At 46.4% G+C, this 56,609-nt stretch overlaps 1 protein-coding gene across 2 annotated transcripts; it reads left to right on the forward strand.

Annotated features, from left to right (window-relative positions):
* Window positions 1-811: 811 nt before the first annotated feature.
* Window positions 812-27,941, forward strand: WSCD1 (WSC domain containing 1). Of its 2 annotated transcripts, none has more exons than XM_032707480.1 (9): window positions 812-1,502; window positions 9,334-10,019; window positions 13,732-13,846; window positions 14,294-14,478; window positions 17,121-17,242; window positions 22,695-22,860; window positions 24,262-24,426; window positions 25,022-25,222; window positions 26,250-27,941. In XM_032707480.1, exons 2-9 carry the CDS (start codon window positions 9,593-9,595, stop codon window positions 26,600-26,602), a joined length of 1,734 nt encoding a protein of 577 aa, XP_032563371.1. In that variant the 5' UTR covers window positions 812-1,502; window positions 9,334-9,592; the 3' UTR covers window positions 26,603-27,941. The 2 variants fall into 2 exon arrangements, with proteins under 2 accessions (XP_032563371.1, XP_032563372.1); XM_032707481.1 differs by having other exon boundaries at window positions 812-1,455.
* The last annotated feature ends 28,668 nt before the right edge of the window (window positions 27,942-56,609 follow it).

Below are 56,609 nucleotides of genomic sequence, written 5' to 3' on the forward strand. Positions count from 1 at the left end.
GTTTAAAAATTTCATTACACTTAACAGTTGATTAATTTAATTTCAGTAAAACTAAATTAACTTCCCACCGTTACAGCCTTAAAGGTGTACACACACACATAAAGGTTGCAATCTAACAGATGCACAACTTCTTGGGGTGACAATACACCTCTACCTATCCGTATTTTTAAATTTGAATGTTACACTGCTAAGTCTCAGAATTCTCCATTAATCAAAATTCACCAAATCACCATAGGATTGCAGCCCTATCAGTACAGGTCGGAGAGTACATTTGTTAGGAGCAAAAGCACTTTAACTGTTCACATTGAGCTGAACAACCAGATCTCTCTTTTAAATCCTGTGGAGATGGGAAAACCAAGTGTGATTCAAGTGTCAGTATCGCACTGTGGGGTTCGGCCCCCACTCACAGGGTGCACTGCATGGAGAGATCCACACACCTGATCCCCAAAGCCCACGGGGCTTCAGAGTCTGAAGCACTGTGAAGCATACAGAGAGGAAACAGGACCAGCCCCACATGGCATCCCAATTCCCTCTTTCCTCTTAGATCCAAAAAAAGCCCCTGAGTGCTGCTTTCTCACAGCCAGGCAGGTGTTGGGGCTTATGTATCTGACTCACACTCCCTGGCACGGGGAGGAACCAAGGGTCCCATTACTGCATTAGACTTTGCCTCCAAGAGACAAATCTTCACAGGTTTCATTAAATATGCTTAGACTGTGGGGTGCTTTAAAACCCCATGCAGTTACAGGGGTGTAGCCTGCCCCCACTTAAATGCAGATGCTTTAAGAATAATTATAAATTGCTCAATCTCCATGTGAAGCAGCAGCAGAACAGAGCTGAAACGTGCAGGGAAGGTGGCAGCACAGCCAATCCTGAGGACACCAGCAACTGCCTTTCAGCTCTCACATTTATAAATATTTTACTTCCAGCCAACTGTGCCCAGAATAACAATTTTCTGCCTGAAATCTCCAAGCTGCTGCCGGGAGGCTGTCAGGGACTCGCTTTCCCGGGACCCTCTCGACCTGTTGGGAAGGGGTTCGGGTCTCCAGAGGAGCGGCTTCAGAAAGATCTGCCCCTAGTGGGAAGAGGCACCGAGAAACAAACACTGAGCATCCGTTCAGCTGATCGCATTAGGGCTTCACGCTGCTGCCGCCACTCAGCCCTCTGCCGATGCAGCCATCCGTGCGCTTGGACAAACATCCAGGCAGAGGGAATGGCTAGGTCTGGAAACGTCTGCAGCTGCAGAAGGCTGCAGAGCTCTGCCGTGGAGCAGCCGTAGAGAGAGGCTGTTTCCCCGAGCAGGGGAGCGTTATGAAACGCGAGTGCACCGGCTGCGCTTGAGGATTTTGGCAGCGCAGCGCGGAGGCTGCTTCCATCCAGCCTGTTGGCGCAGGAGGCCATGGAGCGGTTCCCTCCCGCCGGCCCCCGCAGGGCGCAGGACCCCGGAGCCCCGGCCCGGTGAGACACGGGGACCCCGGTGAGCCGCAGGGACGGCGGGGACAGCGGTGAGCGGGGCCGGGGGAGGGCGGCCGGGGGGACCCGAGAGCCGCAGACCCGCACGGAGCGGTGCGCGGGATCACGGTCTGCGCGCTGGAACCGGGAGGCGGGAGGAGGATTAGTGGGGACGGGCAGAGGGAGCGGGATTTACCAGCTTTTCAGACATGCATTACGGCTTTTTATAATATTTCACTGGATTGTCCAGGACTTTGCCTGGCTACAACAGGGGTTCCTCGGCCATAAAAGAAAGGTGAGGTTTTCCTCTATTTCTCACGGTTGCAGTACCTGCCTCTTCGAGCCCTGTGCCAGCTGGCCTAGGCAGAGCAAAAACAGGACAACTTTTTGCAGAGGCTGAGGTATCAGCGTTCATTGCAGTCTCAGTGGCTGTTTGATTTATTAAATTTATCCACAGCACCTACGTAGATGGGGCTTAGTGGCATTATTCATAAAGACTTCAGTTTGGTCTCGAGATGCCCTTTCCCCAAGCATCCACGGAACATTACGCTTGAAAAGTCGGCATGGATACTGCGAGTATGTTTGTGTCAGCCTGATCAGGCAGGCTGGAATGCTCAGCTTCTCCAAACAGTTTCTGGAGCATCACTGTGCTGAACAAATACACTCTTAACAACGTGAATGTTGTAGGAATTCATATATTGAAGGGTTTATGGCAGATACTTTTTAAACATCTATGATTTAGTTACAAAGCTGTATGTTATTTTAATTCAAGTAGATTTCCTTGCACATAGGAAAGATCTCATCTCTAGCTCCTGTGGGCTAAGGCAAACATCAATATATGGTAGATTTCTTATAACATTCTCATGCAAAACTTCAGCCACAGATCATAAAGGGGCTTTTGGAGACTGCAGATCATCATTTGCTGGGTGCTTGAACTTTTAATATCAAAGGATGTACACCATGCATGAATGCTTTACTATTGACAAAATACTTTCAAGGCTCAGGAATAGTTTGCTGAAAGCTCTTGGTTTATCAGCCTGTATATCACCTCTGGAGCACACATCCCTCTGTGTAGAGAATGCACACACATGTATGTGCGTGCATGTCTACCTCTGAAATAGGGGTTTGCATATGCCCACATCTTTTCCATACTGGTGTGGAATCAGTTCTCCTGATTCCTGCATTATCACTGAGCTAAGTGAAACGTATGGGATTAGTGCAGAAATACCATGTCACCACAGTGTGCTCTCTACTCAAGCTGTCTCTGAGCACTTTCCAAGTCACACTGTTCCACAACAAGCCTTGCTGGACCAGCTGCCTCCCACAGACTCCTCTGCATCCCTCACCTCAGGCTCTGCGCTCACCAACAACATTATTGTCCAGATTTACACCTACTTATGATAAAAAATTGGTCTCAAAAAGTGGACTATCTGGTGAAAGAGCTGCTGGGACTGAATTTGCACAAGTTAGTGCTGACTCTTCAGCCTCAGGCTGCAGCTCTGCTCTGTGACATTGCCTTTCCCTTCCAAAGCTGAATTATCTGTCACTGTAAAACACCTCCCATATTGAATACAGGAGGTATAATGTATGTTTTAATTTGTGTCATTTTCGACTTGATTTGACTAGTTTATGGACTACAGACTTTTTTCTCTGTCTTCCTGCTAAATCAGCATAAAGATTTTTTTTCTGCCTTATTTATCACCCTTCAGTATTATTTAAAAGTTTTAACACAATCTCAGTATCAAAGATAACTTTGCAATTTGATTACACATTGTAGCAAACACACTTGTAGCAAGCAATGGTAAACTTGCTGGAAAGCCCTCTCAAGCTGCAACACTTGCCACCACGGCATGTGGAGAAAGGGGTGCTTTTACCTCATTTCCAGCTTGTTGACAGACCTTACACAAGGAGATACCTGCGTTGGGTCAGCACAAACCCATCCTCTAGCAAGAAGAACTTTCTAAGTTGGAAGAAGTGCTTGAAGAAGTGCCTACTGCTTCCAGCAGCCCTGAGGATGAGGCCAGATCCTTTGGGAAGGCCGCTGGCATGGCACATCAGGGCTGCCTGAAGGCCCCTTCACTTCTGTCTCATCGGTCACTCCATTGCTTTACTGAAAATCCCTAGACCATAAGCTTCACTTTGATGGAAAAGGGGTGAAAGAGTTTCTAGAAATATTTAAAAGCCAAATTATTTTCTAAATCACAGTGTTAGAGGTGACTTGAAAGGAAACAAGGAAAACACATTTTCTCATATTTAGATGCAAACCCTCAGCAGGTTCTGCAGCAGCAGAACTGACTGATGTGTGTTCCACGTGGGGGGTGACACAGGCTGTGCCCGAGCGAAGCAGCGGCACTAACTCATCCTCAGCCTTGTGGGCCCAAGCTGGATGTCCCTGCCTCGGAGCAAAGAACAAAAGCAACCTGAGTTTTCCCCTTACCTTGCAGAAAGGGCAGGGATGAGAAGAACAGAGAGCAGCAGAGTGGGCGCAGTGGCCGCGGGAGCCGTGGGCACAGCAGGAGCGGGATGTGGGGCACAGCAGGAGCGGGATGTGGGGCACAGCAGGAGCAGGAGCCATGGGCACAGCAGGAGCCATGGGCACAGCAGGAGTGGGATGTGGGGCACAGCAGGAGCAGGAGCCATGGGCACAGCAGGAGCAGGAGCCATGGGCACAGCAGGAGCCATGGGCACAGCAGGAGCCATGGGCACAGCAGGAGTGGGATGTGGGGTACAGCAGGAGCAGGACGTGGGGCACAGCAGGAGCCATGGGCACAGCAGGAGTGGGATGTGGGGCACAGCAGGAGTGGGATGTGGGGCACAGCAGGAGTGGGATGTGGGGCACACCAGGGCTGTGCCCTGTCCCTGCCTGTGCAGCACAGCTCGTGCCCTGTGACAGAACCCACACATGTAGGGCTGTTGGAAGAGATGCCTGCCCAGGGCCAGAGCTGGAGGGTGCTTCTGTCTCCAGCTGAAGCCAAATGCTCTTGAAAGGCCAGATGGTGAATTCGGGATGGGTCTCATTCGAGCACTGCACCATAACTGCCAGAAAGGTCAGTGACCAGGTTGTAGTCCACAGCGACATGAAGGACATGAATATTATAGTAACTCTTCATCAAAAATTTCCCCTCTTTTTGGTGAAAGAATATCCAAGGAAAGGTGATGGAATTACAAAATCACCTTTCTTTCCTTTGTCTGAATTCCTCAATTATGTTGTCACTGAGACAATTCCACATGACACTTTCTTAAGGAGCTAGAAAAAGTAACAATGGACCTGAACCAAAATCCATCAGCATCAACCTGTATCCTGATTTGGGTGGATTTTGGCTGAAGACAGTAGAGCACAAGGATGTTTCTTCTAAGCTTCACTTTCAGCATCTGCCACTTTCCACACAAAAATGATCCACAGTTTCATTTTTCTCTCTTTTCCCAATATTTGGAAACTGGAATAATAAAGAATTTCTGTCTTGATTCCACTCAAGGTATGAGGGAAGAGCTCTGCTCAGCTTTGTTGTCTTTTTTAACCCCTTTCTCAAACCTGGAGAGATGCTCTGGGCACATATGAAAGCACGGCTACAAGGAACACTCACTGTCAGCTGTCTCAGAGTTTCTCAGGATGATTTCAGGTATTGGAATAAAGGGAACTGCAAATACGTGACAGGGTCCCAGCATCGAATTTGTGGCTTCTTAAGAGTTTTACTTCCTGTGTGCATTCACACAGTATGATGTTTCCCTTGACTTTCCAAACTGCCTTGAGAAAAAGGCAGTGTGTACCCAAAGAAAAGGCTGTGAGCCAGAATCCTTCAGCTGGGGCCTAACTGACTGCACTTGTCCTCAAAGGAAGCTGACAAAAGAAAGGAGAAATGTGGAAGAGAGATGGATTTTTCTAAAAATAGTGTACGTGAGTCCAATTCCCTTCAGTTTACAATAGAAAACATCTTGCTTCCATGCCAAGAACTCTGAATTTGCAAAATCCTGCTGCTCTTTAGACAAGACCAACTCTTGATGAGCTGCAGCCATCAATGCAGCACTGACCTGAGCTTCTGCACTGAGCACATATCAAGGGAAAGCCCTCACATAAGCAACTCCTCACCTTCAAGTCTGGGGCTGTTTTTCAGTGTCTTCAGCCTTTACCAGCATGCCTGGCATCACTGAAAGTATTCAGCCTTCCCTTAAGAATTCTGTAACTGCTCCTTGAGCTAGGAGAGCAGAATTGCCAAGAGCTTTACCATGTTTCTTTTATTTCTCTTTACAAATGCATTAACACAGCTGCCTAGTGTGATATCCTCTGTTACACTTTGCAAGATCATTTTGGAAGCAAGGTACTAACCTGCTTTTCCTTATAGCAACTTTCCAGTGGCAAAGGATTCTTTCCCTGCTGAAGGCCCAGGACCCAGTGGATCTCCCATGCTTCCACTCACCATCCCCCAAGCTGACTCTTGCCAGTGCTAATTACTGCCCTTCTCCGAGGCCCCTCACCCACCCTGTGCAGCATTAACCCTTTCATCACCCTCTTCACCTAGAGATCTCCTCTGCCATTTAACAGTTCTCATTGCCCATCTCAAACTCCTTTCAATTACCATTTTATGATTTTACAAACAATTCCCAATTAATATGGTCCTAAACACCTTTGGCTGTGAGAACTGATAAACAGGAACAGAAGACTGCTTTTCTTCTGTTTCACTTCATTCAAGTGAAACATGCATGAAAAAGATAAATGGTGCATTTTCTATTACCAGATACTAGTTCTTTCCTTCTTACCCTTTCCTGTTTAATATCATCATCAAAAGTGATGCACTTGAATTCTTCTAGGCATACTTTGAAGATATTGCAATATGCAGTTTATGGAAAAATCAAATGACAGTTTTTATGTCAGTAGCACCCTCTGCTATTTCCCCACTAAAAAGTAACATTTAATTTTTGAGTTGCACATTCGTAGCAGTCTGTGGGCGGAGAGTCTCCTTATTTATTTGGTTGGATTTTACTACAATGTACTGTCATGGCAACTGCTCTAAGGGTGAGTGCATCTGGAGGTAATTCATACGCATCATGTTGAATGCAGTAAAATTGCCTTATACCATTTAAACTTTTTCAGCCACTGGGCAAGGGTAAAGTTACCCTTTTGAGACACAGAAGCAGCTTTTCCTTAGTAAATAAATAAATAAACAAACTTGGCGGAGCAACAGGAGCAATGCTAAACATTTCTTTGTGTTTGGGTGCAGAGCCTGCTGCACAGTTAAATTAGGTCTGATACCTTGGGTGTTTTCTCCAGTTCTGCTGATGCACAGCAAGTTTTCCATCCTGCTCACGTGGAGGTAGAACATCACGCCCTACCACAGCGCTCTTTGGGCAGGTGGTGGCCAGACTGGCCTCCCCTGGCTCCAGGAAACATTGCCAATGCTGCCTGGGCAAGTGGCAGAGCTTCTCATCCTGGGGATGCTGCAGCCTCCAGCTGTTCCACTCTCCATCACTGCAAACACGGAGAAACTACCAAAATCCACTGACCAAGCACACAGTGGGTTAAAAGAGACTGAACTGGGCCAGTGATGCAGTTTCAAGCCTAACATGCCCAACCTCTGCTACACGGCCTCAATGGCCCTTCTCCAGCCCAGCTGCCACCCTGGGCATGGCTTGATGAGCCCAAAGGCTGGGGCTGCTGCAGCACAGCCCCTCCAGTGCCAGTACAGTGCATCTGAGACCCTGGGCTTGAAGCATCTCTCACTTTGTGAATAAACCAAAAGAGCTGTGAAACCCTGAATTACTGCAAATCTGATCAATTTATCTGGCCTCAGCTTGCTGCTGAGGGGGGGGGGGAAAGCTTAAACCTTTTGAAGTCCTGTGTGACTGCAGCCATTGCCACCTCCCTGATGAGGCTTTGCAGCAGCGTTTTACCAGGAAGGGCCACCACTTTACAGTGCAGATGACACCTCCAAGAGCACGGTGTGCCCAGCCCCCAGCTGCTGAGGCGAACAGCCACCTGCCCACTGACCCAGCCCTCCCTCAAAGTACTGCTGGCTGCATGGAGCACAGTCATTCCCAGCCCAAATTCCAAGCTAATATGTGCACACAGCTTGCTTTCAGATCAGACAGCCTCCATTGGGAACAGCTCAAGTTTCCAGCAGCCCCATGGCAGGAACAACTAGTGAATCAAATCCCACCTAGAGACAGTATTTCTTCAGATGAATTAGCAGTAACAACTTGCAGGATCTAATTAGGGCTAATTTTCCATTCATCTGTCTTGGTACTTCTGACCCTTTTACTGCAATGCTTGAGCACTCACAACATTGATCAGAGATTTTCAATAATTTAAGTTTGAGGGTCAGCTCTTCAGCTGGTGTAAATCAATGCATTTTCTTTGGCTCTGAAGGGAGGTGTGCAACTTCTCCTGTAGTAAGAGCAGTCAGAATTCACTGCAGATGTACAGCCTGGCAGTGCTTTGCACCTGCTCATGCTCCCAAGCTCTTAGAGAAATAAGGACGTAGAATATTTTTACTCAGTCCCATACAACTAAAATCAGCATACATGAACTTCAACAACAACAACTTAAAAAAATACCTAAATCAGGTCTTCAAGGCCACCTAAATTTTAACATTAGAGACAGGGACTCCTGCCTTGTGACAGCCATGTTTAAGAATCAAGGCTGAAAGGTCATACAAAAGGAATTCAGGCTCAACTGACAAAAGACTCAGCTGAGCCTTAATTTGTTTTTGTCCTAGAAGTTTTGAACCTTTGGTTTTGGTTGTTGTTTAAGACAGAAAGAATTTGCCCAACCAAATGAAAAAGGGAATGGGTGGAGACTTAATTGGCAACATTTATTTAATAAAGAGGCATAAGTGAATATCCACAAAACTTTCAATCAGATACTGAAACAAGAAATACCAGACGTTCATTGAGAGGACTGGATTTCAGGAGTGTGCCCCAATTGCAAGCTAAACAAAAGCTGCAATATTTTCTTTTCTGGAAAACACTGCATATTTTCTCAACACTTGCCTGGCTCCACAAAGAAGGGATGCACTGTGAAAATAGGAACTTATGGGGAGATGCCAGCTTTTATTTGCCATGGGAGGTTAAAGGTTCCCTAGAGCACAAAGGAGCTTTTCTTGCCCAGACAATCTCATCGTGATACACATCAGCACAACTAAAGCTGCAAAGCTCAGCAGCAGTCAAGAGAGATCCGCTGAACTTGAGATGAAATTTTTTCAAACATTCACTACTTTTTATCCACACACATCCACGCATCAATAGTTGGCAATATGAATCTACTAAAATAAAAAAAAAGCAGAATCTCTGTTTTTTGATAAAGCAACATGCACAACAACTCCCCCAGCTCTGTTAATACAGAACCCCCAAATATCCTTCCAGCATAAAGCCCAACTTCATTGTGCAGCACAGAGATTAATAATTATTATCTTATCTATTGTGAGTTAATGCAATTTCTTTTTTCCTCCCACACACCCACACTGCAGTTTTCTTCTGATCTGCATTTGTAGCTCAGCTACTGTTTAGCTGAAAGGAAGGAATCTGGTAATACCTCTGTAAAAAGATGCCTGTACTGTGGCTGCCTGTTCAGCCAGGGACAAAGGATGGAGATGCTGGCTACTGACAAAAGAAAATAACTTCCTTTCCAATCGTCCCGAGATAAATAACCTCACCATAAAGGTATTTTTTGTGCACTCCAAGGAAAGAAAAAAAGTCTGAAGATCTGAAACTCACTTGTACTGAATCAATTGTTCTCATTGGATTATAGTTCTTAATGTGCATAATTATAAACAACAGATGGAGAAATGCTCATCTAAAGCCAAAAGGGGTGGGTGGATGGGGGAAAGTGACCCTGATGGTGCATATTTTCAATTTGGATGTGAACCAACCTTCCTCCCCTTGGTAATTCAGGTTTCAGCATCGGCTGTTCGGCAGGACATGATGAAGGCATCACCCTGGGAATGTGCAGAGACCCTGGGCCAGCCTGGTGCCTGAGGCTAGTGGCAGTGCTGCACCAAGCTGGTCCCTGCTGCAGCTGGCTGGGAAGAAGCTTTTCATCGGAGGAAGGCACCAAAGTGATGGGCTGAACTTATGGGAGGAATGAGCGTGTGGTCAGGTGGAGATTCAGGGACCCGTCGGGAGGCGTGAAGGGCCCAGTTTCAGTAAGGGCATGGCCAAAGCTTTCTTCAGGCTACAGAAGTTTCTCCGTCGGACGCAGTTTCTGCTCTTCTTCCTCACAGCAGCTTACCTGATGGCTGGCAGCCTCCTGCTGCTGCAGCGGACCCGCCTGGTTATCCAGCAAGGTTCGCACGGGACCTCCACTAACCAGGCCCTGACGGTGCCGGATGAGACACCCGGGGCTGGGATGGCAGAGCCCGGGGCCCTGCAGAACCCCCGCCCTGCTCCCAGGCTGCTGGTGGGCATGGATGCGCTGCGGGAGCCGGCCCTGGACCAGCGGCACAGCCCACGCTGGCTCGTGTCCCGCAACTCGGAGCTCAGGCAGCTGAGAAGGAGGTGGTTTCACAGGTTCATCAGCAACCAGGAGCCCACGGAGATGGCAGGATTTAAAGTGATCAAACACACTGCTGCACACAAAGGTAAGGGACGTTCCTTGCACGTTTTCTGGCACGCACATAAACTGCACTTTGCACGTCCCAGGCGGACACAGGTGAGCACCACGACGTGTCCCTGCAGACGTGCCTTCCTCCTCGCTCATCACTACTTTCAAAACAGTTCTTAGGCACGTGCACATGCCAAAGTAGAAACCTAACCTCCCTGGTCATGCCGAGCTGTAACTTCCTCCAAAAAAGTAATTTTATTGATTGAATGGAAGCCCAGACAGTGCAATGTGCTTCCCTAATTTAAATTATTTTCTCTTCAAGCAGGCAGAGACAACCATTTTAATTGATTTTCTTTCTCAGAAGAGGGAACACTTTAAAAGTGGATTTTATCAAATTAACTATCCAAGACCACACAGTACCATAAGTCTAGAAGTGCCTCCTTGCTGCTAAAGCTAAAACTAAATTCTGCTATTGCAAATGCATTCACTGTTCCTGACCTGCCCTCTGTGAGCATCTCTGCAAACACTCTGTCCTCTGGGGGACATGAGGTGAGTCATCAACACCCTAAACTGGAGACAGACTCCTGGGGTTTGGCAAGTTTGCTGAGCATGTCCAACAGGGCAAGGGACCGCAAGGAGAATTCACACTGCTGCATGGGCACAGCACAGCAGTGCCCAGAAAACACGGTACAAACCTGTACCATCTCCAATTCAAATGGAAAGGCATTCCAGTTTGACAGAAACATGAGTTCACTCTGAGTCCGACTCTGCTGCCCTAAGCACTGCTGGTAAATACCCCTTAGGTTGGGTCAGCAGGAAGAATTTTAAGAAACTATTATCCAGAGCAAGCAAAGAAGCAAAACAGGACTCCAGTTGTTCACATTTCCTGAATGGCTTTACACCCTCATGACCCCACTGAGAGTTGCATCATCCAGGCACGTTTGGGCCAGCACAGCTCGACAGGCCCCCCAGGCAGCACAAAGCCCGTGGTGTTGGGCTGTCACACAGCTGAGCTGGAGCCCTAAACCTGCCATCACACCCCATGGCTGAGCATTCCCAGGGAGCAGACAAGCCCCTGAGGAGCCCACCACAGGAAGCACCAGGATCTGCCCTGGGTGACTGCCATGCCCTTGCTGCAGCATCAGAGCGTGTTTGCAGTCTTTGACACGTTGCCTTTTAGAAGAACTAGTTGTTCTTGGAGATGTTTCACTGATAATAAAGCAGGAATGGGATCTGGATGACTAGACACCACATTACTAAACTGCTTTTTAGTTTGTTGAATAAATTTACTCAAACAAAAGAGCACCTTATCTAAAAATCCCACAAAATGGGTGCCACATTGTGATACCTACCAAGGGAATTGTCAGAAATGGGAGGGAGAAGGCAATAGTGGTGGTTGTATGGGAGATGAGTCACACAGTGTGAGTCATGCAGACTGAACCACTGGAGTTACCTGAAGAATCAAGCTGGAGCTGCTCCACGGACACTTCAGAGCACCCTGTTGGTAGCAGGTTTTGGTGGCAGAGGAGGGAGTGAGAGCCACTCAGCCAGGGCCTTGCTCAGGTTCTAACTGCTGATGAGAGGGGCCAGAAGGACTATTTATTTGTACATCCCACCATACTGAAGTGTAGATTCAAATATGCATCATTTGAATATCTGACTGAACATGAAGTGAAATTATTAATAACACTATTGTTAAGAAGCTGGATCAGCCTTTGAAGATTATCAATTAAAATTTAACTACCTACATAGAGCATGCTACCTTCCCCAACTCACTTCTAGTAAACTTAGATGCTTGTTATTTTGTTATTTTGTTATCTCTTTCAAGATCTAATGAACTCCTCCGTGGTTATAACGCTTATTAAAGTTTCGGTGATGCCCTGTAGTTCCTGCTCAGTGAAGCAGCATTGCCTGACTGTTGGAGGCTGGGCTTGTGCACTCCTCAGTGGTGCCATTCCAAAAACAACCTGGCTCTGATGCAGCACAGCTGCTCTGCCCCCGCTTGCCCAGGGGCTGCCAGCCAGCCCTCCCTGTGCCTCCCCAGGCAGACCCTTAACCCGAGACAAAAACAATGGCATCTGACCCAGCATATTGGGAACCTCCCAGCTCACTTTGCCTTGCTCTGGCTCTACCCAGGAGCACACAGCCTTGGGTGAGAAAATCCAAGTCCTTTTTTTTTCTCCGAGTCAGGCTCCCACCTGCTGACACTGCAAGTAGCTTAGGGTAGGGACCTCATCTTTTCCTGCCAGGGACACTGGCAAACACTGTTAGTACAACAAATGAGAGTTTTCTGTTCCAAGTTTCACAGTTTCTCCTGGCCTGGTTCTGCCATTGCACAGGACGCAGAGGTGACAGGGACCGGATCGCTGACATGACACGTCACTGAGACGACTCATCCATAGGAGGATGTGAGTGAGAAACCACTGCTGGGCTGGCAGTGGCATGGGAGGGACACAAGAGGAGGGCAGACAGTGGCTGCCCTGCTCCGGACCCCACTTGGGCTCTTTGGCCCCACAGCCTCAGTTTTCTGCTGCTACTGCTTTGAATGGAAATACCCAAATCAAAAGTCAACAATGAAATGTGGAGCGCCCTCGGTGGAAGTGCATGACTCCCACCTCATTAACAGCGTGCTGGAGTGTGTGTTCACAGCTTGTGAATTTTCTAATTGCATGTTGGCAAATTACTGAGTGTAGGTCTTTGAAGCTACTGTTGCATTTGTAATATATAAATGTTTGATTTATTATTCCTGGCTCCAAAATCCGTGTTAGAGCGGCTGAAAATTCCTTTTTCTTGTGAATTATTTTATTGCTAATATTATGCTTTTTAGTTTCATTTTTCATCGTATATTCTTTTCTTGTCCAGAGCTTAGATTAGTTAATTTCCCTGTGCTATCATCTCAATGTTGCTACTCTTAAAATCAAATTTCCTTTTTTCTTTCATATTTTAATGATAAAATGTACTTACAGACACACAATTGCTGTGTACTAGTGGGACGCCACATCATCCTTCCAATTGTATATTCAAAAATAGGCTGGATTTTTATAGTATTTTGTTCACGACAACAAGAAATAGGCTGAATTGGATGCAGTCTAAGAGAAACATTCATCTTTCATATGCTAAGTAAAGCAAGACGAAGAGATTCCTTTGCAGAAGAGAGAAGGAGACAGCTCAATGCACGGCACTGCCTAGTTAAGACTGAAGTTTTCTTTCCATTACAGCTTTAATATTACTCTCTATACCCAAAGAAAACTGATTTTCTTAATATTTTTCTTGCACCATATCATTATCAACTAGAGATTTAAAGAGCACTTGGGAGAAATCCAACAAGATTTCTGGAAGTTTTTACCATTTTGAAGACTACATTCTCCTTTACTTTAGAGAAGTGCCATGTTTCATCCCCCAAGGGAGGGAGTCAAGTGGGCAGCAGTTGCCTGCAGGAGCCGCGGTTCCGGGGGATCGTGGACTCCGGGTGTGCAAAGGCAGGTCTGCTGAAAGGAATCTGGTGAAAGTCTCATTTCCCTTCAGCACATTTCCATGGGACAGTCACGCTGACCCCTTCAATACACCTGCCAAGATTCAGCACCAAGGCAGAGCTCTGCAGAGCAGGTGGGACCCCGGGCAGGTTGGGACTTGACTGAACACAGCCCTGCTTGCAGCACATGGTGCTGGATCGGCCCCGTATGGGTTTTTCCCTTCCCCCCTTCTCCATCCCATATGCCTTGCCTAACCCTGGTCTTGCATGCACACAGGCACCTACATAGGATGCTTCACCGACGATTCGAGGGAGAGGACACTGAAGGGAGCTGTCTTCTATGACTTAAGAAAAATGACAGTAGCTCACTGTCAGGAAGCTTGTGCTGAGAGGTGAGTGGTACTTTTGCACTGCAAGTTTTCTCTTTTCCGATAAGTGGAACTGAATTTGAAATGGGAAAAGCATTTCTACATTACACATAGAGCATCTGTAAAAACAGTAATTATCTCCTACCTTCAGGCATGGCGTAGCTCTGCTACCCTGCTTGAAGCAGACCATTACACTGCTGCCTATTCTCTATGGCAGCATAGCTACTTACAATATATTTTCTGTTGTCCTTGACAAAAATTACCATTTGGTTAAATAATCTTTGTTAAGTATCTATCTTTTGATAGATACTGGTCTCTAGCCCAAATCTCATCAAGCTGGCTGCCTCTGTCAAGGAGGCCATGCTGTCCCTGGGGCACTCAGCTCTGGAGCAGGGCAGCAGAAGCTCACACCATACACAGGGACACGCTTCTGCCTCCCTTGGGTACAACGCCTGGTTTTGCTCCTTGCAGGGCTTACACCTACGCGGGGCTGGTGTACGGAGCAGAGTGTTACTGCGGGAACACCCTCCCCACCACCACCTCCAGGCCTGAGGAGTGCAACAGCGAGTGCAAGGGGGAGAAGGGCTCTGTGTGCGGAGGGGTGAACCGGCTCTCGGTCTACAGGGTGGAGGAGCTGCGGGCAGGAGCCAGGAGACGTAAGTGGGTGTGGGACCGAAGAGGGGAGGCCACTCGCCCCACGGGAGAGATGTCAGGGCTGGGCTGAGCATGTGGGTTGTCCCTGCTGATTGTCTCACTCCGCTCGTCACTAGAGTTTGAACTGGCAAAGGACAAAGGTGCCTGCAGGGCACAGCATCCATTTGCTGCTGGTCTGGTCCCTGGCTCCCTCCCCAAAATAGCAGCGCTGCTCTCTGCCCCAGAGCAGGGAGACTGCCTGGCACAGCTGCCTCGGGACTGCCATGGAGGAGGTTGGTGTCACCAGGGATGAAACACAATGCAGTGCAGAGCAACTGCAACAGAATTTCAGCTGAAAACCCACTCCCTTTGGCACCCACTGCAGGCAGACAAACCCACGTGTTTAAGAAGCAGCCTTGGAAGTGGGTGCCCTAGAACAGGAGAGCAGAAAAGCACTCAGATCAAGGCCACCCTAAGTTCAGATGATCCCAAACAAAATGAGTGCTCTGTGACTGCAGCAGGGAGCAAATAGAGGCCAGAGAGAGAGCCACAACAATCCCTTTCCTAATTGAGAGAAAAGAGACCACAGAGTTTTGCTTTTCCAAGGACTTCTGTTCCAGCGGCAGTTGGGATTTTTGTTTCATCTTTAGATGGCAACACACTCTACTCATCATTCAATTAGCTGCCATGGGGGACACAATGGATAAACCTTTAGGCCAACACACAGCACATAAAAGACCTAAACAGCTGATCAGTCTTTTCAATTGGCAAGTTCACAAGACCTGAAGGATGTTATTTGCCGAGAAGAAGCACCAAGGCCTTAGGTTGTGCCAGTATTGATGGTACTTCATTTCTTCTTAAAGACAAGTCAAGGTTTGTATAATAATCCACCCAGCTACATATAAATTATATATCAAAGGTACATAGACTTAAATTGCCACTGTCAGGCTGATGGGCACGTTGGCAGGTTTCCCAGGACATGCATCACTGTTTAAACCTCAAGCATAAAATATATATATATACTTGGCAGGAAAAGGCAGCATTTAATTTTTTTTAAAGTATTAATGAATTAGTCATCAAATTAGTCTAGCCTGGAGCTAGATATGGGGTTTTTTTGCCCTTAGTAACACCTGATAGTTGTCTGAAGAATCCCCCTGATGCCAGCCAGCGGAGGGGCCAACAGAAGTATTAATCACAATGAACAAGTATGTTGGAAAGTAACTCTGAGACTGTAACAGCCCATGTGATTTACGCTGTGTAATGTAGAGCACAGACCTTGCGTAAGACTTACATGGAGCAGGTTCAGTGGCATCTCCATTTAAATCTTCTGAGAGATGGGGCTTGCTGTCTCTCCTGTCCGTCCCTCACCTCCTCCTTCCCCCTGCAGTCCCCTGGACACCCCAAGCTGTGCAGCTCCTGTGCTGCAGGTACCCCTACATCATGTCAAGGAAGCTCAAAGCCCACATGGCAGCAGGGGTGGCTGTGGCAGAGTGCAGCTTGCCTTGGGGCAGGACTCCCCAAAAAGCGGGCAGACCACACAAACCCAGCTGTTTCCAGTGGGATCTGTGGGTTCCCTGTGAACCTGCTCCCTCTAATGCTGGTGTGGGCTGCTCAAGCTTTCTTCCTGACCACTGAGACAACTCTAAACATGTTCATAACCATTTTGTTTCAGGAATTAAATATTAGTGTGAAGTTTAGTAGGAGGCCTTTCAAGAATGTCCTGAGAAGCCCAAACACGCCCAGGTCCTTCATTCTTTGGTGCCGTGCTTGCAGTGACCTGGTCCCAGGGAGACTCCTGTTCCCCTCAGCTTGGGTCAAGTTCTTTTATTTTCAGATCACCCAAGTGATCCCAGAGATCCAGCACTGCTTCTAGTAACTGGTTTGAACAGTTATTAGAACAATATTTAAGCAGCTTCTCCTTAGACTGCTCTTGACTCGTCCTGGAGAATCTGGGCTTTTCTGCCAGAAAATTTATGCAGAACCAGTTTTTTTCTTCATAACTGCACCGCATCTCTCCTGTCATCCAACTCACTTCCCACGTCAGTTCTGGTGATACTGTTCAAGGGAGACCCTGCAATTCTGCCAAGATTTGTGGTGTTTCTACAGAAGCAGGTGAGATCAGAGGCTGATGCTAAAGATGTGGTGGAAGCTGTTGACAAAAACGCAGTTTAGGGCCTGAAGGCTGCAGCAAATTCCCTCGGCCTGAAAAGCAGGAGAGGGAGGAGAGAGGCAGCTGAGCAGGAAAATGGGTCCAGGGAAGGTTTTTTTCAGGATTCATTTACATTCCTTTCCTTTCCTGGTGCAGATCTTGGGAAGCTTTGTAGATTTTTATCGGGGCTTTGAAGGGAAAGCAAGTCTTCAGAGGAAACTGGGACCTGCAAACAATAGCAATGCCATCCACTGGTGGAATTGAACCCAGACCCTGTGCTGCAGCCCTGCTTTCCGTGCTTTGTACAAACCTGAAGGCGTGTGCTCCTTGCAATACCCCAGGATTTGCAACACGTTTTTCTAGCATATATCAGAGTTTCTCTTACTTCTGCAGCCTTTGTAATATAAAATTTATTTTATTATTTTTGGCTTCTGAACCTAGTATTGTTCTTTGTGAAAGAGGCAGGACACTATGGACATCGTTTTCTTAAGAGAAACCTATTTCATATCCCCGCAGGGAGGAATGTTATCTATCGAGGATGTTTTAGAGCTCCAGAAAATTTAACAGACACCTTTCCAGCCTCTTTGATACAGCCCAATTTGACGGTGGAGATGTGCTCTGAATTTTGCTCCAAGAAAGTAAGAACAGTTCTCATTTCACATCCTTTCTTCTTTTTTGTTATTTTAAAGTCTAATCTACTAAGGGAAGGGCAGAGATTAGTGCCTTAGAGCTTTGAATTTGTAAATGAGTTTCTAAAGGACAAAACTCATCAGAGTAAATACCCAGTGATGCATCTGGTCCAGCCACTCGAGTGGGGATGGCAGGAGGGAAAGCCACGAGAGCGGTGCCACATGATACACAGAAAAGCTGCTCTAACTGATGAGTATCGACCATGAGGAAATCAATATTGTCTCCATGTCACATTCCAGCCAAGCCCTGAGCCAGATCTGACCCCGGGGGAGGTCTCAGTGGCTGCAGCTCATGGGGAGGCTCGCTGCCAGAGGGTGGCTGTGGGCTGGCAGCATCTGAACCAGAACTCTAGTGCCCTGCGGGGAGCCAGCCCCACTCAGCTCTCAGGGAGCTGTGGGCAGGGCACCTTCTGTTTTAGTGGCTGTTGGTCCTCTTCCCTTCCTCCCCACCCTGATGGGGCCAATGTTTTGTACAGAAGGTTCACTGTGTGGTCAGATTTTGCCTGCAGCCACATTCAGCCTCATGCACTAAGCTCAACATTCAATTGCTTTTTGCAGCATCACAAAATCGATTAAAACTATGAAGGCATGAAAAACAAATCTCCTTAATTACTAGGTAGAGTGGGGAAGCTTTTCCCAGTCAACATACCCTCTAAACCAGTTTTAAGAATGCACTGTGGAATTAAATCTGTGCAGTGAATTGCCCCCATACCCTGTGTACAGCACCTCACAAACACACACCCCAGCACACTCTCACATCCTCTAGGCATAGAAATGTTCAGGAATTAGTGAGCAATTATTTCCAAGCTCTGCTATCAGTCTATTGTTTAATGGTGAGAAAAAAATCTTGATCTGTGTCAGTTTACCCCATGTAATATAATTCTATTAATATTTACTGATGAAATGCAATTAATTATTGCTTCCCTGTCTGGGACGATGATATGAAACATGTGGAGAAGCTGTTTTCAGATGGGCTCATGAGGTCAGTGTTTTTAAGCACAGTCCTGCCATTCTGGTTTTGGGAGATGATTTTTCTGAAAAGACAGGTTTTCAAAAGCATAGTTCCTTCAAGTTTTTCCAGACATGCTGCCAAGAAGTAGAAACATCTGAAATTACTGGTGACTGAGAAGGACAAGGAAAAGATATCCAAAATGTACCACATGAACATGACATCCAAACAGGTTTAGGATGGAGGACACTGTCCATCTCTGTGGAATAGCCATAGAGATGGAGTGAGAGCTAATGCATATTTGCTTGATGTAGCTTGAGTGAGAAAGTCATCAGCAACCCAGATACTATAAAAGATTATCTAAGCAGACTCTTTCTGCCCAGAAGGCACAGAGAGGGCTGCAAAAATGATAGCATGAAGAGGAAAAGCTGCTGAAGGAAGGTGAAGAACAGGTTTAGTACCTCTCTCATTTATTCCTTTCTTGAAATGGTGCAGATAACAACTCACTGTTAACTCTGCTGGGCACCATGAGACCCTCTGCAAAGAGACTATTTCCCTACAAAAAGACTGGCAATTTCTCCCTCTGTTTTAGAAGCAGAATTGCATATCCACGAGTCCAATTATCACACCCCAAACATGTGTGATGACATGAATAAAATCTGGAAGAACACTCTCTCTCTCTTGAGAACTGCAGTACCTCATGGCATCCGAAAGCCATGGCAACAAGTCTGCACACTTGAACATTTCCACCTGTAAGGTGCTTTTCTTTTTTTTATGGAGCAATACACAGAACACAGTGATCTTCTCAATTCAAAACCAGACCTGCTATTTTGGATTCCAGATGTAGCTACATGCACTTATCTACCCATAAACAAATGACTCCTGGGATTTGGATTCAAATCCCGTTGTAGAATTCATACAGAGTGATTCCACAGCTTGATTTAGATATTTTTTCAAACACAATAAAACAAAGATAAGTAGGCCAGAACCTTGACTGGCACAGATAATCACAGCCTTGCTGACTTTATTGCAGCAGTGAGAGGGGAGCATTCCAAATAGGGTCACACTGGGTCTAACATTGCCCTGCAGAAATGTCCCCTGGCTCAACAGATCACAGAGAAAAACAAGCTGTAATTTTTATGCAAGGACAGGATTGACTTTATGGTATTTATACTTTGCTTTTAGCATATCGAGTTCAATGACAACTTGAACTTGACTTCTAGATTTGCTGCAAAATGAACATGCCAATTTTTAAATTAACCAAACCTATCAGTTTTACTTGGGAGAGGAATTTCCTTCTGCAATTAGACCCCATCTCTTATTCTTTCTGATAGATTGAAAGAATTTAACTGCATCAGATAGAGTTAGCATAGGAAGTTGGAAAAAGAACTAATTTAGCAGAGTAATCAGAGCAAAACAGATAAATGTATTTTTAATCTATTCATAATTCTTAATTTGGATACAACCTACTACAAAACAATCAGTGATTGAATCATATCAACTGTGTTGCTATTGGAGAATGTTTGCTTTCTTTACACCACTCAAACTACCTGTTGAGGCTTCATCTCACAAATTCTTGTGTAAATAGTCCCGTTGAAATCACCTCTCCCCGAGTTACAACTCACAGGATGCACACCTGAGCCTATCAGTGCCTGCTTTACAGCTCAGCCCAGGAAAAGGCTTATCCCCAGCCCTGCAGAGTTCTCTGGCTGTGTGCTGGTGTCTCACCAAAGCACAGCATCACAGACCCGTGTGTGCTGAGCTCCAGGACTAGTCCCTCACTTCAAAGTTAGATGGTTACTTGAAGCCATGACCGCAGCTTGGGGCACACCTAAGTACAGAGGTGAGCAAAGGGGATGGCTCAGAGTTTTGCTTGAACACTGATGGGAAGTCAAGACTGAAGAGGTCACTCTGCAGTCACTCTGTGCTGCAGCGGGCAGGCAGAGCAGCGGGCAGGCAGAGCAGCGGGCAGGCAGAGCAGCGGGCAGGCAGAGCAGAGGGGAGGCAGAGCAGCGGGCAGGCAGAGCAGAGGGCAGGCAGAGCAGAGGGCAGGCAGAGCAGAGGGCAGGCAGAGCAGAGGGCAGGCAGAGCAGTGGGCAGGCAGAGCAGAGGGGAGGCAGAGCAGCGGGCAGGCAGAGCAGAGGGCAGGCAGAGCAGAGGGCAGGCAGAGCAGAGGGCAGGCAGAGCAGCGGGCAGGCAGAGCAGAGGGGAGGCAGAGCAGAGGGGAGGCAGAGCAGCGGGCAGGCAGAGCAGAGGGCAGGCAGAGCAGAGGGCAGGCAGAGCAGAGGGCAGGCAGAGCAGCGGGCAGGCAGAGCAGCGGGCAGGCAGAGCAGCGGGCAGGCAGAGCAGAGGGGAGGCAGAGCAGTGGGGAGGCAGAGCAGAGGGGAGGCAGAGCAGAGGGGAGGCAGAGCAGAGGGGAGGCAGAGCAGAGGGGAGGCAGAGCAGCGGGCAGGCAGCTGGACTAATCAGCTGGCTGATCACAGCGCTTTGCACCAAGGCCGTGGGTCCTGGTCAGTCTCTTCTCCCAGGGAACAAGTCAGAGGGTATGAGGAAAAGCCCTCAAGTTGCACTGGGGGAGATTTATATTGGATATTAGGAAAATGTGGAGATTTCCCTTGCAAAGCCCACTCCCAGTTTCTCCTCTTCCTCACCCATGTGCTTTCCAAGCCAAAGGAAGGCTGTACAGGTGAGGGTCAGCCCTGTGTGCTGAAGGGCTGCAGAGCACCCACCAGCTTCTGCAGACACAGGAGGCAGGGAGAAGTGGTTGCTTATGTCTCCTCACAAAAGCCCCAGCCTTCCAGAACAGTCCTTCTCTTGCAGGGGCCACTTGGTGTGAGATACAAGGAACATTTTTGTTCTAGGCTGTGTTTGAGGGCAGGGACACATTAATTTCTCAAACTGAGAAACACTGCTTCATTGTAAAGGAAAGATTTCTGTTTGCAGGCAAACCCAGAACTGTTTTGCCATTGGATCAAATTTGTAAATAGTTTTTGACAATGTCATATCTCATTTGCTAAGCAAATGTTGGCTGTTGGGGCACACACAGCACACGTGTTGCATTCGCCTCCTTATCGGAGGATGAACGCCTGGGCAAGAGCAAGAGATAAGCTGCTCAGCAGCCCTGTCTTGCTTTCCCAGACTCAAAGAGACTTTTATAAGACAAAAAGTGTTGATATGGAATAGGGGGACTTGAACATTCTGCACTCAAGTAGCCCCTGAACTTACTTCTGCCCGCTCACACAGCCCCACTTGAGCTCACAGAGGACTCTGGGACAAGCCCAGTCCTTACAAAAACAGGAGAAAACCTGAATTTTAGGGTAAATAAGCAACTGCTAATTTCTTCAGCAAATAATTAACATACGTTTCCCTCAAACTTCCTTTAATTCTCACCACTATTAGCCCAAATGCAGCTTTGCAGCTTGTTGCCATCCTGGATAAGAAGTAGTACAACAAAACCTGAATTATTCTGCACCAAATACATTAAAGAAAACATTTCTTATGCACAAAAATTTTCCTTGCAAATTCATTCCTTGCAAGGAACACTGACTGTAACTTCCTCGTGGTTGCACACCTTAGGAGGTTTCCTATCTAGAAGCAAGGTAGCACAAAACACAGAATCACAGAATCTGCTGAGTTGGACATGTCTGTGCCTGAGGGCAGAGTCCAGGCACCAGCTGAACTCACCCCATGGCACCCAGGGCAGAGCCACCTGCGGGCACCACAGGTCCCCCCTGCTGCCAGCACAGTCCCTCTGAAAAATGGGCCAAAAATTGCTGGGTGGAGCATTTCTAAATAGCTCTTTCAAAACTATACCCAGTAGCTCTCAAACCCTCTACCAGCCCCTCTCTGCACATTCATTTTTCTGCAAACTGTGAGGTCACACTAAGATGCAAACTTTCTTTATGGCTTGACTTTGTTTTTTCTATCTTTACACATGATTGCAGCAGTCAGCGGGTCCACAGTTCCTTCATCCCTTTAATTCTTTTAAGAGCAAGTTTCCTCTACATAAACTTTGGTAAAATCAACTGAATAAAGCAAACTTGTGGCAGCTGACTTGGTTTGGGGGAATGTAAATGGAACTTTAAAGTTCTTTCAATTCAAAATGCTCATTTTTGGAGGCAAGTTCAAACTTTTCCTACACTGATATTTTGCAGATGCAATTACATACTAGGTGCTGCAGGAGTGTTATAACTTTTTTTTATGAATTATGAAAAAGAATATTGTTAATTTTAAAAGTTTTTGAGGTTTTTGTCTGAAACCCACTTTTTAGGTAATTACAGTATGAAAACAGTAGCAGTGAAAGAGCACTAGCTTTAGAATGACATATCAAACACTGCTTTGATCTTGAGAGTGGCCTTGTGAAGATTTATTTTCTTTGCATGGCAGCAGCATTCCCCACAGACTGTTGATGCCCTGGCATTTCTGCACTGATCCATTTTCTCTCTTCTGTAGGAGTTTCCCTTGGCAGTGATCCAAGGGCAGGAGTGTTACTGTGGATACCCCACCGGGCGGTTCTCCCTGCACGAGGGCACGGACGGGCTGCGCTGCCGCGGGACGCGCAACACCAGCAGCACTGCCCAGGGAAAGTACTGCCTGGTCTACCAGACACCCGTGCAAGGTACAAGGTCCAGCCTCACTGTGCCAGGACCAGGGCCACCACTGCTGGAAACGGCCCCTGTGCCCCTTCTGCAGCGGGTAAAAGTGATCCCCTTTACAGCAGTCTGAGCCACAGTATCGTGGGTATACCAGTGGGTATCGTGACACAGGAGGAATTTAGGAAACAGACTTTATCTAAATTCCCTCTTTGCAATCATGCTCATGAAGATGCATCTTTCCATTCTCTCACTGCACAGCACGGCCTCCCCTCAACACAGAACAACATTATTCTGCAGATGGAGAGAACGAGGCAGAGCCTGGGAAGGTATTTCCCCACCACACAGCTCCCAGATCAGGCAGCCACCAAGGCAACTCTGCAGACTCTAATTCTGCTCTACTCATACATGTTTAAGGCTGGAAAACAAGGTAGAGAGTAAGCTTCCAATCCAGAAAACCATTTAGGTGGTTCTGGCAACTTTATCCATGCAGTGATTTACATTGAGTTCAGTGAAACTTCTCACTGAAGTTTATTTAAACTTATTAAGCTTAAAATAAATTAAGTGCTTTTCTGGATTGTTGCTGGGCTTTTTTTCCCCTAACACCCTTTTTCTTATCCCCATCTCCCAGTTCAGAGGTAGCCTGCAGACACCAGCATGTGGAAAGACCATGTAAGAAGAATGCTTGTTTCCATGAAAGTGCTGGTACTTCCCAGGTCTGTAGAGATCAGTAGTAGTAGGAGACTGCCTTCTCTGGGCTGTACAGGCACTTTCCAGCCATGCCTTCATCTAGAGCTTGCTCTGAAGAATGAAGAGAGCTGGCTTCTTGATGAATCATCACACAGGGTCAAGACTGGTTCTCATCCTATCCTTGGTTTCATTGGCATGTTAAGAAGCAAGGTGAGGATTTACAGAAGCACATATGAAACCAGGTATCTGACTCCATGGCTGCAGGGCTCACCAGTGCCTGGGCCCTTCAGAGAGGAATGGCAGTGCAGAGATTTAACTAAAGGCAGCTCCTTTCAGTAGGATGGTTTTCTCCTGTGTTATAAAACTCCCAGTTTCCAGGTGTAGTGGCACATTTCAAGTTCCATTGCAGAGCCAACCTGACAGGCAAATAGCTGGTAACAAACAGGCATCACCTAGGGGCTTTTAGCACAACTTACTGGCAAGTACAATGGTGTGCTGCAGCTTTATCAAAAAAACACTGCCTAACACAAAACCAGCAGAAACCTCTCTGAGAATAATCTCTTTGGCCTCATATGGCTGAATTAATTTTGGGAAGTAGCTGACTCACAACCGGACTCAAATTGATATCCTATATTTGTAAGAGAGAGGAGGAAGCAATAAACCCTGTAATCAAGAGCTGTCTGTGGAATTATTAAAAAGCCACAATGCTAACAATGAAATATCTTCTCTACTCGCAGACACTCGCTGCACAGACAGGAAATTCTTAACCACCAAATCCAAAGTGTTTGTTGCTTTGTCGAGCTTTCCTGGGGCTGGGAACACGTGGGCTCGCCACCTGATCGAGCACGCCACGGGATACTACACAGGAAGTTATTACTTCGATGGAGCCCTCTACAACAAAGGTACCGTGTCCCAAGGGAGGGCACACACACGGCCCTTCCAAGGCACAGGGCTTTACTCATTGCATTCTTCTGCCTGAGCCAGCAACGGCTGTCACTGTCAGCACATTTGGTGAAACTTAAACACACGCCTGGACCAAGCAGCCTCCCACGGTGCAGATGGCAGCAGCTGCTCTCAGAGAGAACAGCCAGGCTCTGCATTTGCAAATGTGCATATTGCCCACATTGGTGCCCTGTGCACACACACATGTGCGGCTCCCATCTGACAGGCTGTTGCCTGAACCCTGTGGGTAAGACCCTTCATGAGCACAGGAAACATGAAGGTTAAATTTTCAAATGTTACTAATTATTCTGGGAGGGCCATATCCTGAGGGGGCAGACATGTAGCAAGCACCAAGCACTGGCCCTGGGAAAAGCTGCCTTGTGGCAGCGTGGGGCCAAGGATGCCTTGCCCAGGGAGGGAGAGCCTGGCTGCCAGTGGGTTTAACTGACCGGTACCATCACACCAGCTTTACACCACTGCAGGGAATGGTTTAGTGCAAAAAGGCACAGACATACAATCAAGTGAAAAAGCCAACAATCCTGCCTTGTAAAACAGGTTTTAAAGGAGAAAAAGACCACTGGAGAAGTAGAAGGACCATCTGTGTGAAAACACACGAAAGTGGCAAGACAGAGATTGAAATGTTCGACTCGGCGATCCTGTTGATAAGGAACCCCTACAAATCACTGATGGCAGAGTTCAACAGAAAGTACGCCGGGCACCTGGGCTACGCCACCGACCGCAACTGGAAGAGCAAAGGTAAGCACCACACCCACATGGGCTGGTTTGAAACCCACCTCCTCAGCATGCTGGGAAGGGGGGGACACACTGGGACCTGAGTGAGCACTGCAAACAAATTCAGCGGGACCCGCGTCCCACCACACCCGAGATCAGCTCCAAAAGCACTTAGACCTGCCCTGTGGGAGCAGTTGTTGTACACCCACCACCATGGGGAGGAGGGGAGCACAGCACCAACACCACGGCCACAGGCACACAGGAACACCACTGCCATTGCACTGTTGGGCTGAGAAAACATATCCAGGTACAACACTCCTGTGCACAGCCCATTTGCCAGGCTATGTGAGGTGAAGAAAATTTGCCCCTGCAGCATGTAATAACCATGAAAAATCTAATTTAAGATTTGGAGGATCCAATGGAGCATGACATTTCCTGAAGGAAATTTTACAGCACTGTACAGGTGCTACAGCGCTGCAGATAAATAACGATAATAGCAATAAGGGGACTTGAGATTCAATGTCCCCTGAACACATGAAAAGACTTCAGAACCTGCCCGCCACGCTTCATGTGCTTGACTGGCAAGTTGGCTGGTCACTGCAATTTTCCCACTGGATACGCTGCTGCACTCAGACTCTGCAGCAGAAAAGACATTTGGCTTCCATTTCTCCTTGTGCATATTTTAGGCATTACAGCTGTGGCTTGGCACAGGGTGTGGGGGGGAACTGTCCTGTGTCACACTACATTTCTTCCCCAAGTTCACATATCATCTTTCATCAGTCACAACCCAAGACCTATTCATCAAAATCCACACAAAATAGTCCTCAGAAAAAAGTCTGGAGGGAATGGCTTTACCATACTGCAAATTGTTACATTTTGGCCACAATGCTCTTTGTCCAGCCCAAAAGCTTTCACCAGGGCTATCTTGACCTTTGGAAATTAAATTAGCACAAACAGCAAACAGAGATCAAGGTATCATTAATGCCCAAGGCAAAGGGAAATTGCTGAATCGCAGCATGGCTAACAGTGTCTCATTTTGCTGGTCATCCAGAGTGGCCAGATTTCGTGAACAGCTATGCTTCCTGGTGGGCCTCCCACGTCCTGGACTGGCTGAAGTACGGGAAGCGCCTGCTCATTGTCCACTACGAAGACCTAAAGCAGAGCCTCATCCCCAAGCTCAGGGAGATGGTGGAGTTTCTGAACGTGACAGTGACAGAGGACAGGCTGCTCTGTGTGGAGAACAACAGGGACGGGAATTTCAAGCGGTCAGGTGCTAAGCAAAAGGATTTTGAGCCATTCACCCAGGAAATGAAAGATCTTATCAACAGATACATCCTGATGGTGGATGAAGCCCTGAGGGGAAGAAACTTCACAGGGCTGCCCAGGGAGTACGTGCCAAGATGATAGCCTGGTATCGCACTGCTGTGGTTAAAAATAAAGTATTTTTTTCTTAAAAAAACCACAAAAACAAAACAAAACACTACAAACAAAAAAAAAGAAGAACAACAACGAAAAAACCCAGCACTCTCTAGCAGTTACAGCAAAGATACTTGTGGAGGCTGCTGAGAACTGCAAATTCTCTCCACTCTTGGGAGGTTCTTCAGGGCACTAAGTGCTCCAGAAGGGAAGCAATGAAGGATAGAAATTGGGTTATAAACCAATGCAAAAAAGCTGTTAGTCTACCTGTGTGTGCCCCTCCCTGCACAGGCAGCTCAGAGCATCCCAGCAAAACATCCCCACCCCTGTGGTACCTGTCTGCTCGCCCTACTGCCACCACAGACCTGCCAGGGGCTGCTTGGGATTCCACAGCATCTGTGCTGGAAATGGATGTGCTTAAAGGGGGAGAAGAGGGGGGAGTCTTAACACTGATCAGCAATTTTCATCTGAGCATTTAGGAAAATCAATTGCTTTCTTGTCTGTATAACCCATTAGTCAGGTCACCTGCCACAGCAGTGCCAGGGCTGCACCGGGGCACGGAGGTGCCGTGGATGCTGGGCAGAAAGGTGCTTCTGGACCAACCCCAGACTGCCCTGCAGGAACAGCAGCCTGAAGTTAAGGACCACCTGAACTCCACAGGGAGGAGGGGTGGCCACAGCATCCCCCATGGTGAGGTGCACAGCGGGAGAACAGAAATTCAGCGTGGCCAGTTGGGAATCCCTGGGTGTTATCAGCCCCAAACCTGGCCCCAGGGGCATGGATGAGACCCCAGAGGGTGGCAGAGGACAGATGCCACCTGTGCTAGGGCCTTGGTGCAGGTTTCTGCACCTCCATCTCTGCACCTGGAGAGTCACGGTGGATCTGGGGAGACACTGGGGCCAAATGTCACCACAGCTGGTGCTCTTGGTTCTAGAAGTGGCCATGGCCAAGCAGTACTGACATGAGCCTGGACCGCCTCAGGAGCAGGGGCAAAGGGGATGACCCCACCTTGCCCCTCATCCCTGGAGGAACTTCAAGGCAGTCCAACCTGAAAACCACAGCTGCTTAAAGCTGCCCTCTGGAACCACCCAGAGCAGCCATGAAGGTTTGATTTCTAACTCCTGCTGCTCCCTGTGGCTCCTTTCACCCTGCACCAGGGTTGTGTGTGGTGGGGAGGGAGTGGGGGCATGGGGGGCTCACAGGGCAGCTGCCCCATGATCCTGGACCACCAGGCAGCTTGGAGATGGTGAAATGTCACAGCCAAAGGGGCTGCCCTGCTGCAAGATGCTTCTGTTCATGTGAAATAAAGGATTTCTTAAAAATTTGAGTGAAAATACTAGTTTTAATAAAACAAGAAGTTTATATAAAGGAAGTTGGACTTCCTCTGCCTGTGTATCATTGGTGTTAAAAAAAAAAAAAACAAACCAGGATCTAGAGTAAACTTCAGCCTGAGTCTCTCCCTGCTTTACACTCCACACACAGCTCATCTCTGTGCCACCTGGCTGGCATGGGGCTTGTTGCAGGGTTGGCATGTCCCCACCCCCAAACTCCAGTGCCTCCCCAGCAGTAAGGGCCCCAAGGGCCAAAGGGAAATGGTGAGGGATTGCAGTGGACTGAACTGGTTCACAAGGAAAACTGAAATTCTTTTCATTTATGCAAGGGGCACAGCTCAGAAAAACCAGCTGAGTTTGGGTGCTGTAAGCCCAGATACAGGCAATGGGAAGACCCTGACGTGCCTGCACAGAGCACAGCCCTTCCTGGGATGCCACGCAGCCCCCAGACAGGGGTATGGCTCACACACACATGGACACCAAAAAACCCCCAAATACCACCAAAATCCAATAATAATAATGTGCCAGTAACAAACACCACAGATAGTAAAGGAACACCCAGGTATAGAAACACCCCCATAAAGTAGATAAATTAGGATGCTACAAAACAGGACTTTTACCATCTCTACTGTGACTTAGTTAAGAGCTGATTCTTTCTGAAATTACGCATTAAATTGCTTCCAAGGTTCATTTGGGCAGCAGTTGCTGTTGACAGACGTGGGCCACGTCCTACAGAGTTTGAGCCCAGCCTATGGAAGGTGCACAAATACTTCACAGAAAGAAATTGCTCATGGCCTCACTGAATTACGTGCCTGAGACCACAGACCAGAATTTGGGCCCATCACAAAACATTAAGATGATGAGAATGACATTTTATTATATTGTCTTTCCAGCCTGATATAGCTTTACAGGACCATTAAAAAAATTCTTTGATCATTTCAAACCCTGTAAATGGTGAGCAATGATAGGCTGTGAACTCTCAAGAAGGCAATTTAATTATGTGCATGTCCTGTAATGAAGGCTGTAAGTGGCTAAAATTAGAACTGGCAAAAATTATGAATATGCATTAGCTTGGTGATGCCAAAAATGAGCTCATTTGAAAAAAGAAGTTGTAGATAACCACTTCTTAAGAGCTTAGGTACAGGGACTCCCTCTTAATTTTTATACATTTTATACAAAATATGTATATACATTATATATCTGTATGAACAGACACACGAACACATCAGCTTGTGCATGTTCTGCCAGGGTTCCTTTATGACCATAGAATAGTGAAGGACTTCTTGGGTCGTGGCACACAATCACTGCCACTGCCTGCACCACCACATGCAAGTCACCCACACAGATAAACTGACTTCTATCTTAAAAATAGCTGCAGTATTTTCACCCCTTTCTCTCCTGGTAAAAGGTTGCAGAATGTTCTCCTCTACTGCTCAGGAGCCATCTCCAGACTAACAGCCCGAACAGTCAGAGCTCACACTGTTCTTCTCACCACACTTTTTTTGGCCAGCATTGTCTTTTAGCTGAAGTAGCCCTTCTTCTTTGCCTTGAGATGTGCTCACAGACATTGATCACATCCTCTCTTGAGCTCCATTTTCTAAGGGCAAATATTCTGTGGTCCTCTACCCAGCTTCCCTGCAAGGCAGGTTTTCCCATGCTTATCGCACTGAGCTTTAATTAACCAGCATGTTTTAGTTAAAAAAAAAAAAAGCACTATCATGCCACTGCAAGTCATGTTGATGTTCACTCCACGTACAGTTTCCTTCTGATTTTGTATTCCATAGCAGCATATTAGAAATGGAAGAAGTATGCATGCAATTCCCTCAAGTTTTCAGTTTTCCCCTGGAAGTCGTGAGTCACGAGCAGGTAACCAGAACAAAACAGAGATGCTATGTTTGAAGAAGAGTTTAACACTTGAGATTTTTAAAGTGAACAACAGTCACAACAAACAAGCTGTAATCCAGACTCTCCACTGAACTGCAGCTACATTCTGTCTGCTGCACACCCAGACTCAGGTTACTCCGACCACTCTCCTGTTTGATCCCAACTGCTCTGCTCTTGACTCAAGACCTCAGAACCAACCTCCAGACACACCACCAAGTTCAACTGCCTTTTCTCTTAAAGAAGTAGCTAAAGTTTTGCATTTCTCTCCTTCCAGAAAAGCCACTGCCAGGACCTACATTTGCAGACACCCTCCCCTCTGCCATCTGCACACAGTCCACCACATCAACAAATGATGTGCCCTGGGTGCTGACACCGAAAAGCAGGTGGCCCAAACAAGCATCCCCAAAGATGACAGGCAATGACAATGCAGGTGGAGTCATTCCCTACGAGCCAGGCCACACGTGGAATCACCACAGGCACACGAACTTGCTGCAGACACTCTACAACAGCACACAGCCAACACTGAGTCCTGGCAGGATGGAACTCTCTGCCCTGGGAAAGCAAAGGTCCTGGAAAACTTTTACATGCAGGTGAGAGACAACCTCTGTACAGAGAGACACTGGGTCGGTCTCTCGATTAGAGATCTACCACACCTCAAGTACACTTGCACTCTTATGGAGAGGGAAACAAAAAAACAAGAGAGAAAAAGCAGATAAACCGTACTAGGAAGAGAGGATATAATAGGAGAGAAAATGGTTTTGCTTCCCAGAAACCAACTGCAAAATAAAGCCTTTAAAGCCAAAAAAAGCATAAATGTCATTGCCAGCAATTCAGTCTTTCTGCACTGCTTTATTAATTTTCCATTAAACTCATTTCTTTTAAAACCCATTCCTCACTTCTAAGACCAAGCTACTACACTACCACAGCAGTATTAACCTCCATTAAATAATTAAAGGATGGATTATCATCATCAGACCTCATGTGTCACCTCTCTGAAACCTAATGTCTCTTCCAAGGGCCTGGAATATAATGAGATGTTCAAATATAAAAAGTTGAGTTACTGCTTTTTTCAGTTATGACATTTACTCAGTCAGAAAGATCCAACTTTTCAACTGCATTACTTACAATTTACTTATGATCCTGGTGGTTGAGAGCAATCTTTAAGGAAGCTATCCCTTTGAATCTCCTTTTTAGATTAGCATTTAATTACTGTAAAAAATTTCCAGATGTACAAATTATAATAGACTGTAAATCAGCTCTTCCCATTTGAACCACAACGTTGCATTTTTTGGCCTTCTGCATACTCAGACCATCAAACATCTATCCTTAGCTCTTGATCTTCACGGTACCTATTTATGTTCAGTTAGTGGTTTCCAGGTCAGGAGCTTTTCCCATTGCAGGACTCCACCTTCCCCCCAAACACTGGGGTCTGGTTTCAGGCTCTCCAGGTGGCACCATGATGCTGTTTCTGTTACAAACAGAGCAACTCCCAGGCATGTCCAAGAAAATGCAGGAAACTTTTCAGAAAGTGTATAATTTCTACATGTGGGGCATGGGCACCACTGATGGCTGCATGTTTTTGACCAAGATACCTCCAAGAGCAGCAAAGAGAAGGGCTGTCCTTAGTCACATGAACTGGCCTCAAGCAATCCCTCAAATGAAGAGAGATATGACTGAAGTGCATTATTAAAATAAATGTCTTATGCAACAGTTAAGATCGTGTGATAGGCCCAAAGATTTTTAAATTAGATCAGCTCTAATTGAGGAAATGAGATATCATCAGTCTGGTCTCTCCCCTCCCTCTTAGTGCAGAGCTGTGTCTCTCCCCTGATTCTGGAGCTTGCTTGTCCCCTCCCTGCCCAGGGGAGGGTGGTCTGCAGTTACCAACTTGCCTCCTGCCCACCCTGAACACACCAAGAGAGATTTTTCTGTAGTTCAAGGCTCACCACAGCCTTGGCTAGAGCTCCTTTAGGTCCTGCCCCAGTCCAGGGAACAGCATCCAGCTGCCCATCTGGCCATTGCCACTGTTGCCTTCCAGGGCTGCTGAATGGAAAGTGCTGAGGTTTGCGGGTAGGGGATGCAATGGAATCACAAGCTCTCACAATTACTGAAGAGGAGAATAATTTCCTCATGCAAACCATAGTAGAGAGACCTTTCCAGGCTGGTTCAGCATTAGTGGGGTGGGTCTGAAGCAAACTGCATCTCTGGAGCAGTTGCTGCAGACACACAGCAACTGGATTATGAGCAGTTATCCCAGAGGCAGAACAGACTACCACAGCCTTTGGATTTTTAAGATATGTTGGAAGCTGCATTAACCTGTAATGCTTCTGAAATAAAGCACTTAGTACCACCCTAGCAAAATTATACAGCTCATTTCACAGAAGAAAATTCAAGTCACAATGAATAAAAAACACAGAGAGGGAAGTGATTTAAAGGCAACACCTTGCTAATGACAAGAACATTTCTTTGACGAGTGGGGTTATAAAGGAGCGGTCTAAAGTACAACTGCATCCTTCATGAAGCATCAAATATGCTGGAAAATAAACCAAATCTTCCATGCTGACTTACCCTATTACAATGATGTTCTGGAAAATTGTCAAACACACACAAATACAGGCACGTGTGACTGAAGGGGCAGTCGGTCCCACGTCCTCTGCACAGGGACCAGGAGCTCTGTCCCTGCCTCGAGTCCCCTGGAGCCCCTGCACTGCCTTGGGGTGCTCAGGGTGGGACCCCCACCCCACGTCAGGGACAGCACAGCTGGGGTAGCACCCACCACCCTGGGGGACAGGGGGGGGCTGCACTTGAGCCACCACACTCCAGTGGAGGATTTCTGTTAAAAGAATGTGCAGAACATTTGTTTTCCTAGAAACTTTCTTTCACAGTCACTCATTTAAATGGATTCCACTGCCTGTTTTATGCCTCTCTTCATTCCAGTAGAGACTAAATTAAGCTTTGAAGTTAGTGAGAAATCCTAATGGCATTTGACTTCAGTGCTATTGCCTGAATCCTGGAGAATTAAAGGAAGGGGGAGAGCAAGACGAAAGAAACCACTCTTTTATTGTTTTCTACAGCTTGATCCCGAAATGACTTTGAAAATAACCTTAGCACCCAACTTTATACATTATTCATATGTACTAAAACATATAAATACAGTTTTCAAAGGTTAAAATAAAGCTCCTTTCATGTACAGGTTACAATTATTTAATATTTTGAGACAGCAACTTACATCATTAATATTAAACAGGAGATAGGGGGAAAAAAGCGACCTAAAACGAGCATGTACCTTTCTCATCAGTATGGAACATTTACACACTGCTTGGGAAACTGCTAGACTAGAAGCATGCATAAGGTCTTCCAAAAAGGAGGGAAGAATTAAGCATTTTAATTTTGCATAGAAGCGTAGCTGCCAGTTTGCCATTGACTATGAACATGGTCTGTCAAAATGTCTATTTGCAAGGAATTTCCTGGCAGGGTAATAGTCATAGGGGATCAAGCAGTAGTATTATTATTTCAGTTTTCAGGAATAATAATGACCATTTAGTCACAATTAAAAGCTAAATTATGGGTGTGTATTTGATTACTATGACAATAAACAGGAGGCACCTGGAGCATACCTGTACACAGTGTCTGGGCTAATTTAAACCTGTGCAGGACCTGAATACAGCTGTGAACCACAGAATAACCCAGAGATGCAAATTCCATGCTCTCTGGGCAACATCAAAGATATCATTGCACCCACCACTGTCATGATTAAATTTCCTTATTGAAGGAGGAAGCAGGCCTGAGTTTTAAGCAAGAGTTCATTTTTTCTAATGTTCACTCAGAAAGGAGAAAGACAACTTCTACCTCTGTGACAACTCCTTCCTGGCTGCAAACAGGATTAATCCTAATTGCCAGGGACAGAAATCCTGTTAGACTATCCAGCCTGGCTCTCTGATAGCACAGGATACTCCCCCTGGGCTTTTAGGTTATTATCTATTGCTTTGTTTAGCCTGTCTTCCAATTTTGTGTGGATGCCCATAACTAGTACCTAGGCACTTCTCTAGTTGATTACATAGCTGAGAAGGATCAATAAAATCTCATGGACTCTTCAATTCTCAATTCAGGTCACTCAGGCACACTGGGGGAGTGGTGAGGGACCAAATGTTAGATGCCAACAAGAACATTCTGCATCCTCTTCCTGCTCTGTCAAAAACTACTTATGGAAAAAAGCCGTGTTCAAAGTGTCCCAAATTGAGAAAACAGACTTGGAAAAACAAACAAAATTGCAACTGCCAAAGCAGCATTCATTCAAAAAGACTTAGTTTAGTTCACAGCATCTCAGCTTTACAAGCTCAGTTCATGGTTAGTTGTTTTTGAGTGACTGTAGGTGAAGCAACATCCTTCTGGGGCCTGTTTTGTTCCTCAGACTAATTGTGTTCATGCACCCATGTATTGTCTCTTCTTTATGTGGCAGCAATATGAGAGAGTAAAAAGGGTAAATAAACGGAAACTCCAAATTTCTTCTGGGACAGGAAACAAAATCTTCTGCTCACACCTACAGCAGCATTAAGTTCTGAGCTTTTGTAAACATAAAGGTTTGTTAAAAATGCTTAATCCAGCTCTACCTATTCTCCATGTAATGAGGCACAACAAGATTATTTTCAACGGGCTTTCTGCATTATTTGGCCAAGGATTGTTAATGATGTTTGATTTAGTATTGCTGTATATATATGGCAAATTATTATCAGACAAGAAAACGCAAACCACACGCTGTCATTCTCCAGAGCTGCATGAGGAAACTCTTGTTTTACAGGACACCCAAAGCCTGGGAGCAATGCACTTCTTTCAAGTTAGAAAAACCAAAATGCTTCATTTTGTACACCTCACTGTAAGACATATGCTAAGTGTAAATACAACCGAGTTGGAAAGGGCTGAAACATTAGCATATATGCAAAATACCTTTAATCAGAACCATGCAGAAGGGAATTTCTAAACTTGTTTCCACCACATTTTACAAAAACTGATATTGCTAGTTGTAACTCACTACCAAAAATAAAAGCAGGCTTGTATCCCCATTGTGGAGAAATAGAAGTTACATACCCCTCTGATCAATTCTGCCAATTTTATCTGTACTAGGAGCACAATAAAACTTTCATGAAAAGAGCAGAATGAAAAATGAGAATGGCTTTTATTTAACTAATCTAAGAATTAATTAAAATAAAGATTTGCTGTCAGTTATGAGCATCAACAAATGAACACAACATAATTCTAATAATGGCTTATTACATTATTTCTCTGCTAGGATGCAATATTGATTGGAAACCCTTGGGATGGAACAAATTGATTATTTGAACAAATTTAACAACTGTTTACTTACAAATGCACATACTTATTGTGTAATTTGAAACGAGTCTATAGGCAAGTTCTAGATGCTGGCACAGAGGGCCCAGTGCACCCACAGCTCTAAGCAGTTACTCCTGGGATTAGTTAACCCCAGGCAGTTGTTCACTGTGCTCAGGTGTGACTCGGTCCAGCCTCTCAAAACACACCACCTGAACCTGGGCTCTACGAGGTGGTGCTTTAGTGGATTATTCATCCCTGAAGAATCAAGTGTGCTGGGAAGCAGGGTTGGTACCCAGGGCCCTGCTTTCCCCCCAGGCTCCCCCCCCTCCCCAGTACCCAGCTTGAAGCAGGCTGGGACCTTGCTGAAGGTGGGAACCTCTACCCCTGGTGTAACATGTTTAATGAGAGAGTCACCAACAGCTCGCTCCACAAACACCCTGAGCCACTGAGAACTGCCCTGATGCCAACCTGCTACCATAGAAACACCAACAGGAGCTGGAGACCAGTGACCCTCCATTTGTGGCTATTGAATCCACTGCACCTTTGACTTAAACTTCTGAATTCACTGCTACAACGTAATCGGTGCAGAGGTCTCAGGGCTATAAGCTTTTGATTATTCCAATTCATTTTCAACCAACTTACTGATTAAAAAAAAAAAAAAAAAAAACCAAAAAACAAACGAACCAAAAAAAACCAGGAACCATTCCAGTGCCAACCCTGGAGAACTTGTCCTTTGCCACTACAACATAATTTGGACTCCATGTCCACTTTCATCAGAATTCCCACCAGCCCAGTACAGCCTTCTGCCCACAGCGGGGCCCTCCAGGCACTAACACAGTCACTGCACAGATTTAAACACGAAACAATAGCACACACATGCTCTATAAATAGCTTTCAATGTGTCAGCAACATGCAGAAAGCTCAGGAAGCAGCTACAGCTTCTGACAGGGCCCACATTCAAATTGTTCCTGCTTTCTTAGAATTTAACTTCTGTATTATTTATGCTGATTTACAATTTACTAATATTGTCAAGCCTGGTTGCAGACTTGTGAATTAAACAAGTACCTGCAAGGTAGAAGGAGCAGCAATTAATAGAACAATACCACAAGATGCCAAAGTAGCTTATTCCACGTGAGTTACACATAAAACACATATCTTGTTTCAAGCACACCACAGAGACCTTAAGAATGGATTGGTTTTGACCCAAAGCGGACAAAAATCTTTCTCCTGATTTCAACCCAGCTGTTAAACCTGGAGCCCACAACAGCATGAGGGCCCTGCCCCAAATCACAGCTCTGCAGCTGCTGCCAGTGCTGGAGGAGCTGGATGGAGCAGGTGGAGGGGCAGTACCCACTTTCAAGTCATGGAAGAAAACATTAACACCATCAGACCCACTAAGCTTATATTCCACTTTTTCTCTGCCACTGCCAGGTTAACAAACAGTAGGTCTGTTGTATAACTGAGTATTTGGTCTTACAAGAAGTCAAGAAAAAAGAGCAAGCAGGTTTTTTGTAGCCATTTGTCTCAATGCAGGCTTTAAACTCTCAATTTATCTCTGTCGTTGCCAACATTTAGCTTAATCTGTTGCTCTGTCTCTTTTTAACTGTTAAGAATCCCAGAAGGATAAGGAACTGCTATACATAAAGAACGGAATTTCAATTAATGCAGTCTCTTGCTAATTTTTCCAACACATTTCAGCTCACTATTTTCTCATTGATGAGCCTCTAGAGAAATGCTTCTACATATTTATTTTTTCTGCAAGTTGGTATTCATCGCCCACCATGGCTGTCTCAATGACATGAACGTTTGCAAGCAACACCTCTATGTTTTACCCTTCCAGAAGTAAATATTTCTATTAAAATGAGAAGCAACTTAAATAGTAGCATGAAGTTTCCAAACAGGTTTAAATAATGCCTGAGCTGCAGAGTGCCTTGTTCTTGTTTGGTTCAACATTTTAAAGGAGAACATACAGTATTAACCAAGCAAATACGTTTCAAGTTCTTTCAGCACAACACCATTAACAGGACTGACACCAAAACACTCATGGAAAGCACGGGTTTTCCATGGCAGCACACCTGTGGTGTTGAAGCAGAGCCACTGTGTGTGCTCTTACACAAAGTCAGGACGAGCCAGTAATGCCAGAGCAGCTCCCAGGAACAGGGTGTGCAGGAGGGGTCCCTGGGGACGCAGTTCCAAGGGATCCCTCTGCTTCCCCAAAACCAGCAACACCGAGCTCATCAACTGTTAGCGAGGACCAGAGTTCCACCAACCCCATGGCTACAGTCAGCAGCCAAGAAATCCCCTGGCACAGAACATGCGGTAACAACTGTCTCCCCAAGACAGCTGAATTTCTAAGCACTAATCATTTGCTGGCAAAGTCACTGAAAGCTTTGTTGTGCTACCCCAGCAAATCTGCACCAAAGGAACAAGGACATTTTACTTACAGAGCCACGTGACAAATCCACAAGAGCCAGCAGTCCTGTAGTTCCTCAGTGTTTCCAAGTTCATCAGGAGTTTCCTTCACCAAAGCACTCACGTTCTGTCTCAGTCCAGACAAGCAGAGCTCCAAGATGCCACAAAAAGGCCAACAAGAGCCCCTGTCTGCAGCAGGGCAGAAACCAGCAGCTGCCATGGCACCATTCCCACACCACAGCAAAATCCACCAGCAGCAGTGAAACAACCCATTGAGCTTGAGCATGAAGCTGGGGGCTCTGAGTCCCACCACCACCTCCTTCCACCCCATCCACACTCCCGCCCTCACTGGGCTGGGCCAGCCCCTTGGCAGCTGGACATCATTAGCCCCTTGTTTAGGAGAAAAGGATGTGCCACAGCTGAGGAGGCCACTGGTCCATTCTCCCCCCTGAAAAACAGCTGCTGTGCCAGAGACAGGTGAGGCATTTTAAAGCGAGTCTGTTAATTCTGGTGGGAACAGAAAGGGAAATACTACCCCCTGTGATGACTGAATAAAAGCAGGAGTGGGAACTTTCTGGCATGGTATTCTCCTCATCAGTATTCAGTTTTAGGACAATCTGGTATTTTTTTTGGTAAGAAGTGGGACCGAAATCTGTGCAGGCACTGGCTGCAGGAAGGGTTGTCACTACTGTCACCTGCTGCCACATGTGGCTACCAGCATGTACTTAGTAGTGCTGGTAGGGGAGGGGAGTGGTTCTCTCCTGATAAAAATCAGGATATTTGTATGTCCTTCATTTTCATGCTAAATATCAACATGGAAGCCCATGGACTGTTCACAGTGTGTGAGCTACACATCCACATAAACCTTTGCAGGGGACTTTTCATTCCCAAAGTGCCTGTCATTTCCTCTCTATACAGCGTTTAGACTTGTGGTAATGCTGCCAGAAGTCATCCTGTCAACACCTGAATTAAATAACTTTTAACAAAAGCCATAAATGGTTTTTAAAAGTCATGAACATGTCTCCAGAAATCAATAAAACAAGCTTTTGTAGCCATGGAAAGACTCCAAACACAGGAGATGATCAGGCTGGATTCCCTACAAGGCAGGCACATGCTCTTTGAGCATCATGTGGGCAGCAAAAGGGCTTTGGGAAGAAGCCAGGAAGCTCACAAAAGGATAACTCCATTAGTCCAAAGGTAACACGAAAGTGCCCTATGGGCTGCACTCACTGAGGTACATGGAAGGGGGCAGCCACCAAGCAATAAAGGGTAAATGGAGCATTTGGAAACACATTCGAAGAATGATCCTGAGGAAAAGGTCTTCAGCTTGAGAGCTGTATCAAGATAGGAATGGAATTAAACTAACCTAACAGCCACTAAGAGGCAACATCAAAGAAGCAACAACACAGCCTGACCTTTCTGGGACTGAAAATGGTCTCTTTGGTTGCTTCTGAATTTGGCTTTAAAAACCCATTCTTCACTCCCCTTCGGCTTCTTTAGGCTGTTTTTTCTCCAGATTCTGCATCTGTCAATTTAATCCTTACTCGGCTTTCATCTTACATCTGAGTGCTGTTTCCACAATGAAATCTGAGAGAGCAACTTCTGCAAAGGAACAGTTTGATACAGAAGTTGAAAGACTGCAGAACCGGGGCTGGAGTCTCACCCTGCCAGTCCATGGGCAAGAGGGACAAAACCTTCCTCAGGATGTCACACTCACAAAGGATGCCACACAGGCTGGGATAACCAGGGTCACTGTTCCAACCCCCCATCCAGCCATCTAGCAGCAGCAAGGTGCTGCAGGATGAGACCAGGAACAACCAGAGGTGCTGGGATTCTGCAAAGCAGGAAAAAGGAAAAATGCCAGGCAGCCTGGCACGGCACAGCTGGGATTTGTCAAACTGGCAGGGTTGAGAAAGCCAGCCCCTTGACTTCACAGTCAATGAAATAAGAGCAGTCTTCTCACCTCAAAACCAGGTTTTACAAATATCCTTGTCTACTCAGTGGATGCTGGATACTCCCCAGACAGCCCCTGGGGCTGGGGGCCCAGCACTGCTCCCTTGTTGCCTTTTTCTGCCCTCTTCCCAGCAGTGCCCCAGGAGCTGGTTCCCACCAGATGAGCACTCACAGCAGGCTCACACAGGACAGATGACGAGGGGTAACAGAGAGGGGCTGCTACCCTGCCTTGCCCCAAGGATGCCAGAGCCCAGCACCTCTGGTCTGGCACAGAGCAGAGCTCTGACTGCTGCTCCTGAGTCAGGGCCAGGGCACAGGGCTGCTGTGGGTGCACCCACCCTCACCTGATTGCTGCAGCTCTGCCTGCAGCTCCCCTTGGAGAAACTCCTGCCCAATCTCCAGTGACCACAGGCAGAGAGAAGCAGCCTCTGAAGCAAAGTGCTTTGGCAGTGTTTGACTCCAGAGAGCAGAGCAGTGGAGGAGAATCCCATCCCCTGTAACGTGTCATTGCTTTGGCAGCACTTTGCTTTCCCTGCAAGGAAGCTGTCATCTCCGTGACACTCCGGGGATCCCTGAAGGAACAGACAGCATTAGATCTTAATCAAAAGTCTCTGCAGGCCAAAAAGATTATTTTTTTTTTTTATTAACCTGTCTCTGGGAGTAAATCTCACAAACCACGGTACAGTATCACCTACAGGGAAGCAAATGACACAGCTCATCCTCTGAGATGAACCCCCACAGAATTTACCTGAGCTTTGCCAGGCAGTTACATGGCTCAGGAGTCAGTCATCCTGCTGTTCCAGGACTGACAAGAACCATTGCTTCACCTAGTAACACTTAGCATCATCCTGCTGACTTCAAACAGATTTCTTTTGGTTTATCAACTTCTGAGGATCATCTCCTTCAGCCTTTCCAGGGTAATAAAAAGGTTATTTAAAAAACCCATTACAACTGATAAACAGTCCATGCAAGGAAATATTAAAAGCTATTTCTAAGTTCAAGCTGCAAGTCTGAAGAGATGCCTCGATGATATTTTTTATTGCTATCTGTGCAGTAAAACAGATAAGAGTTTCATCAAGTGATTTGGTTTTGGATACAAAAGGACAAATAGAGGGGAAAGTGCTGCACTGAAGTAGCACGGATTTCAGGAGATTTTCATGATAATCAGGTTAGCAAGAGAAATGCAGTGTCACAGTTCTCGGCTGCCTTTTCCCATCAGCAGACACCACATTGTTAGCCTCACACTGGAGCAGGTTTGTCAAAAGGTTGGCAAATACAAGAATGAAGTTTCACATGGAAAAGCCTCCCATGTTAAAACTAGGATCTATTGATATCCACAGCCTTCTAACTCTGTTGGGAGTAACAGTATAATAACAGCCAAAACAACTCCCAGACTTCAGGAAGAAGAATTTGTAACCACTCTGAAGAAAGAAATACTCTCAAACATCCCTTTGTGGGTCCAGAACAGTCAAAGGTAACTGCAATATAAATTAAAAAAAAAAAAAAATCTTCCAGGCAAAGAGCAAGAGAAGCTTTTTACCCAAAACAATGAAACTCCTCTTAAATTCAGTCCTTTTGCAGGTCTGTAAGCTGCAATAATTGGAAGGGAAAAAAAGGTCAATGCTATTAGATAATTTATTTCAGTGAGTAACAGCTTCTGAGTTCTTGCAGCCTGATAAAAAGGAAGCAACCCAGGGGCCTATTTTAACATTCTACTCCAAAGGTGTCATTCCTGTGCGTGTTCTCCATTACCATTTCACATCACTTCCACTTGCAGCTTACCTGCCTTAGTGAAGAATAACACACTTCTGCTTTGGCTGAGCAGACTCAGAGCTGTTGCCAAAATCTGCCCAAAATCCCCCTTGCCCTGTGAATATTCACGTAGCAGAGGGATGCTCAGGGAGGCAAGGTGGCAGCAACCCTTCCAAAAGGAGTCAGGAATACCACCAGCACTGGAAAAGCCACCCAGTGTCTATCATTTTACTCTTTATTGAAAATATTTTGCCTTCCCCTTCTTCCATACAATTAAATTTGCTACAGTGAATTGGCATGCAAAATTGCCCTCTCCATATATATTGTTGTTAAATTACACTATAATTAGTACTAACATACTGTACTTAGAACATTTACTATGCTTGATGGTTCCATCAACATAACCTTATTGTGATCTATAACAGTAAGGATAACAATTAAAATGGTATTACTCACTTTTAAAGAGCCACTGACAAGTTCTACCCACATTTACAAGTGCCCTTTCAATCATGTTTAGCCACTTCCATAAACTCTATTAACTTTTCTATAGTGCTGATTTCCCTGAGGAGAGAAAGAAACAAAAAAGCCTTCCCATCCTTTTGGACAGCACTGGGAGGTAGAGGGTCCAGAGCCATGATGGGGTACCTGCCCCCCATGGAGCAAATACCAGGGGCTCTCAGGAGCCCAGGAAATCAGCACCAGAAACCCCCACACAACTCAGTAGGATTTGGGATCCCAAGTCCTTTAGCCCTCCTGCAAATCCTGGTTTGTTGCCCGGGAAGGACATGCCCACCATGCCTGGCCCAAGTGGGGGTGAGTGAGACTCTGCAGAGCTCGAGGGCAAACACCTCCCATCACACGAGGCACAGTGTGGCTTCCAGTGAAGCTCAGGGTGGTGTTGGAGCTCTTCAGGGAAAGACTGAAGCCTCCTTCGGTCAGAGGGGAAGCTGGGAGAGATGCCTGGGAGGACTGCATTGTGCAACAAACAATATGAACCAAAGCACAGGGCAGAGATGTAGAGCTCTAAGCATTGCCAGCAACTACCACAGCCAAAGAGGGATTTATCCAATAGGCTCAAGCTGCTGAATAAATTATTTTACAGACTACGTTGTCTAAAAATGAGGTGCAATTTCAAATACCTTGGCTTTTGTGTGTCCAGCTGGAGACATTGTACCAGGGATTGCTTGGTAATGCTCTACCTCTCAATTCCCAAAGTTGTCAGAAGTTAGGTACCCCCATGGACCCAATAAAACAGAGAAGTAATTCCTCTGTTGGAATTTTATCCAGTCACATGGACCTATTCCCTGTGCACCATCTCAGAGCCAGGACCAAGATTTAGCCCTTGCCTAGAAAGAATATTTATATATCTGCTTCATACAAGCTGAGTGCAGGACCCACCATAAGTAGGTAACTTAACATAAAATTACTTTTTAAATGAAGCCTTCATTTGTCATCTGGAAAAGGAAATCCATTGGAATACTAATGGCATTCATCTTTCCCTTACAAGTAGTGTTTCAGATCTGTAGTCTGGTGCAAAGGAGCAGGGTGAGGAGGAGGGGTAGAAGTGACCTCAATTCTGACAGTCACATAATTTTGCAGAACAAAAGTTATTGGAATGTTTCTCAGCATAATGCCCAGTGATTTGCATTCCAGAGACCTTTCCCACAAACTGAAGGATTGCTAAAGGGTGTGTATCTCAGCTCTAATGTTTGTGCCCTTTTATCAAATTAGTGAGACTGTCAAGCTCTGATGAGATCGTATCTGACACAGAGCAAAATTATGGTAACAGGCATGTGTGATCTTATCCAGCCCAATTCCTATTTCCATAGGACTAGCAAAAGAAAGAAAGTCCCCTTAAATTGTATTAGAGAAGGTGATATTCACCCTGCAGCTATAGGAATATATCTGAGCACTACATATCACATCCTCAGAAAAGAAAGTAGAAAATGAAAATTCAGAAGCGGCACCAAGGATCTAAGCAATTGTTTAATACAATCCCAGCTACAATTTAGTGCTGATTGTAATTCTAGGTTTCTAGACATAAGTGAAGAAAACCAGATGAAGTCTGGGGATCTGTTTCCACATGTATAATCAAAAGGGTGCCTACAACAGCTGAGGATCCTGCCTGGTTTGTGAGAGGCAGGGTTTGAACAGTATGTTTTGACTACAATTTGGCTCTGCTCAGAACACACTCAAATAGCCTCTCACTTCCCTAAGGGAGGGGTGATGAACGACAGAGGGAGGCAGGCTCTGCACTGGTGGTAAATGCCTCTCTGCAGGGAGGATGAAGGGCACACCAGGGCAGCAGGTCAGGCAAGCTGCCCAACAGGCAGGACCAGTGCCATGAGGATTGCTTCAGGGGGGAAGACTCTCCACCACCCTTGTTTTCCTTTTGTTCCCAGGGGTGGGGGGAGGTCACATGGTTGGTGGATCCCTCTTTTGTGGGTAAACCGTTTCCCCTCTATTTTTGTATTTATTGTTATTTTCTTTTACTAAAATTGTTATCCTTTTTCACTTAAATCTCCTCACATTTTTGGTCTCTATAAAAGGGCAATGGGTTCATTTCATTTGAGTTCCCACCTGAATACAGTCTTTAAACCAAGGCATGGGGTTTGATTTCCAAGATATTGCCTCCTGAAGGGAAATAATTTATTCTTTTGTTCTGCACTGCTTTGGATTGGAAGGATAGTAAATAATGAATTATAGCTCTATTACAGACTTGTGAATTACTACAAGCAAATGACAGGTTCTGACCATGGCCCCCTCCCCTGCCAACAGGCTGCTCCTCTGGGAAGGACAGGCTCTGGTGAACCCTCAGGCAGGTGCTTCTCTGCGATTTTGAAAGGTGAAAGAAGCAGGAAAGTTATCTTAAATCATGGAGAAATGCCAAGCAGTTCTCAGTGCACCTTTACCTCAGGGATGGGAAAGGCAATTTCCATTTCAGAAGCCTTTCCACAATTTAAAGTAGGTTCTTCCAATTAGGACCAAACCATCACATTTTGCTTTGAATTTAAATTAGGCAATTTCAGGCCATTCTTAACAGCTGGGTCTTACTGAGCAGTGGAAATCACACATTCATCTTCCACTAAAGTATCCCATGTACATCTGTGAATGAAAAGGGAAAAAAATCTCTTCAGTCGTGTTTTGGTGCCAGCACTTTATGGATTCCTGTGAACAGGACACTGCTTGTTGGTTTTTCTTTCATCAGAACTTTGGCTAAACCGGGACCACTGCTTGAGGTCACAACCAGGCAGAGTTGGATAAAATAACAGAAATAACAGCAGAAAAGTCAGCACTGAATCTGTTTCACTCTGGAACCTGTTTCACTCTGGAACCTGTTTCACTCTGGAACCTGTTTCACTCTGGAACCTGTTTCACTCTGGAACCTGTTTCACTCTGGAACCTGTTTCACTCTGGAACCTGTTTCACTCTGGAACCTGTTTCACTCTGGAACCTGTTTCACTCTGGAACCTGTTTCACTCTGGAACCTGTTTCACTCTGGAACCTGTTTCACTCTGGAACCTGTTTCACTCTGGAACCTGTTTCACTCTGGAACCTGTTTCACTCTGGAACCTGTTTCACTCTGGAACCTGTTTCACTCTCAGCATCATCACATCCCAGCTGCCCAGGAAGGGGAAGGGCATCTGAAAGCAGGTTTGCAAGAGTGGAAGGGCACCCAATGAGTTTCTGTCTCTTTCTCCTGAAGAAGTTGAGTCTCAAAATTGCATTGACAGCTCAAGAAAATAGAAGAAACAGTAAACGGAGCTTCAATTAAACCAGCCCAGATCTGGCACAGTTACTGAGCAGTGAAAGAGAACAAATGACCTTTAATTGGTGCTGGAATTGTGTCCTGTCCTCAAAGTGCCCTGCTTTAATTTCTGAATTAAAATTTTCACTTCCTAGTAGTCACTCATGGCAACTAACTGTTGCCTTCTGCTAGTCCCATAGGGTGCTCAACAGCCGAATTATTGCTTCTTTATTCTTCAAGAATGGCTGGATTCTTTCAAAGAGAGCACTCAGTTCAGGGGAGGCTCATGAAGAAGTTTAACGGTATATTAAATGATGCTGAATTACAGGGGAATTTGCATGGATTTGCATTTTACATTTATATTAATGCAAGATGAGTTCATTATGATTCATCTAAAAATAATGAATGCTAAAGGAATAAGTAATGATCATGATACTGCAACTGTACCATAATCCTGTCTCTGCAGTTTCAGTCTCCTGTTTTCTGCAAAAGCAAAGAACCAGTTACTGTCACTTGCACTGTGACATTGCTCTCTGTTACCATCGTGACCTGGGTCTAAGTCTTATGTGACCTTCATGGATTTTCTGTGAACATGGGCTTAAAAGTCTTTGCCAATTATCATCTTTCCAGGATTTAAAACAGCTGAAAAGTCACAGACAGTCCTTTTTCATGTGCTGATTTTGCTCTCTGTCCCTGTTCTCCCAGGGGCTGCAGCTTGCACAGGTCAGCCAGCACACAAGCATAGTCCCATCTGAGCTCTGTCACCGTGTCAGTAAAGCTGGCCCACAGCTGCAGGCAGATTTGGGCAACAGAGAGAAGAGAAGATGGGCATATCTCCATCGATCACAAGCCTGCCCTGTCTCCTGCCATTCCTCACCATTCTCCCTGGATCCATTGCCTGGAGTGAGCTGACACCCATGGCAGCACCCACAACTCCAGCTGCTCTTCCTGAACCCCACCCGGCCCCAGGAGTGGGCAGAGCCAGTGACCCGCACACAAAGTAGTCCAGCCTGCCAAAGACCAGCACCAGCTCTGCAGGGGCTGATCCATGCTGTCCCTTTGCTTTCCTCCCTCCTGCTGCATCTCCCCGTATTTGCAAAACACTGCGAGATTGGAGGAAAGGAATTGCAAAAGAAGAGTATTATCCAAGAGAAAAACCGTCTACGCTGTTACAGTTATCTCAATTAAATTATGTCCTGGAGTGAGTTCTAAGTTATTCTGACAGTGGTGAATTTCAAATTTAATTTGATTTCATCTCTCTGGGTAGTATTTCCTCTGGGCCTAGTAGGTATTTTGAATTGGATGGTCTCTTCTTGTGCACCACTGGTGTGAGCACAGAGCACCCAAACAAGGGGGAGTCTCCTGCTACTGGCACCTGCAGAGGTGAGCTGGGCAGCAGGGGCTGCCCTGGGCAGCATTACGGACCCCAGCCCTGGCCCCGAGAGCCTCAGCACCTGCAGGCAGCACCATCTCCCCTTTCCTTGCACAGAACTGGGCTCAGAGCTCGCTCTGCATCCCTTGGTCACGTACCAGCACAGGCTCTATCGACTGGTTTAGCTGAGCACCGTCAGTGGCACCTGACAGGTTACTGACTGGCAGTGACGCACGAAAACTCAGGGGGAACCCAAGCTTTTAGCTTCTTATGAGAGCACAGGCTTGTTAGGAAAATTTAGTGATAGAAAACTGTTACAGATTCCAGCAGAAACAGTCCTTATGTGACACTCATAATAGCAAAAGGTTAAATGAAAGCTTCCCTGCAGCAGCATGATCAGGAGATGGCCAGGCACAGCTCCGTGTTATCATGCTGCATACACTTCAGCTAGAATAGCAAAGAGGGTTTTATATATATTTAGCATGAAGATATTAAAAACACAGACCTACTTCCCCTCTCCAAATGGCCTCCTTCTCCACTTCTGACTGAATCTGAAACTATTAGAGCCTGATTCACAGCCCGCAGAAGAAAACGTGCTTTTCCTACCAGAAAACGGATTCAAGATCGTCCTGTGGTGCTCATTGCCAAACACTGGCAAATACTGGTCAACCCCCACTGTGCAGGAGAGAGGGAGGGAAAATCCTCACACGCAGGTCTGTCTGACTGCAGACCACAGGGACCATTTGTGCCGTGGGTGTGACACCATCAGCCAACGCACCAAGCAAAGTCTTAGAGAACCTGGCAAGGGCCACCCAACAAGCCCAGCACCACGGGCAAGCACGGCTGAACCTCCGCAGTGCGCAGCGATGAGACAACGGTCTCAGAGTCTACAGAGCACAAACTCATCTGAGGCTCCAGCCCACAGCACAGCTCAGCCTGGAGGTTTGTCTAACTCCAGCACAGGAGCTGAACAGAGTCAATAAACAATTAACATGCTCCCAAACAAGCAATTAAATCTATGGCAAGTGGGGAATTCCAGCAGACAACACAATTACTGTATTAAGTACCAAATTTGCTGTATGTAACTGCTGCAAGGAAGAAACATCAGCAAAGGAGACGCTGTGGCCATTTGCTTTTGCACCTGCCTCTGCAGTGGAACAAATCTGCCCATGGGATTCACAGTGACAACAACTTTCACTACGACACAAACCTGGTGAGACGAGGAGAGGAGGTTCCTCAGCAGCGGCACCATCACCGTGCCCACAGGAGCTCACCCGAGCGTCGGCCGCTCCCGAACAGGGACGAGGCACTGGCAGCAGGGACTGCACAGTGGATGCAGCACTCACAGATGATCAGCTCCTGAGCTGTGGGGCACAGACACAGGTAAGGGTCATACAAATCTCAGGATTATTTATTAAGGATGCCCAGCACTGCAGAGCAGCCAAACCCCAGCACGGACACACAGGGAAAGGAAGTTCTCCTAGGCTGGATCAGTGCCCTGTCACTGTCCTGGCATTGCCTGTCTGTCTCTCGTGCTTAATTAGGAGTAATATTGCACATACTGCTTGAGCTGCTGAGAAGAGCTGCTTAGCTTGGGAAATTCAGAATCCATCCATTCATTAGGGATAAAATAACTCTCACTTGGATGGGAGCTGACACGGAGCCTAGAGAAAGAACAGATCTGTGGAATGGGGGCTGTTTGATCCGTGCATTGCTAGCTGTTGTAACAACTCCTCTCAGGAAATGAGAAGGAATATAAGCCAGGAAATTACTTTCCAGTTAGTTCAAGCTGTGTTTTGCAATGTTGATTGAGGTGAAAGGTAAAAGAGACAATTGCTAAATGTCAATAATATTATGTACACAATTAAAATACAGCCAAGAGACTTTTAACACAAACCAAAATGAGGTTGGGAGCCCATGCAGGGATTCAGTTATGCTGCCAGGTTAAATCTTCAACTCAGTGGAATATTTGAAAGTGCTGGGCAGGACATCCAACAGGGCTGCCTAGAGCCAGGCTGCTCGCAGCAGGAGTTGCCCCAAAGCCTAATGAGAAACAGAAAAGTCTGGTAAAGAAAAAAAAAAGAGAGAAAAGAGGATTTCAGGCATCACAAGGTCAACCAAGTCAGAGTTCCTGTCAATGTAATGAAGATGGAGCAAGGAAGATTTAGAGACAAGAGAGAAGGGAAAAGCAAACTGCCCAGAGCAAATATGATAGCAAGATTTCTAGTCTCAGGATGCTGCTGAAAGTCTAAACTATAGAGAGGAGTAATTAAACCTGGTAAGAGGACCAAGTCTGGCCCCATGAGCAGCAGAGACAAGATTGATGAGGTCACAAGGACTGCAATAGGGTTCTACCTGCCAGGAGGAGCCCATGATGCTCCCTGCAGAGCCCACCCACCCAGAACCATCTGCAAACTGGGGTGCAAATCTGAAACTGCTGCAAACATTCAGAGCACCAACAGCCACACCACACACAGGCACTGAAAATGGGATGATTAGGCCCAAATTATTTGTTCAGTTTCTGAGCTCACACATCAGCCAAGGACCTCCAGCCAGGTGTGTCTGCCTCCGGTCTGACATGGTCAGGGAGGAACCACAACTGCTGTTGTAGAAGGAGAGGCACTTAGAACACCTCCAGTTGAAAGTGTCAATTGCCTCAAACACGCATCCTTAATATGGATTTAATGAGAATGCCTATGTTAATTATATATCCATTTATTGTTAAAAGAGCACTAAAGATTTAATAAGAGATAAATCCAGATGTCTGCTAATTAGCTGAAAGCTGCATGAAGCAAGAAGGGTAAAATTCCCACCTGTGCCGGGCAGTTTTGACTAAGGCAGGATTTGGCTTCCACCCATGCCTGGTGGCACAAGGACTGAGCTGGCCCTGAGCTGACCTCACTGCACAGAGACAACTTCACTGCAAATGCATAATGACCTTTTCATCAATACTAGATACTTGCAAAGAGATTTTTTTCAAATCAATTCAATGCTCTACCTGCAATTCAATACCAATGCAATCAGACCAAGATTATGCACGTTCAGCTATGACTCACTGACTGCCACTGCTCAACCATGTGGTGTTTGATCAGGAGAATATAAAACAAAGAACTTCCCTTCAAAATACCAGTGTAAATGTTAAATTCTAATGGGTATTTTTTGGAGGACCATCTTAAATCATTTTACATGCCTGTGTTCATTTGCAATCAGGGTTATCAGGCACTGTTAGGGATGAGCCAGACTTTGTTCAGCAAGTCCAGGACCTGGAGGAATCATGGATGTGATCTGCCTTCCTTCCCATGGCTAGACCAAGAAAACAGTAACTTGACTTTTAAAGGTCTAGACAATCTGTTGCAGAGCTCTCTGGGTCAAGAAGACTTTTCCAAGGGGAATAAGCATCTGCCAATGCTTTAGATTAAAAGGTCAGATTCCAAAGTCTGCTACTGCCATAAAGCACAGTGATTTTATTAGATCTCCTGCAAGTGAAATTTAGTCACACTACTCCAAGCAAACAGGTATTAGAGAAGAGTGTTTTGACTCGAATATAAAAAAGATACAAGAAAACAATATTTGTTAAACAAAGAATCATTCAGAGTAAGACTAACTCAACATAAAAACAACACGCAAGGGGGAAAAAGTGAGAAAGCAAGCAAGCAAGCAAACTTGATATAAATCAAGCCTAAGCACTCCACCAATCATCAGCTCTCTAAATCAAGAAATCTGACAGATTTTACAAGTGAGAATCAATCTTCCTGCCTCTGCAGTAAATACTGTAATCCTTTTTCCAGCATGGTACAGAAAATGTAACTGCCACATTCAAGATTTATTGAAAAATATTCTGCCAGATTGTTTGAGAATGTTGCAGTTCCAAATGTTTTTAAACAAGAGGTCAGAAGAGTTTTCATAGCTGTATCCTCCTCTCTGTCCAAAATGCCTTTGGTGAAAGACAGATGGCAAGGCTCCTGTGCCTGCCCTGGCAGTACCCATGTCCAGAGCCTGAGGTGACACACCTGCTGGATGACACCTCCTCCCCTCCTGGGGGTGGCAAATGCTGCTGAAAGCACAAAGAGGTCAAGGGGGGGGGGAAAGCAGCCAAAAAGCAAGGACAGCTAAATAAGCAGGAAGCCAGCACTAAACCCACCTCACCCCCAGCATTGCCCCTGCCTTCCCCCAACTATTGCAGAGCAGCAAATCAAAGTTCAACCCTCAGAGGACTAGATTGGGATAGGAACAGATTCCAGCTACAGGCAACAGCACTGGAAAAGGACATCTTAATTCTCAGTACAATACAACAAATCAAGGCTGCTGGCATTGGAATCTGTTCATATTACAAGAAATTCAAGTGATTTTGCAGAAATAACCCTGAGGCAACAGGTAAAGGGAGAGTGAAAAGCCATTGGACTAAGAAACTATTTAAATTAAGAAGTCACTGAAAAAACTAAGAGCTGAAGTTTCACCAGAGTTTTTAGAACCATTTTTAAAGCACGCTGATGAGTTGAAAGAGGTATTCTTCTCTTCCCTATTGCTTACAGCCAGGGAACTTCAGCAGCTGTGCATAAGGAGGCTACCCTGCAAGCATTCCATGGCTCCAGCAGGCACTGGCACTGTGGCAACGCTCCCGGGCTGGCAGAGCTGGTTACTGAGCTGAGAGGTTGGTGGAACTGAGGTGAATTGGGACTCCCCAGAACAATTAACACTGTGTGTTAACACTGGTGTCCTGGCTCAATTCCAGTTTCCTTAATTATACTCCAGCACTTTCCAGCCCCAAGCTGCAGATGGGAGGACCTCCCTCTGCTCCCCTCCATAACTGTGGCATGGTTGTACGAGTCAGTCCAGGGGGGGCTTTGGTGGGGGGCAAAGTGATGGCCATATGTCATTCCTGTACCCACTAGAGAGACTGTGTTAAGGTGTGTGCTTTCCCACAAGAGCTTACAGAAATGGCAGCACTGCATTGTTTATCCATGATAAGCCAGAGGGAGGGGAAGGCTCTGAGCAGTGATGATAAGTGGCAGTGGGAGAAGCCCAGAGTTCAGTCGATGGCAAATGAACAGGCTGATGTTTTAGGAGCTGGCCTGGCAGGGAGGAGACAGTGAGATGCCACTGAGCTTCCTCACTTGACCATCAGGAGAGGGAAGCGAAGCAATCTGGAAAAACTTCACCAGTGAGAAAAAGGGAGCAGAGGAGAGGCTATTTCCTTCATGTTTATCCTTTAGTCTCTCTAAAAACTTCCAAGGAGAGCTTGGTACAGTTTGGTTTTTAACAAGGAGAATTTGTATACCAGGAGAATAACTGAGGTTTGATTTTCCTTCCAAGTCTGTATGATACAACAGCCAACGTGTCTGTTCAGCAGCAGAAGGCAACCTTGCAGGTATTTTTTTTTTCTACATTGGTGAAGATAGTTATTCTTTTCCAAAAGGCATATATATTTTTGTCTCAACTTTCTGCATGCATTTTCACTTTCTCATAGGCTGAAGTAACATATTTAATGCAAAAATGCTGTGAGAGTGCCCCTGGAGCTGCAGTGCAGGTGTGTCACTGCCCCCTCTCCCCATGAGCTGGGCCCACTCCTCACTCCACCAGTCAGGAACATGCCTCTGTGAGAACAGCCTGACATCCCTTCAGATGAATTTGAAGGAAAGATGGGATGTGAGCTGGTGTTCAAAATTCAGCAAGAACGGTTTCCTTTAAAAATTAATTACTGCTGACATCTAATACAATTGCAGCATGCAGGCAGACACCAGCAATTAATTAATCGGCAGTTTTCAAAAAAGAGGGTATTGATTTGTTGTTCCTCATAAACCTGGAATATTAGATTGAGGATGAGACAATTACATAAAGCAAGGGAAGGAAATTGGCTTTTGTGAGTAAGACAAATGGAAAGGAGTCTGTGTGTCTCCGGTTTTCTTACAGGACACCTGAATTTCCATCAGGCTCATGCACCAGAAAGGCACGTGCAAAACAGCTCACTTATTCTTCTGAAAAATTAAGTCTCTCCAATAAATAAATAAATTGATCAATAAATTGAACAAGCCACAGTGTGGAAATGACTAGAGAATGCCATCTTCACAGATACTCATGGGGTGATAGCTGGGAAGCACCCACAGAGACCCCAGGGGGAATGCACTGTCCCATCCCTGCTCCACTGGCAGCACAGAGCCACGGTGCCACTTCTGCCCCTTGCAGCAGCACCACTGCTGCTCCCAGAGCAGGACCCAGCTGAGGTGCACAGTGAATGCTGCCCAGAGCCCCCTCCTCTGGTGGAAAATGTCTGCTCTCAGCTCTGCAGCGTCTTCTGCGAGCAGCTCTGTTCAGTCCTGTTTCCCTGCAAGCCTCCTTCCCTTCCAGACAGCTCTGGTACCTGGATTCTGAGTGGCATGGCCAAGGCAGCACGCTATCAATCACACTATTTTTTCCTGGAGCAGAATTGTCTCTTTTTAATTATCTGCTCTGTGTGTGCCTCCAGTCCATTGCTCTGTCACACCTCTCTCTCCATGCACATTATTTACCCTCCCACTACCTTTCCCATGAGATGGAAACTCATGTTTTAGGCATTATTTGGGGGGTTGACTGGCATAACTTCACTGATTCAAGAGGGAAAATCAACTAAAAGACACTGCCCTCTCTGCCAGCCTCTGCACCACAGCCCCAAAGGAGGGTGGCAGGGCTCTTGCTGTGATCAGAGGCATCACTGCTGCTCCGGGCATCCTCTGTCCCTGCCCTGCCTGTCTGCACCCGTGGCTGGTCCCACAGGGCCTTGGCTGCCCACCCTCTGCCACTGCCATCCCACTGCAGAGAGCACAGAGGTCTCCCATGGCAGAGAACTTAACTGAGCAGTGAATATTAACTGGTTACACAGCATCTGATGACAATTTGGCCATGCACAGAAATCCTGGTGAAAAACAAACAGCGAGATCTCATTCAGGCAGTTTCCATGGATGCAGCTGCTGCTGGAATAGGCTAAAAAAATTAAGCAGTCTTTGGTCCAGAATTTCACATTCCCTTTCTCCCTGCAACCACGAGCATGGGGTTTGAAGATGTAGATCCCCATTTCTGTTCCTGCCGCACCTCCCCAGAGATTGGGAACGTGGCACCTCCTGATTTACACAGCAGGCCAGGGAACAGGGGCGTGATCATCCTGCCTGTTCAGTGTTCAGCATGCTGACAAACACCCAGTACTACATTGCCAAGGAACTAAAACCTGCCTTGGAAAGCCAAGACTTCATTAGCAGAAGCTGTTTACTTGCTGCCCAGCTCAGCACGGCCCCACCAGCCCTGGTGGGCTTTGCTGGGGAGGGCACTCACACCCGGGTGCTGCAGCCTCGCTGAGTTCCGTGGGTGTGAGAGGGACATTCAGCGTAGCTCAACCATACATTTTGGCCTGAGTTCCTGAGATTGTCCTTTAACTGTGCTGGCCAGTGGGTCACCTTACAGCCTCTCCTCCTCATCCTCCATCACAAACATTTTTTCTTTTAATACATTTTATCCTATTGCCCATTTTCCAATTTGGCAAGAACTCCAGGGCTTCTGAGCTGCCCAAGTTCTGACAAGCTTCCCCCCAAATAAGCCTGTTGGTTGCAGAGCTGACCAACTATTTGAGCCAGAGGAAATCCTTCTCCCCAGTACTGCTGCTCACAGAGGTGCATTCCCCACCAGCACTGATCTCTTCCTCGGGGTTTCTGTGTCCTCCTTCCAAGCAGGACTCACTTTGCAGTGAGGGGCAGCTCCACCTAGCTCAGCAGAGAGGAGTGAGAGAGACACAAAGCACCAGCAGGGCTGAGCCTGGGAGTCCCAGCAGACCTCCCATTCCCCTGAGATGTCCCAGTCCTTAGGAACCATTAGTCTGATTGCATCGGTAACCGACTGCTACAGAAACACCCTGCTGGGAAGCATGAAGCCAGATCGGCCTAATTAAAGAGCATCTGAGCACTCTCAGGCTCAGCATGGCTGATCTCATCGTTTGCTTGGGAATTTGTATCTTCCAAAGCCAGGAATACATTGCAACTGAGGCAACTTTCAATGCAAAATATTGTTTTCAGAAGTGATTGAGGCAGTTTTGGAGGTGGGAAGGAGAAGAGGACTGTCACATATATGATTTCCAATAAAAAAGTCTCCACCCCTATTCAAGGACATCACCCAGAGCAGGCTGCCCAGGACCACCACCCACTGGGTTTGGATATCTCCAAGGACAGAAGTCACCCAGCCTCTCTGGACAGCCCATCCCAGGATCTCACAGCAAAGAATTTTTTTCTAATGTTAAATTTAATGTTCTGCATTTGTGCCCATTTGTACCCATTCCAGTCACAAAACTGGAAAATAAATCTTGGAGTGCTTGATGTGCTCAGATTGTGATGCAGAGACAGCAGCTCTGCCCACAGGACTTGCTGTAAAGGAGCAATCCAATCACCAGGAGCGCTTGTTTTCATGTCACCTGCAGGGAGAACCACTCTCCATCTACCCAAAATAAGCCCTGCTTCAGAAAACATGCTGTGAGTGAAGCTCATGGGCAGAAAAAAACAACCTTCCTTTGATTGCACGTGTGGAAAGCTTTGTGTCTCCCGGGAGAGAGAACTGGGCTCTTTGCAATGAGGAGCCCTGGCACCTCTCCTTATGGCCTGGCATTCCCTGTGCACCTTCTCTGCCAGGCGAGGAGCTGGCAGTGCCTCCCAGTGCTGCACAGCCTGCATTCCCAGAAGTCATCGTGCCTCCGCCAGGGCCATGTGTCTGTCCAACCCCATAGCAGACAGGAATGGGAATGGCACATTTGGAACTCAGCCTGCGTGCTTTGATCCACTAACATTGTTCCTAGATCTCTTGCTCCAAAATTCAAATATTATTTTGGAGTCAGTCTCCTCCTTTCATAAAGGCCAGCAGAAAGCTCCAGCAAAAGCCTACAAAATGAGAACAGGATATAAATTGATCCTAACGTTTCTCAAGAGAGATGAGTTTCATTTAGGTGCAATTCTGGGTTTCTATTTTGGTCAGAGCAAATACACACACAGAGCACTTACTCCAATCAGTCTTCCCTCAGCTTTTGATATTCTTCATTTCTCTATACACAAATAATACTTAAAGAATTTTCTTCAATTAAACCTTGCACAGCAAAAACATGGTTTCCAGTAAATACAACTCCAGGGAAGCCAACTGACCTAATTCCTCACCCCAAGTCAGGCACGTACTTAAATACTCTACAGGATTATAGCCTCAGTTACTGTATTGTGTATTTTTCCAAAATTAACAAATTGAGAAAGAAAAAAAGCCAGTGAGAAAGCAGGACAGAACCCAACTGGCTCTTTCATTCTGCACCACAGTTACCCAGCAGAGATACCCGAGCTCCAGCAGCCCCTCATGTGCCGTGACAAGGCAATTCCCCCAGGCTGCTCCACCACCACTGAACTCGCGACTTATTGACTGTAGAGATCTAATGTGAAAAAAATTCCTTGTTTCCCTTAAGAGAGCGATATAATGAGAAAATAGCGCACCCTGCGTGCAACAGCGAGTCTTAACGAAGATTTTAAGGGACAGTTTTGGGGTGTGCTGAGGCAGGCGCTCCCCAAAGCAGCTGCCGTGCCAGTCCCAGCTCGCCTGGAGCGCGGGCACTGCCCGGCCCCGGCCCCTGGCTCTGCTCTGGCAGGTCCAGGGGATGCAGGACTCGCTGCACGGCAGCCCCTGCCAGGGCCGAGGGGACCAGCACGGATGTACCAGGAAAGGGGGGGAGGAAGAAGGAAAGGGGAGAAAAATAGCCCGTTTCAGCACACTGACTGGTGCTTATTAGATGCTCCAACATGTTTCAGAAGCACAGTAAGTCACGGAGAAAGAGTGGAGGTGCAGAGCAGCGAAGGCAGAAGATGGAGAGGGGTGTGGAGGATTCTCTGCAGCACTCATTACAATCCACTGAACTGGCCCAGAGATTTCAGTCCCCTCAGTTCCCATCTCAGTTCCCAACCACCCCAGCTGCTTCCAGCACAGCCACAGCACCATGCCTGCCACTGGCTCTTCCCTCCTCCCAGTTTTGGCCCCACACATGGGTATTTCCCAGGCTATGAAGCATCTTGCTAATTCTCAGTGTCTTACACATCATTATTTAGAGACAAAAGGCTCCCCAGGGACTGTGCAGGCTTCCTGATGAAGGGTTGGGTTAGGGAGTGCTCGAGCATGGGACCAGTGATTAAAATGATTGTGGTTTGTTCTTTCAGAGGTTCCTCTCTGTGGGTGGCC

This window comes from Chiroxiphia lanceolata, chromosome 20 (genome assembly GCF_009829145.1).
Source record: "Chiroxiphia lanceolata isolate bChiLan1 chromosome 20, bChiLan1.pri, whole genome shotgun sequence".
NCBI lineage: Eukaryota > Metazoa > Chordata > Aves > Passeriformes > Pipridae > Chiroxiphia > Chiroxiphia lanceolata.

What these genes read in the sequence shown, in the direction of transcription:
- WSCD1 (XM_032707480.1), top strand. Translation starts at nt 9,593, where the DNA reads ATGGCCAAAGCTTTCTTCAGGCTACAGAAGTTTCTCCGTCGGACGCAG. An exon ending in ACACACTGCTGCACACAAAG is followed by an intron (nt 10,020 to 13,731) that starts GTAAGGGACGTT and finishes GCATGCACACAG; the next exon opens with GCACCTACATAGGATGCTTC. An exon ending in TGGAGCCCTCTACAACAAAG is followed by an intron (nt 24,427 to 25,021) that starts GTACCGTGTCCC and finishes CTTGTAAAACAG; the next exon opens with GTTTTAAAGGAGAAAAAGAC.